This window comes from Drosophila sulfurigaster, chromosome 4, assembly GCF_023558435.1.
Source record: "Drosophila sulfurigaster albostrigata strain 15112-1811.04 chromosome 4, ASM2355843v2, whole genome shotgun sequence".
Classification (NCBI taxonomy): Eukaryota; Metazoa; Arthropoda; class Insecta; order Diptera; family Drosophilidae; genus Drosophila; species Drosophila sulfurigaster.
The window spans coordinates 1280590-1339200 of record NC_084884.1 but is presented as its reverse complement, the minus strand read 5'-3'; the positions used below and the strand labels follow the sequence as shown (position 1 = coordinate 1339200).

Genomic DNA, 58611 nt, shown 5'->3' with positions numbered 1-58611 from the left:
TTTAAAACGATTGCCAATTATAGATTGTTATGTTTTAGAGTTGAAACCAAGCTTTAATAAAGCGGGGCTCAACTTTCGCCCGTTACACGCGTTGCCATCATAGTAACAGTAAAAACGGCTCTAACGATTTGAATAAAACATAAAGCAAAATATTTGTCTATTTGGTTCGAATAGAATAAAATAGCGCGACATAGTCGACAAGTTCTGCAAATATGTAGAATAATTTAATGATAGTGCTAACATAGTGTTTTCCCTAACAGTCAAGTTTACTGCAAAATTACGATTTAAATAGGAATAAAAATTTCGAATATTTATTAATTATAATAAATCAATATATATTTAAATATATTATTAAACTTTAATATTAAATTATAGTTATAGTTTTTCATTTAGTTATTTTCTGCAAGTATTTAAAGTCCCACCAAAGTCCAAAGGGTGTTATTTAACACTAAAAATTTCCGATTTGAGTCGGCTCTGGCCTGACTGGTTCCACGCTGGTTCCCGTTATTTGATGCACCTGTAAAATGAACTCGAAAACCGCTTCAAGGATTTCAACCAAAATTGCAACGCATCTTCATTATAGTTGTATCTACAAACTCATAATGCGCGCAATGGCCGTCAAGAAAGCCAAGAAAAGTTATGGTCCTTAATCGGCAACATTGATTTTTTGCTCATTTTGTATGGGGCTGGAGGTGAGAAATCTCCAAAACGGCTCTAGAGAAATTTATGATTTTTATTAATGAAACTATACTCTATAACGTGTCATAAGCTGATTTGGCCGACAACTCGTCAAAGCCGAGATTTTGCCAAAAATGTTTCTACCCCAATTCATGATTTTAGTGCATAAATACTGCCTGCAATTTGACGAACATGGATTTAATAGAAAGATAATTTAGTTTTCTATTGTTTTGCATTTAAACTTTTTTAATTTGAAATTAAATATCACGTAAAAAGGCAAAAATAAAGTTTTTTTCGATATTTTTATCGATATGCGACGCTAAAGTTGTGGATCTATCTTGACGTACATCGAAAATTAGTATTCAATATTTTAATGTGTGCGTCCGATATTTTTATGCAGATCACGAATGTGCAAAAGAGAGTGTTTTTGTTATAGGTTTGACATTAGCCAAATAAAACATTTGAAATATGTTGAAAAAGAAAATCGAGATAGCCCGGTAAAACAGAAAATGAAAATAGGGTTTAATACTAAAAAAGTCGAAAACATCCGATTAATCTTTTTTATCGATATTTAACGCTAAATATATGTTTCTACATTTACGTAAATATAATAATTGACTTCAGTGTCGACTTTATACCCTCGTTCAGTTGAACAATTAATTCACACCATTGAACAAGTTCCTCACAATAGCATTTATACGCATAAATTCGTAAGGTAGGTGGGGAATGACGTCATAAAGGAATAGCTGTGAAGAATACAAATGTATTTAGATGAATGTAAATGTTTTTTAATGTGTATTCTGTGTTTGGCAACATCATAAGCATATCATACATTCATACTAACTCAATGTTAACATTGTTTATGGACGTGATTGTACATACATACATGTGTATAAATTAAATTCTTTCATTGCATACATATGTATGTACATATGTGTTTATGTGTAGCAACATACATTCGTGCATATGGACATTTTACATATGAATAAGCATGTACATACATGTAGCTTTATATATATACATATACATAAAAGGCGGGAACAACTATTGAGTTAATGACAGTTTGATAATTTACAGGAAAGAATTGTAAAACCATGACACTTGGTGAGGAGCAACAAAAAACTGTTCAGGGATACGCGAAAACAGACTCTTTGAGAAATACCAAATTGATTAAACATAGCGAATCTATGGATAATGGATGCGTCGAGAAACCAAATGGCAATGCAAAGCATCATCAAAAGCAGGTAAATAGCAATAAAAATAAGAACATTTCTATTATATGTAATAGTTTATTGTATTATCAAAATTGATGGGATCATAGCGTAAATATGAGATCACTTTCATATGTATGTACACTAACCAGAAAAAGTCTGCGTACAAACTTAACGCACAATTTTGATGTTAAATAAAAATAGTTGTACTGAAGTTATTGCCTTATTTTTTTAAATCAACAACATATCTGTTATGAAAAAATATAACCAGTCTTCATTTATTTCTATCAGCAACTTATCTAATTAAAATCAAAAACAAAAAGTACACCAGTTGTTAGACTAGAAAAAGTCTGCGTACAAATTAGTTAAAAAAGCCATTTATTGATAAAACATTACTAAAATTAGTACGAGGTAGGATAGATCCGTTTAAAAAAAAAGTTCGACAATTTCCCGCAAAGATTTCCCCTTACGACGCAGTTTGAAGATCAGTTCCCTCCCTCGGAAGCCATTTAGGATGAGTGGATCGAAATACCACCAGAATTCACCGAATAATTGGTTTAATTAATGACAATGGATATTTGTCGGTAAGAAATGAGAGAGCCTAATTTATAACTAATTAAATCCGCTAGTTTTGACGTAGATCATATTTTATTTCAAATTTTTAGTCAAACAGTTTTGAGCAAATTTTGGTTGATAATCATTAATTTATGAGTCTTGCGGATCATCGTTTTCTGTTGGGAAAAATGTTTTTTGCAATCCCTAACAAAATGGAAAACTGCAACTTTTACTATTTCTAATTAATAGTCTATAAAAATCAATATTGATATATATATTTAGTAATGAATGTCCCTTATTGACAAGAACAGATGTGCAACCTCTGATTAGAAAAGTAACCTTGTCTATATATGATGTAATAATTTTTCGCCAATACTTCAGTGTAACTCCAAAATGTGTTCAATTTCCTCAACTAGTGTTGTCTACTTGATGTTCGATGAAAAGGTTGTGATAGGGTCTTTAACCAAAATGATATACGTAATAATAAATAAATAAGTAGAATCACTTTACTTACTTTTTCATATTGAAATATACTTGTGCGCACAGAGAATAGAAAAACATAAGTAGTGAAGGAAAAGCACTTCAAGTGGGCAGGGTGACCAACATGAGAGGAAAAACTAAATCAGCTGTTTTGAGTGTTCACACCTGCCATCATCTGGCATCAACATCCTCCCCTTGCAAAGAGTTGCAAACGGATTTATTTTCCTCATGAACTGGACAGAATCCAACCCAATGTGGAGTTCTGGGTCATGGGCGTTTGCCCATTTGCCGTTGGTGCTCGGCAGGATGCCATGTTGAATGATGTGAGGATACACATCAGTGCCAGACATCGTCAAGGGTGGCAAATTTCGACACTCAACTCACACCCATACATTTTTGAGTGCCGGTGCTACTTAGCACTCGCAAACCGATTAAGAGATACACACTTACTCAAAATCATGCGAGTGCTGCGAGTATGAGTGATTGTCATACTCAGGCCTTTCTTGCACTTGCACACCCGATCATTTTAGGCACTCGGCTTGTAGACACTTGTGTCTTGCCGGTGGTTGTTCTTCGTGCACCCGATCATTTTAGATACTCGGCTTGTTGACAGTTGTGTCTTGCCGGTGGTTGTTCTTCGTGCAACCGATCATTTTTGCACTCATGACGAAATGGCTTGTGTCTTATGAGTATCTGTTAAAATTCTGAAAAACGCATAAGTGTCTTGCTCAGACACCCAAGTGTTTTGCTCAGACACTCGAGTATTTGATCAAATACTCGGGTGTTTTTCCCCACCCCTATTGATGCTTGTGTGTCGCGGCTCGCGGTTAGATTTTATGACTTTTGCTTTGTGAATGATTTTTGCGTGTTTTACTTTTACAAATGGTCAAAGAAAATATCAGATGGGTTTTCCTGAAATTTATGGAAATTGTACAAATATGCAAAATACCCTTTTGCAATTATATAGGCATTTACAATAGTGTTGTTGAGCCACTAAGCTTTTTAGTAGCTTTATTTGCACGTCTATTGTTTATAAATAAAACACACGAATTTCAAATTAATTGTTTATTAAATGGTACATATGTACGTATATGTAACCACCACTTTAGATTGTTTGGCTGTGACTTGAGTAGGTACAAGCTTCGCCACCGACACGATTACAAGCGTTTACAATTGAATAGTCAAAACAAGAGTAAAGCAATTAGCCGATCGAACAGCAAGCGATCGCTAACAGAGAGCATACAGCGGTGCCAGCAGATGCAGCGCTGCTGGCAGACGCTGTCACAGCATTGCATTAACATGCGCTGTCTGCTGCTCCCGACAAGTGTTATAAACAGGTAATACAATTTCTGATTTTCCGGTTATTGATGAATGTAAAACCCGAAAACTCATAAAACAGGTAAATTACACTTAATAAAACTGATTAGGTGTATTTTTACTTGTTTTTGTTCCTTTCCAACATATAAAAATTCTTTAAATTTAATTTTTATTAATTATATATGTATGTAAGTCATCAAATAAATACACTACACAAAGCCAAAAAATAGTTTTCTAATTTAAATTTTCAAGAAATAAAATGACTGCAAGAACAGTGCACCTGCAATAACAAGAACAACACAAAAAGCCGATGGCATTTATTGCATCTCAATATACATACATATGTGTGTACATACATACAATCGTGCCGGTCCACTCATAATTTTTACCAAGTGTATCGGATACACTTACCCATAACCACGGGCACCAGCTTTACCCGAGTGCATAGAATCACCGATCGCAAATTGCCGAGTATGCCTCGGCACTTGCACAATAAGTGTCGGGCCTTTCTTGATACTCATACTCATGAGTATAAGCCTTTCGATACACTTATACTCATGAGTATAAGCCTTTTTAGGCACCGGTACTCATGAGTACAAGCCTTTTTAGACACCGGTACTCATGAGTATGTGTATTTTTGGCTTCTCACACTTATGAGTGCAAGTATATCGAAAAGGCACATGAGTAACCAGTGCACCGGTTGAGTGTGTATACCCGTGCCGTTCTCTGATCAGTGCCGAGCACCAGGGACACCATCGATGGCTGGAATCAGCGTTCGTCGGCAAACATGATGCTGCGGAACTGCTCCAAGTTCTCGCCATTGACAGGTCGGAGGGGCTGCGGAGGCAAAGTTGGTGATCAACCTGCAGCAGCACCTTTCCACGGAAGTCGGATGTCCGCGAGCGGATGATCGCCGTGCACACGCCCTCCGTACCAACGCGGGTGACGGATAGCCTATAAGCCGTTGCCAAAGATGCGTGATACGGCTGGTCGCAGTGCTCGGGTCGATCAGCGCTCGCATCTCGAATGTTTTATATCCGGTGCCTGCCGATGGTGGGAAGGCGAGCAGGAGCGGGGCCGTGCTGGAGTCAGAGACCGAGCCTGGTCCAGTTGTTCGTTGGGTCGTCGCTGACGCCTAGGGCGAGCTCTGTATGCCTCTTTGAAGTGCAGGAGCGTGTGGTGGTCCTTCTGACATACCCTGCAGCTTCCCGCGCTGCGGCACGATTGCCCGGAATGTTGGTGGGCCAGACAGCTGTCAGCCTGAGAAAGCGCAGGCACTTCCGTAGTGGGTAGATAGAGAAACGAAATAGTAGGTTATTCGTCCGTCAGTCCTTCCGACGAAGAGGGTCAGTTTTGCTGTCCTCCATCGGAAGTAGAATCAGTTTGACGACGGGTCGAAAATATCGCCATTTGAGGATCTGCAATGTGAGATCCGATTGGACTTTGAAATGAAAGTCGCTTCGGACCCTGAATTGATTAGTGCACTCGCGGTATATGTAGTACCCAAATGGCATACATTGATGACCGCCGTGCCGAGAAGGATATACTGAACCTTAATGGCAAAATAATTCTGCACGTTGGTTGCCGATTGATTCGGAGTGGACTGTATGTTAGGAAATGTAGCTGAAATTGAAGATGAAGAGGCACCATTATGGGAATATCGTCCCGATGAAGAAGAGTGTTGTGCCACCCCTTGCATGTGAAGCAATTGCGCGCACTCGTACACTCTCGGAGTTGCAAAACAATTTAAACACAGTCTCTTCTGTTTAATATAGGTCGTCCGATCCTTGACCGACCTTTGAAGGAAACGCGGATAGACCCGGACAGAGTGATTCTCTTTTGGGCCCCTAAAAATTAACAATTTACGCCTACGGTTGGCTTCGTAGTAATCATGCTTCGAAACATAAACCAACCAAAACTGTGCAACGTTTGGTGGTTAGAAAATTGATGAACAATGTAATTTACGCTACGATAATGATAGGAAAATTCAAAGGTGAGGAAGTTTTTATTCCGAGGATCCCGATAATCCCAACCGACATGCCTTTTGAATTTGAAAAGAATTCAATTTCTGATACGTCTTGCATTTGCAATGACCATCAATAAATCACAAGGCCAATCCTTAAAAGTTTGTGGTTTAAATCTAAAACATTCATGTTTTTCCCATGGTCAATTATATTGCAATTGCATGTTCACGGGTCGGAAGACCATCTGCATAGTTTGTTTTTGCGCCTGATAATAAAACAAAAATGTCGTCTATCACAAAGTACTTAGGTGAAGAGCAACCTATGTACTAAAATACAGAAATAATAATGAATGAAATAATACAAAAACACAATCTGCTTATTTATTGTCATAAGGGCGGAACAAAATTCGCCGGGTCGACTAGTATATATATATATACTGTGCAAAATATACACAAAGTAGAAAAGGTGGCGAAAATTGCAGGTGGAACGCTTCGGTTCTTATATATGCACATATACATATATAAGGTACAAGAAAAATGGCACGAACGCGCCGTGTATGAAAAAAGTGTATTACTTATCTTGGGTGCCAATTGCTGTTGCTTGGGTCGTGTGGTGAAGAGGACTCCGGCTCGAATTTCCAATGTGTGTCTGCGCACAATATACTAACTTTGTCCCTATCGATATCAATCACACTTGTCATCATCTGGCATCAAAAATCAAAATTTATAAATATCATCTTAATGACGACAGATTATGACATTTTTAACTTTAGTTTGACGTTAGGATGCTATGACTGCTGACAGTATTTTTTTCTTGTGTTTGGGTATTACTTCTCTGTTATGTTAAATATTCAGATCTCTATCTCTATCTCTTGGCAGTAATTCTCAAGATTTTCAACTAAGCTCTCTGAATGATAACGATATTTTTTATTTCTTTGTTTAATCCCTTGATGTTTTTATGCCGCGTTTCCACTGCCACTCAGATCTTTTACGTTCGTTCCAAGTCCCGTGTTGAATACGAACCAAAAAAATGGATACCTTTTTTAAATTTCAATAACTTAACAAATATTTGGACAAAATGAAGATCTAATTTAATATAGCCATTGCTGACGGCGATGTAATTTGCCTGCTACAATTCAAACAACTACTACAAATGCTACTCCACCAGATTTCTGGAGATTTGTTCTAAAAGCAAAACTTATATTTTTATTTCTATATTCATGCTTTGGCGTACTTAATTGTCAGCTGTTTGTTGAGTGGTGAGCTCTTTTCGTTGTCACATTGATAAAATATCGCGTGATTACCCAAAAGTGCGTTGTCGTACGACGTAGCTCGCGAACGTAGAGCAACCAAGTTTTTTCTTATGGCTTTTACATGGGGCGAATTTAACATTCGAACTGAACAGTAAAGAATCGAGAAGAACCGAGTTTTTGGTGCAGTGGAAACAGGGCATTAGTATGCACATTCAAGTGGCCGAAACGACATCAAGTAAATGTGCGGAGCCCTATTGGAAAGCCCTTCTCCGCCCAACCGTTCGAGGGGTTCGTCGCAAAACGGGCGACAAGGTACGCGTACGGGTATGTAAAAAAAACAAAGTTTAATCGTTAATAATTTCGCCGAATCAATATTAATATATTGAAACCGTGCAAAGCAAAAGAAAAATATATTTTTTTGAACGGATTCAATACGTTTTTGGTGCACATATTTCAGTGGCGAACAAACGCACTAAATACTTATATTCTAAAAGCAGAGAAACAAGAGAAGTAAGACACTGTATAGTAATAACAGGCCAATTGAAAAGTTCCCGACTTATCATAGTAAAACAAATTTTTAAACCCGCTACCCATAGGGTAGAAGGGTATTATAACTTTGTGCCGGCCGGAAATTTATGTAAGGTATGAAGGGGCCATCTCCGACCCTATGAAATACATATATTCATGATCAGATGATATAGCCATGTCTATCTGTCTGACAATTTGTATTAACACCTAGAGCTCATAGACTATAGAAATAGAGGTATAATTTTGTTTCTACAACCCTTGTTATGTTTGCAGTCAAGTGTTTTAAATTTTTATCACGACCAACAAAAATTGAATTTTGGTATATACATTATTATTATCTACAATCTTTATGATTCTTGAAAGTTTGGTTGCGTGCGATCAGATTAAGTGTTGAAGATATTAACTTATGTTACTAGGGTTCTTAGTTGATTTGGCTCGCAATCTGGTATATTTTCCTCTCAATGATATATTTTGAAAGTAGTACTGTATATACATAAAATATCATTTAGTTTATTTTTTTTAATTATTTATTGTGGTATACTTTAAGTATCATAAGAGCCTCAGTTAGCCGGCCTTACAACATAAATGTAAACTTTTTTTTTTGGAACTCCACCGTTTGCTCATCCCAACTGGTTGATAGTCTTTACACTAAAATATTAGTTAAACCGACTTATTATGAAACCATTTGACGCATAATATATTTTTGTATACTTCATATTTTGTATCAAATGATCCTCTTCCACGTTTTTTTAATTCTGTATCTGTAAGAAGTTTGCAATTGCAATTGCGATTTTTGCGGATAGTTTCGGTTGAAAATATGTCATTTTCCTTCAATGTAACCAAGAGACTAGCTGATGTAAACCAATTGTCAAAATACAGCTTGCCTTTGGAAGACCTTTTGATATTCTCAATCCAAAGTCGGGGCAAGTGCTGACCAACATACAGTGTAAAGTCATAAACTAATCCACATGTTTCAGCGCGCGTAAACTTTTGGGAGGCTTATATGGGTTGTATTGCTTATAAGACGATTTGCCTGATAAAATATTAAAATTGAATATATACATTTTAATAAAATTTAAATTGGATTACTTTTGTACGCAATGATCAACGATTTGATGTTTTTCTTATGAAAGTTTACCCAAACTTTGTTTGAGAATGTCGAGTAAAGGACGTATTGTGAACAGCTTAAATAAATACACCCTGAAGCTTCAAATGGCCTTGTTCTCCACTTAAATGCCTTGGGATCGACTTTTCAAAGCAATTATTAGCCACAACTCTAGTTTCTTGGATAATTTCTCTTCCATCAAATTCTCAATATGCTGAAATTCTATTGATTCACCAATTTTCAATTTTAAATTATTCTCCAGCATTAAAAAGATATCGTCCATTTCATCAGCACTTTCTTCGTCAGTGCAGACATCCCAATCACACTTGATAATCCTCTCAAAATCATCATTTAATAAGCTTTCTCTTTTGATTTCATACTTTGGTGGTGCAATGGCCCAAGGTTGCCCACAAGCAACTTAAAAATTCGTCAGCTGTTTTTCAATTAGACTGAACTTTAACATAGATTTAAGAATTCTTTTATTAACAAATTTTAATCACATTCTTCAACTTTTAATGCTTAAATTTAAAGTAAATAACTTTCATTAAATATGCCTCACAATACAATAAACTCTTTACGCGAGGTACGTCCAGTACTTTTCAAATCATTTCGTCAAATTATGCGCAAACTATAATTTTTGTTTACATAAGTATATGTTGAAAATAAATTCGGGGAAGTACAGGATTCATGCGAAAGGCATAGCAGCAGGGACGGTGGAAGTGAGTGGTGAGTGTGGTCCGTTGACGAGTTATTGTCAACGATAACTTGAAGGTCATGCTGATGTCGGAATCGCTGGCTTTCCTGATAAAGCTTGTAAATAATAAAGCAGATGACCAAGAATGCGATCGTGGCCACTCCAGATATTATAAGCTGTGTTTCCAGTTCCTTTCCATTTCGCCAATGTAATGTAGGTTCTCTATATTTAATTTTTGCAAGTAGGGTAAGCTCAGAACCTCTTGGTGACCGTAATGTTAAGCACCGTTGATGCAGCGGGGCTGGTGATTTTTACGTAGCTCTTCAAGTTGTGGTATATGGTGTTATTTATCTTTATCTCGTCGTCGAATGTAACGAGGAACGTTCCGGTTACCAGTTGTCTATTGATCGTGGCTATTCCGTCATTGAGGATGATGATGCCATCATCGATGATGATGAGTGATGTTGCTGTGCGCAGGTTGTGTGGGGCACTTCTCTGCAAAATGTTGTTATACAGTTTCTAATCGGGATAATTTTGTTACCGCAGTCATCTACAATATTGTCTTCAGGAAAATTTAGAATAGTGCCCTTGTTTTCAACGGAGTGCAAGACTACCCTTTTACAAGCTACGTACGGCTTAGGATATTTTAGTATAAAGTGTAAAAATTATTATTTAATAAAACTTTAATTTGAGCAACTTCCATTAGATCAATAGTAACATTTGTAGAATGTTCATTGATTAAATTTTGTAAATAATTCAAATCTAAAATCGCGGGGTTAATTATTCCAATTTTCGCAAGTGTAACTGACAACATTAAAGCTTCATGTTCAGAAATAATTATTTCAATGCTTGATAGCAATTTTTCATATAAATTTTCTGTATTTATCTGTTCTGTTTTTGCGTTTCTTCTTAAAATGTTTACTGTGTTTGTTAGGATATTCAATTGTTCTTGGGTCTTTGTGTTAATATTTATCTGCCTATTTTCTGATTCTATGAGTTCTTTTTGCGTGAATTTAATTTTCTCAAAGTCATCGAAATCTGGAGTACCGGCTACGATTTTTAATGCGGTGCCTAATTGGTGCTTCTAGCGTGTCTATGAGAGTCCTAATGTGTCCTAAATCTGAGTCTAATATTTGCCTCATATGTGACCGAGGGAATTGGTTTTCCATTTCATCTGTGTCCTTTACGAGGGCTGCTATTTATATTTCTGGCCTAATAATGAAAATGCGAATATTTATAAAAAAATGGATTTGTTGTTTGTCACAGTATTCTCCAGCAAGATTTATATACTTTTGAATCCGCTCAAACCAATTGTCGAATCACTTTTCCACTATGATTGAGGCACCTCCAAAACATGGTTTTTGAACGCTTTAACAGCATCATCTGACATCGAAAATCGATGACCACGCCTTTTTCCTTGTTGTGCTGTTTTGTTTTGGGCTCATAACCATAGATCCATCTTATAAATGTCTTTTGAAGCACAGGGAATGTATTTTTACAAAATTTCTTTCAACCAATCCACACAATCCTTTTTGAGCAATTGTCAAATTGTGTGGGATCCAACCTTTTTTACGACCAGGTGTTTATGCAATATCGAATGTATTCTGGTGGAAGAAATGTCAAAGGATGCCTCTATCTCACGATATTCACATGACGATCTATCATTATCAGTTCACGCACGGCATCAATGTTTTCTGGCACAACGTCTGTTTTGGACGACCTTCACAACCTTCGTCTTCCAGCGAGCATCGGCCACGATAGAATCCATTAAACCAGTTTTTCACAGGGCTATAGGATGGGACTTCATCGCCTTACAAAGATTTAAGTTCATCGGTCCACTCTTGTCGTAATAATCCAGGTCGAAAGTTGTGAAAAATTATTGCTCGAAAGTGTTCACGAGTAAATTCAAGGTAAGTTTTTGATTAATCGTTTATCTATATCAAACGTGGTCGCACATGAAAAGTTGTATGGAGCTTTTATCGATAAAAGTCCAAACTTTTTTTTGGAAAATAGCCAATTGGTCCTTAAATGGTGTTGTGGTGGCGCAGATAGGTTCCAGAGTTTCCCTTTCCCGTAATTAAATAAAAACACTCGCGTTTATATTTTCTATTATATATATTGTAAACTTGTCGGGTTGTTAGTTATAAAATGTACAGAGGGGTTATTGGGGTGACCGCTATTGGACAAATGTAGATCGAAACTGAGAGGCAAAATGCCGACGGCATTTTGCAGATCTAACGCCGAGCCCTTGCAAAGCTCGGCTCTGCGGTGGAGAGTTGTGGAGAGAGAGAAGTTGAGCGCACTGGATCTTGAGTGCTTTCTTAGAGTGGGTGCTTGGAGGGCAACGACGCCGTGCAGACTCCTTTAGCGCCCATGCGAGTGATAGAGAGGCCCAAGGCCCCTGGCAACGACTCGCTGATGCGGTTTACTGGACAACACGAGTCTAATAGCACTCGCGCTTCGAAAGCCGCCGTCCCCGTGTCTAGCCTGATCGCCGCGGTGGGAGTATACTCACTCCTTTGCACTGGAAAGTGGCGTCAGTGTTTTGGCGTGTTTTGTTTGGGCTAGGCACGGGCCTGGTGCGTGGGTGAGTGGGCCTGTGGATGCCGGCCTGGGAAACGTTCACATGGGACGTCCTTGGTAGTTTTCCTCTGGAGGGTGCCGGGTGGTCGCGTCGGCTCCTGGGCTGGCGCGAGGTTGTGCCGGGAGGCACGGAAACCCCGCGCGGAGTGACCGGTGCCATCGGTGCAGAGGAAGACTTCGTCTCCGTCCGGGATCGTTGAGCTGAAAGAGGTTTCGAGTGGGGTCCTGTCACAGGACCAATGGCGAAGTTTCGTTCGACGGAAAGTCGAGCCGAAGGTGTCGAAAAAGTTTTCGAATTGGGGCCTAACAAAGGCTTGCGTTTAGAGGATCGTTCGACGGACAGTCGAACCGAAGAAGGATCAGAGTGGGGTCCCGTCACAGGAGCATTCGAAGCTGAAATCGATGTAGAGGAGTGTCCTATCACAGGACCATTCTTAAGGGTTCGTTCGACGGACAGTCGAGCCGAAAAAACTGAAATAGATTTGGAGGGGGGTCCTGTCACAGGACCGATCGTAGGAGTTCGATCGACGGACAGTCGAGTCGAAAAGAACGAGATGGAGTTAGAAGTGGATCCCGACACTGGGCCGGTCAAGATCCAACCGAAAATGGTCTCTTGACCAATGAGGGTCCCACAAAAGTTCGGACGAGAGCTGCCGATAAGAACGGATGGGAGGAAATCTGCGCGTAAAAGCACGTCTATATGCGAACTCTCATGGTTTGTGGGACAGAGAGTTTTCCTGCTAATTGAGGAAGGAAGCAGATCTGGTCGCAACGGAGAGCCAATTAGGAATTGGCAATGCTTTCGGGGCTGGGCTGCTACAACTTGAGTCAGCCCAGAGACGTGGGCTTGAACGGATGTGTATGGCATCCTCAAGCGCTTGAACAATCGTTCAGAAATGAAGGAGCTCAAAAGAGTTGACCTGCCTGGAGACGGGGACCTCCTTGCGTGAGGCTCGTGGAACCGTCGGAGCGTTCGTGCTGGATGACACTTCCGCTATCGCTTCTAAGGTGCGTTGCCGCTCTAAAAGAAAAGCGTTCATGTCAACCCACGCTGGAATATCGCTCTTCTTTTGGATCGATTGTTCCCAGAGAGAAAGGGTCAACTTGGGGAGCCTCGAAGAACACAAGAAAACCAGGATGCAATCCCAATTCTCTACGTTGATCTTCGAGTGCTCTAAGGCTGTCAGACACCCTTGAATAGTGCTCTGCAGCTCCTGAATAGAGGAACCCGACTCTTGCCCAATGGCGGGCAAATTGAACAAAATTCTCAGATGACTGTTTACGAGCAACCGTTTGTTCTCGAAACGCTCAGTCAAGCTGGACCAAGCCGTCTGAAACCCTTCATTGGTCAAAGGAGACTTTGACACAATGACATGGGCTTCACCGCTGGTCTTGGAGTTGAGATAGAAAAGTTTCTCAACTTCCGACAGTTTCGGGTTCTGGATGTAGAGAGCCGTGAATAAATCCCGGAAGGTGGGCCAGCGAGTGTAATCGCCTCCGAAAACTTCGGTGTCGCACGGAGGTAATCGACACCCTGTGGGCATGAATTGCACAGCTTGTGGTTGTACGGGTGTACGTGGGGTGAGCGCCTGGGATGCGTTGGCTATTTGCTCACCTAACTGAGCTGCACACTGCTCGTAGACAGCATAGCAGTACTCGTATTTGGCCTGAACTGTAGGGAGCTCTTCTGTGGTCGTCTCCTCAGACATGACGCAAGAGCAAGCCTCATACTCATTCTCGACCTTTTCCTATAAGGAACGCATCTGGTCCCTTCGGACTTGGCACGTATACAGGGACGGGCTATCAGCCGATGGATTGTTGACTCGCGCCGCAAAGTGACTGATACGATCAGTCGCGGCGATGAATTTCGTCAACGCTGTGTCTACTCTGTTTACTGTCATCCTTCCCTGAGAGCGAGTGATAATTGGGAGGCGAGGGATCGGGACGGAAGGAAACTTGATCTTAGGATCGGACGAAGGCTGTGTGACCAAGATCAGCGGCTTGGATTGACTGCAAGCCTGGTGCCAGAAGCAGGCGAAACGCTAGCTGACCGTGCGGGGACCTCCCTTTTCGATTGCAAATGAATCGGCGAAGTGCTGGATGCCGACTCCTTTTGGATTTAGGTAAAGGGGGCTGATAGAAGTTCTAGCGGCGCTAGTAGAGGGCACGGACAGTCGAGCTTTACTTTTATCGGGTTTGCCCGATGACATGCTACGCAAAGAGAATAAAACTAACTGGGCGCTCTTACAGTCCGACAAGGATACGGACTGTATACTAATTTTCTCAGAAGCGAAAAATCAAGAAAATATACCAAAAAATACCAAATAGAAATTGTTTTTTTGTCTGAAATCGACCCAGCTAGTGAAAAGGATACGGAAAGAGCGTAGCAAACAGACAATAAAAATACCGAAAAATACTGAAAAATACCAAAGGCAGTGCTGCGGTATTTTACACCTAGATGGGTACGGAAATAGCGGACACAGACGAAGAACGCAAAAGGACGGGAGCGGGGAAATTTCCCGCAACAACAAAAGATGTTCGTCGAAAAAGAAACAACAAAAAAACAATCGTACGAAAAAATAAAATGTATGTATGTATGTCTGCACTGCGCTGTCAAACGTTTGAGCAGACGAAGTGCACGTATGTATGTATTCGGAGAGAGAGAGAGCAGTGCTGCTGCAAGCCGGTGCGCTTGCGAACAAGAGAGAGTGCACAAAGTATGTGTGTATGTATGTATGTCGGCGATTATCGCGACATATAAAACATAAAACGGACAAGAATTAAAAGCAATACGAAATGCTGGTACACACAGCTTGATTTTAGTTATTATGTATGTTTCTATATGTATGGAATATACAATATATAATATTTGCACTTTAGTAGCTCTCTTAATAATTTACACTTTTCACTAATATGCACTTGCACTTACAAAAAATAAACACACATGCATACATACGTACGCGATTGGCGGAACAAAATATAATAATATTTTATTATCAATAATAGTAAATATCTTGGAGTAAAGATATTTAAGACAGCAATTGGAGAGTATGGAAAAAGGTCATCCGGAAAATATGAGTGAATTTCCAAATCTTATATTTCGTCACCATACGAAAAAGAATGTAGAACGTAAAGGCCGGACGACCGTGGGGAAGGAAAGAGTAAAGAAAGGAGAAATGATTTAAAACTTATTTGCGATATGCTTGCTGGAGAAGCAAACGATAATGAGCAGATCCGGCTCGAAGGACCAAATGTTGTGGTGGCGCAGATAGTTTCTAGAGTTTCCCTTTCCCGTAATTAAATAAAACACTCGCGTTTATATATTGTAAACTTGTCGGGTTGTTAATTATAAAACGTACAGAGGGGTTATTGGGGTGACCGCTATTGGACAAATGTAGATCGAAACTGAGAGGCAAAATGCCGACGGCATTTTGCAGATCTAGCGCCGAGCCCTTGCAAAGCTCGGCTCTGCGGTGGAGAGTTGTGGGAGAGAGAGAAGTTGAGCGCAAGTCCTCAAGTCTGCTTCCACGGTTTCTTGGGTGTACAAATTTGAAAGTTTGTTTCCCATCCTCCTATTTGATTTTACGAAAAATTTGTCCCCTTCTTGAAAATTTCTGTATTGTCTTGTTTTATTTAATCTTTGTAGTTGTTGTATGTTCTGTGCATTTGAGACTTTATTTCTATTTCTGCATTAAGCTCTATGGTTGATGAGTGAATTATGTCAATGGGTTGTTTATTCGTTACAGAGTGAATGGTTCTATTGTATTCTACAGCCGCAAGAAGTATTAATTCAACTGTGTCCTCAATACCTCTTTCGATTTTCAAACATTGAACAATTTTTGTGAGTGTACTGTGGAATCCTCATTATCGTAATATATTGTTTTCGGTCGCCGATAGAAATTAATAAGTTGTAAAACCGCGGTTTGAACGTTTGCGATGGTTCTGGAAACGATTTGTTGAACAATTGAAAATTTGTCTGTGCTAGTTAAAAAGTATTTTTTGTCTGTCGAAAATATGTCAATCAGGCATGCTCCGGTTTCACTTTAGGTTTTCGTTTTGAAAACGAAAACGAAAAAATTGGTCACTCTTTCACTTTCACAAGATTTTTCGAATTGCAAAACGAGAAAATTTGACTTGCCGAAATGAAAAGTAAATGCCTTTTTCTATATTAAATCGGATCTTATTTGCAAAAGGAAAAAAGTAGTTGACTCATTGGTTTATTGTCGTTCTTTTAAGACCGCCAGCAGATCAATTAGGCTTGTAATTATTTTAAAACGACTAATATCTGACCCCACCTCAAATTTGATATCAAATTTTGCCGTCGGCAACAACAATTTTCGTTTTGGTGAGCGACCGATAAGTCCGACACCATGAGTTATCGCCTAAGCTGCCATACTTTTGATAGAATGAAAAGCAAGTTAAAAATACTTGTATAATCAAACGGATGGCGATAAATTTGTTGAAGTTGGGTAAAATATGTGTTTTAAAAATTAATTTATTTAATTTAATTACTTATGTGTTACCTTTTTAAAAAAAAATGTTGGAATAACCGGAATGAAATCTATTAAAAAGGTGGCAACCCCATTTTTGTGGGAAACAGCTGATTGCCGTTCAACTGATTTTTATAAAGAAAGTTTCAAATCTTTCTTTGCAAAAAGACAAAAACAAATATATTTCATTCAGGGAAGCATAAATCCACTATGCACGATAAAAATATCCTTATGTGAGTTCTATCCACTCAGGAAATTAGACATACAAAATACATTTTTTCGCGTTGTTTACTTTTAACCAAAACACAAGTCAGGTGTTTTAGCAGTAAAATTGAAACGTTCCGATAGCAAAACGATGACCAAAAACGTGTGAAAACCGGAGCACCTAAAACGAAAATCTCGGTTTTGGTCCCAAAACGAAAACGAAAACCGAAAGTGAAAACCGGAGCATGCCTGAATGTGTGGGATTTCGCGTGCGTATAAGGGAATAGGTGTTTTTCCTAGAACCTGTTTCTGAGGGTGTCTATTGTACTTTGCCTTCTGGTTTATTTTATAATTTAAGACCACCTCATTGGCCATACGAGTCATTTTGAAAAAAATTCTTGCAAAATCTGTTTCACGTTTTCCTGAGCGGCCCTATGAGCCTGTTATGTTCTGACACCGTAATTTCTTTTTCGTTTTTGTCTAAGATATCAGACACCCCGCGGTTCGTGTAACGAAATGTGGTTTTCGGAAAGTTTCTATTAACTTATGCTGGATAAATGCCAGTACTACGTCTTTCTTGACCACATCGCATATTATCTGTATAAGTGTTTCTCTAGCAGTTCCGCTTTCTTTTATTATTATCTGGTTCCGAGAGCAATTGACCTTCTTGTCGGTTTGTGCTTCTCTGTGACCAAATTTTGGGTGTTGTGCTCGTCTATACAAGCTTTTCAGTGCTTAATTTTTGCGGCGAAAGTATGTTATTGATGGTCAGTAAAAATGTCTAAATTTGTCACGCCGTATAGGTAGTTCTTGAGGCTTTTAAGGCCCATATAATTGCTAATAACTTTCTCTCGTTAGTTGAATTTTAGTTCCTGTCCTTTAAAGCTCGCGATATCATGGTTATGGGCTCTCCGTCCTGTGACAAGACTGCTCCCAAACCAAGACCCAAACGAAGCATCTGCCGTCAAGTCAAACTTTTTTTTTTGTAATTTGGATATAATAGCATTACGTTTTCAAACGCGAGAACGTTCTTAAGTTTTTCAAATGCCTGGCGCTGATTTTCGTCGAAGGTAAAAGTTATTTTCTTCGATTGTCCTGCACTTACTTTGCCATTTTCTCCGTTTAGAATGTCACTTATACGTTTTGCAATATATGCAAAGTCTTTAATAAAACACCTATTGTAACCAGCAAGTCCGAGAAATGATCTGACATTAAATAGTATGGTCGGTTGTTCGTAGTTACGAATTGCGTCTACTTTGTTAGGGCATGTTCTTATGTCTCCACGTGAGAAAACGAAACTCATAATGGCCTCATATAATTTGTCTAGACAAAGCATGATTTCCCTATTTGTTTCCTGAGCACATCGCAGATGGCTCTCTGAAAAATTCTGGGTGCATTCTTCAATCCAAAGGGTATCTACAAAATTCATATTTTCCATTTGAGAAGGCCGTTTTTCTCTGTCGCTAGTAGTATCTGGTGAAAACCAGACTTTAAATCTAATGTGGTAAAATATTTTGCTTTTCCTAAATTTGCAAAGGTAAAAATTACATTCGGGATAGGGTTATTAAGTTAAGCTTTCTGAAGTCTATTATTAGGCGTTTTTGGGGTTTCCTGTTCATCGGTCCTTTTATACCCGCTACCCATATAGGGTAGAAGGGTATTATAACTTTGTGCCGACAGGAAATGTATGTAACAGGTAGAAGGAGGCATCTCCGACCCTATAAAGTATATATATTCTTGATCAGCGTCAACAGCCGAGACGATATAGCCATGTCCGTCTGTCCGTCCGTCCGTATGAAACACTGGATCTGAGAGAATATAAGATTTGTTATGTTTGCACGCAGATCAAGTTTGTTTCAAATTTTTGCCACGCCCACTTCCGCCCCCGCAAATCAAAAAATCGAGTAACAAGCGTAATTTTAAAGCTAGAGTTGCGAATTTTGGTATATACAATAATTACTAATAGTAGTTATGATTCCTGAAAATTTGGTTGCGATCAGATAAAAATTGTCGAAGTTATTAAAGAAATACTTTTGTATGGGCAAAAACGCCTACTTACTGGGGTCTTAGTTGCTTTGACTGACAATCTGGTATATTGTGCCGTCTATGGTATATTTTGAATGTGACACTATATCATAATATATCACAGATATCATTCGGTATATTTTCAGTATTTTTGCAGTATGTTTGGTATATTTTGAGAATAATACCGCAAAATGGGTAGTGGTATCTCACAGACGAGTAGACTCGACTGTAGCTTTCTTACATGTTTAATTCTTTCATGGGTTTGATATAATTCTTGGAAGCCCCCGTATCTATTAAAAGTTTGATTTTTTTCCCCGCGATATCCCTTTCTATGAATGGGAGCAGGAAGTTATGCCTAAAAAATTTACATCGTCGTATTCTACAAGTCGTCGTCCATGTCCTCACATCTTCTGCTACTGCAGGGCATTCGTTATTGGCTTCATTGGGTGGGTCGGTATCTAAAGCCAGATGGTTTATTCTTTAATGTTTCGGTCCTGTGTATCTTGAGCTACTATTACTGGCTACTATTTATAGGCGGTGTGCGCCGCTTTCCTCAAAGAAACGTACGTCTTTTTACCTTCAAAGTCCGACAGGGACTTCATAATATCTAATGTTTCGGTATTCATTTTTCTAGAAAAATATTTTGAAAATTTTTCCTAACTTTTGTCACTTTTTTAATTTTTTAAAATATATTTAAATTTAAAAATATTTGTGGCAATATCAATGATTCGATTTCGATTTAATTATAAAACTAAATGCTGCTGCCGCTGTCGGTGACCTTCCTTGTTTTAATTCGGTTCATTTGTTGTTGTCGTTCTTAGTTTTGTTGGGTTTATGTTGATTTTAAAACGGATCGAACGTGTTTTATAAGTTTTATACCCGCTACCCATAGGGTAGAAGGGTATTATAACTTTGTGCCGACAGGAAATGTATGTAACAGGTAGAAGGAGGCATCTCCGACCCTATAAAGTATATATATTCTTGATCAGTGTCAACAGATGAGACGATCTAGCCATGTCCGTCTGTGTGTCTGTCCGTCCGTCCGTATGAACACCTAGATCTCAGAGGCTACAAGAGATAGAGCTATAATTTTTTTCGACAGCATTTGCTATGTTTGCACGCAGATCAAGTTTGTTTCAAATTTTACCACGCCCACTTCCGCCCCCGCAAATCAAAAAATCGAATAACAAGCGTAATTTTAAAGCTAGAGTTGCGAATTTTGGTCTATTTAATAACTACAATAGTAGTTATGATTCCCGAAAATTTGGTTGCGATCAGATAAAAATTGTGGAAGTTATTAAAGAAATACTTTTGTTTGGGCAAAACGCCTACTTACTAGGGGTCTGAGTTGCTTTGGCCGTCAATCTAGCACATTGTGCCGTCTATGGTATATTTTGAATGGTGTAATATATCGATATACCAAACATACCATTTGGTATATTCTTAGTATTTTTAGTATATTTGCAGTATATTCGGTATATTCTGAGAACAATGCCGCAAAATATATTGCTTTTAATCAAATGGGGTAGCGGGTATCTCACAGTCGAGTACACTCGACTGTAGCTTTCTTTACTTGTTTTTATTCAAACGTCGAATCGAAGAAGAACCGTTATCTCGAAGAATAAGCAGACAAAACAAATGAACCGACTACTGATCGCCCTTAAACATTTGAAATTGCTCACAGACAACTCTGAGGTCGAATGGGTTAGTAAAAGCTAGACCATTTTTAAAAAGTGGTCTGATCTATCAGAATATCCAGATCAGCAACGGCAGACCAAATCATTCAATTCAATAAGTATGAGGCCAAGAAACATTTTGTACAGTTTAAAGTTAACACCTTCACAGTGCACCATACTTAGTTGAAGAGCATAAAAATCGTTCTACAATTTGGTATGTCATGTCTAATCCTTACTGCTGACAAATTTTAACATCATGTCCATGCATCATTACTCCAGAAAAATTATCGATCATTAATTTTTAAACAATGTGAATAGAAAGGACCGAGGTGATTCTCCTGAGGCACTTCAAAGGTAACACGGAAGCAATTAGAAACAAAATTGTTATAAAGAACTTTTGAGTTCCAGCATAACAAATTGATTGGGAATCGAATAAGTCCCAGCTTAGTTTTTGGCGTCAGACTTAATTTTCTTTTATGAAGTGCAATAATAAATTGTACCTTTTCCAAATAGATGACTCAAACGATAAATCAAATAGTTTGAACCGTGGTCTGCACAAAGCCTCGGCAGCCGGGAACTCCATTTGGACCTGGTAAAAATACTGGCTTAACCACCATCTGGAGATATTGAATCACTCATTGAGTTATTGAAGATACAGCTAGAACGACACAGAGTATATAGCCTACAAACGAGTAATTAGAAAAATAAGTGGTTAAAATGAACGAACGAAAAAGATCGGTAATTGCCTGACTAGAGTTTGAATTTGAAATTTAATAGGATACACTAGTACAGTAGGATGAGAACTTTTCTCAGAGAAACTATCCCTCCGACAGCGATTCATATCATTTTTATAACACTAATATAAAATTTGTCCGAGCAATTATATATTGAGATAAAGGGATAGTAGAGCCTGATTTATTATCCATTTTGCAATGTCTACTTCAGATTCTTAAGAATTTAATGTTGTTTACAACTACTTTACCTATGCAAAACTGAGAGCGAATACAGGCATCAAACAGACATTTAAATGATTATAAAATATATTAGTAGCGACATTTATGTTAACAAAAGAATATACACAGGTCAGTCCCATCAGTCCTATTAATAAAATGAGATATGTTGGGGAAATATGCTTTTCTACTTACGTACTTGATTGACAGTGTATTATAATAGATATAAAAGACTTTAGCTTTGTGCCGGCAGGAAGTGTATGTAACAGGTAAAAGAAGGCATCTCTGACCCTATAAAGTATATATGTATATTCCTAATCAGCGTTAACAGTCGAGATGATCTGGCCATCTCCATCTGTCCGTATAAACACCTAGATCTCAGTGACTATAAGAGATAGAGCTATCATTTTTGAACATTCGATTTTTGATACCACTAGATATGTTTACACGCAAATCAAGTTCGTTTCTTATTTTTGCCACGCCCACTTCCGTCTCCGTAAATTAACAAAAATCGAATAACTAGCGTAATTTTAAAGCTAGAACTATTTTTCGTGATGATTTGAGTGATGCGATCAGATAAAAACTGTTGACGCTATTTAAGAAATACTTTTGTATGAATACTTTTGTATAAGAAATACACTTGCTATATATGGCTTAGTTGCTGTAGCTGACAATCTAGTATATTTTGCACTCTGTGGTATTTTTTAAATATGTATAAATGTACCAAATGTAGCATTTGAATTATTTTTTGTGTATTTGCGGTAAATTAAGTCGGTATATTTTAAGAATACTACTGCACTGTTTTGCTTTTATTCGAAATGGGTAGCTGGTATTTTACAGTCGAGCACATTCGAGTGCAACTTTTACTTGATTTTGTTTTGCACTTGCTATTTTTACACGCAAATCAAGTTTGTTTAAGATTTTTTCACGCCTACTTTTGCTTGAAATTTCGACTAGACCGCGAGTACGCAGAGAATGTCGAACGGGAGAAAGATTTTTATATATTAAAATTATGAATGAAAAAAGAAGTACAATATTTCAAAATAAAGACAATTGACGCGTAACTATAATTTGGAATAAAAATTTGTTCATGCAATACTTATTCTGTGATTTTTCAGAACGACGAAACTATTTTATTTCTGCGAGCAGCTCGTAGTGGTGACATTGGAAAAGTACTTGAATTCATCAATGATGGTCTAATCATGGACATTAATAGCTGTAATGCGGTAAGCTTCATTAGTCTGTTAATAATATGTAAGAAAGTATATAAAAACGTGCATCGCGCACGCCATAAAACAGCTACGTCGTAAACAGTTATGAATTCTCACCACTTCTCTGAATGGGTTTTCCTAAATTATTATTAACTATAGTTTGCTACTGCTTGTTGTTTTTCTTCAAATAGAATGTTAAAAGGATTATTTTACACGATTCAGGAAATATGAAATATATATTCTTGATCAGCATCAATAGCCGAGACGATCTATCCATTTCTGTCTGTTCTTCTGTTTGTCTGTCCGCATGAAGCACTGGATCTCAGAGACTATAAGAGATTATAATTATAATTTCAATTTTAGATCAAGTTTGTTTAAAATTTTTGCCACGCCCACTTCCGCCACCGGATATCATTTTGGTGTATAAAATAATAATATTAGTATTAATGATTGGTTGCGACCAGATAAAAATTGTATAAGTTTTTAAAGAAATACTGTTGTATGTGCAAAAACGCCTACTTACTTGGGATCTGAGTTGCTTTGGCCGACAATCTGGTATATTGTGCCGTCTATGGTATATTTTGAATATGGTACTATATCGATTTACCAAATATACCATTTGGTATAATTTTTAGCATTTTTGGTATATTTGAAAAAAATAGGTAATATTTTGCTTTTACTCAAAATGGGTAGCTGGTATCTCACAGTCGAGCACACTCAACTGTAACTTTCTTACTTGTTTTGGTATATTTTGAGAATAATACCGCAAAATATTGTGATTATTCAAAATGGGTAGCGGGTATCTTATACTCGAGCACACTCGACTGTAGCTTTCTAACTTGTTTTACTATATCTTACATTTCTTAATATTTCAATATACAAAAACATTTGGTATAGTGAAATATTTGTTCCTTTAGTTTAATAGAAAATATATTGAGTTTAGGTCTAACACTATACTACATCTTGTCACACAACAAAAAGAAAAGTTTCAAACTATGTTACCTATGGGTAACTGTGGTTCAATAGAGTTATCAACGCTAGCGAATCGTAAAAATCACTTAAGATTTTGGAATATTTTACAATGAGCGACGTTATGTCATAATTTTTAATTTAACCTTTTGTTTATTAAAGAACGGTTTGAACGCTTTACATCTGGCAGCAAAGGATGGATTTGTTGATATTTGCAATGAGCTCTTAAAACGTGGCATCAACGTAAACAGTGCAACAAAAAAGGCAACACTGCACTACATATTGCATCGTTGGCTGGCCAACAGCAAGTGATCAAACAGCTTATACTCTATAATGCCAATGTGAATGTGCAGTCACTGAATGGATTTACTCCATTGTATATGGCTGCGCAGGAGAATCACGATGGCTGTTGTCGTCTACTGCTTAGTAAAGGTGCGAACCCATCACTTGCTACTGAGGATGGTTTTACTCCTTTAGCCGTTGCAATGCAGCAAGGGCATGAAAAGGTTGTAGCTGTGCTTCTCGAGAGCGATGTGCGCGGCAAGGTGCGTTTGCCAGCCCTTCATATTGCGGCCAAGAAGAATGATATTAATGCCGCCATTATGCTGTTGCGTCAAGATACAAATGCTGATATTGTATCCAAATCTGGTTTTACTCCTCTTCATATTGCAGCACATTATGGTAATCGCGAATTTGCTGAATTATTGCTCGAGCACGGTGCTAATGTAAATTTTACTGCAAAACACAACATTACGCCACTACACGTCGCTTGCAAGTGGGGTAAGTCAGAAGTTTGTCGTCTTCTTCTTGCTCGGCAAGCTCAAATTGATAGTACTACCCGAGATGGTCTTACTCCGCTCCATTGCGCAGCGCGCTCTGGTCATGTTGATGTTATAGAGCTGCTCTTGTCTCTGAATGCACCGATTATGTCTAAAACAAAGAACGGATTATCAGCACTCCATATGTCATCCCAGGGCGAACACGACGAGGCGGCGCGACTTCTACTCGACCATAAGGCACCCGTTGACGAAGTCACCATTGACTATTTGACAGCGCTTCATGTCGCCGCCCATTGTGGCCATGTGCTCGTGGCTAAGTTATTGCTAGACTATGGCGCTGATCCGAATTCCCGCGCTCTAAACGGATTTACACCTTTGCATATTGCCTGCAAAAACCGTCTTAAGGTGGTGGAATTGTTATTGAAACACGGCGCTAGCATTTCAGCCACCACAGAATCTGGACTGACACCGTTGCATGTCGCAAGCTTTATGGGTAAGTTTAGAAATCGAAAGATAATAGTATTAGTAAAAATATTTATTGTGGTAGTAATGAGCGTCACATTGCGAAGTTTCGAGACTAAGAAAAATCACAACAACGCTTTAATCAAGAGTGTTCAATAAAAGGGTACTCGGTCTCAAAATATCTAAATAACACTTTTTTTTGGATTTTTTTAAATTTATTTTTCGTGTTTCCGTTCTAAATATTTCACAATTATATAAAAACAAGTAAGAAAGTTACAGTCAAATGTGCTCGACTGTGAGATACCCGCTACCCATTTTGAATAAAGCAAAATGCCGTATTTTTCTCAAAATATACAAAAATACTAAAAATATATCAAATGGTATATTTGGTATATCGATATAGTGCCACAATCAACATATACCATAGACGGCACAATTTACCAACTAGGCGTTTTTGCCCATACAAAAGTATTTCTTTAAAAGCTTCCGCAATTTTTATCTGATCGCATCCAAATTGCAGGAATCACAATTACTATGTTTGTTATTGTATGCTATACACCAAAATTCGCAGCTCAAGATTTAAAATTACGTTTTTCTTCGATTCTTTTGATTTTCGGGGGCGGAAGTGGGCGTGGCAACAATTGGAAACAAACTTCATCTGCGTGCAAACATAACAAATGCTGTCGAAAATTATAGCTCTATATCTTATAGCCTCTGAGATCCAGTGTTTCATACGGACGGACAGACGGACATGGCTAGATCATCTCGGCTGTTGACGCTGATCAAGAATATATATACTTTATACCTTCTACCTGTTACATACTTTTCCTGCCGGCACAAAGTTATAATACCCTTCTACCCCATGGGTAGCGGGTATACAAATCCAATAAGAAATTCAGTCGAGTAAGCTGGACTGTGAAATACTCGGTACAAATTTTAAATAAATTCAAAACTGTTTTATTCGTAAAAAATATACCAAATTGATATGTGAAATTCGAGTGGAAGTGATTTCTAGTGGCACACTCAGATGCGGAGTATTTTTACTTAATTGCTGAGATCCATGTCAGGCAGAGTATGTCGTCTTGTTTTCATACCTAATACATGTAAATACAAAACGGCTTACTCATTAAGGCCCGCGGGAGTACGAATCATTTAATATAATACAATAAAGTAAAAAAGTTTATTTGCGTATGTAATTAAAAATGTAGAACACAAATGAACGAGTTTTTTTTACTTTGTCAGCAAATAAATGTAGTCCCTCGTAATTTCAAATATTTTTGATATAAATATAAATGCAACCACAGAGTCAGTCGAGACGTTTAAAAGCAATTTCAATATAAATGCACGTATTTCTAAAATACATTTATTATTTTGTAGGATGCATGAATATTGTTATATACTTGCTGCAACATGACGCAAGTCCTGATATGCCAACTGTACGCGGAGAGACTCCACTTCATTTGGCTGCACGCGCAAACCAGGTCAGTACTTTTATTTGCTAGCTTGTCTTACAGCTTGCGACGCATCGTCGTTCACGAAGCGTTTTAGTTAAGTTATAATTTTATGCCATCATAAAGTTGTTTATAAAAGCAGAATGCCAAAGCATAATTTATCTTTTCCCTCTAAGTACATATGGGTAATCTTCTGACAAAATTATTCGCATGCGACTCTATTTACATTGAAAAAAAAATAAAAAACATTTTAAAAATAAGTAAATGTTATTATTTTCGCTCTGGTTTAGCACTATATTTAAAGCTAAGATTGATGATTTTAGGATCGTTTTACGATAAAATATAAAAATTCGTTCATTTTGCAATTATCTTAAAACAGAAAAAGAAATCAAAAATTATTTTTGGTTTAAATTAAAGTGCTATTCAAGAGCTATAAAATTCATCTATACTCAAAATAAAAAAATTATAATATACAGGATTTTTCCACTTTAGATGGTGACATTTCCTCCTCCATATGTATTATTCTTTTCTTGGTATATTAATTATTTAATTAAATTTATATCTAAATCACACTGTGCTAAACATTATTTTCGGAAATTAATTTACAAGGAAATTAATTTTCAGAGACAGAATGAAGAAATACTTATAAAAAGTCATAAATGTATATATAAAATCGAGCGCCAAGCTTACTAATAATACTATAATTTTGTACTTACCTAATTAATAATCATATTTTTTTACAGAATGATATTATTCGAATATTATTGCGGAATGGAGCCAAGGTAGAATCCATTGCTCGTGAAGGGCAAACTCCGTTGCATGTCGCTGCACGTCTTGGTAATATTGACATAATTATGTTGATGATACAGCATGGTGCCGATGTTAATGCCAAAACGAAGGATATGTACACAGCCTTGCACATTGCAGTAAAAGAAGGACATGAGGAAGTATGTCAATTGTTAATCGAAAACGGGGCACAGCTCGATGCAATCACAAAGAAGAGCTTCACTCCACTGCATTTGGCTAGTAAATATGGCAAAACGAAAGTGGCAGATCTGATACTACGAAAGGGTGGTGCCATCGATTGTCAGGGCAAGAATGAAGTCACTCCCTTACATGTGGCCGTCCATTATGACCATCAGCCCGTAGTTTTGTTACTTTTGCAACATGGCGCATCCACGCAAATCGCCGCACGTAATGGACACAGTGCTCTTCATATTTCGGCTAAGAAGAATAATTTGGAAATTTCACAGCAGCTACTGCATCGCGGTGCTCAAGTTGATGCTCTAAGCAAATCGGGCTTTTCCCTCTTCACTTGGCTGCTCAGGAGGGTCATGTTAATTTAGCTCAGCTGCTGCTTGAGCACAAGGCGAATGCCAACATTGCTGCTAAAAATGGTTTAACACCCTTACATTTAGCTGCCCAGGAAGGCAATGTTGCCGTGTCACAAGTTCTACTTGATGCGGGTGCTAATATTTCAGAGCGCACTAAATCGGGATATACACCACTTCATATTGCTGCCCACAATAATCAAATCAATGAAATTAAATTATTACTTGAAAATGATGCCAATATTGAGATGACCACTACAGTGGGTTACACGCCACTTCATCAAGCAGCCCAGCAAGGCCATACCCTGGTCATTAATCTGCTGCTTCGACATAAGGCCAATCCTAATGCTGTTACAAAAGTAAGTTCCTACATATAATATATACTATTCAATTATATCTAGAGGTAGACTTCTTCTGAATCAGCAACAAATACGGAATTGATGTTGTGTTTGTTGTGTTTTCCCATTGTTGTTGTGTTTTCCCATTCATTTGGAGATTTGTATATCGTGTAGTATGAATTTTAATGAAATCTACAATTACTTCCAAATTAAGGGCAATACTTTAACAGAATCTCAGAAAAAGAAATTTGATGATCATTGAAATTTAGGAGCACGATGTTGATCAACAACTAAGAATAAGAATAGTAAATGCGTAACCAAAACAAAAGAGAGATTTGTTTTTAAATTTCAAAGATCCGCAAAATTGGAAATTTTACCACTTATAGTTTTTATGACGTTTTGGACAATGTTTTTGCTCCAAAGATGTTCTGATTCCCAAACACGCGCACTTGTTGTTCCTTCAATCTGACAATCTGGTATATTGAGCCGTCTATGTTATATTTTGAATGGCACTGTATCGATATACTAAACATACCATTTGGTATATTTTTAGTATGTTTGCAGTATGTTCGGTATATTTAGCGAAAATACCGCAAAATATATTTCTTTCATTCAAAATGGTGGTAGGTATCTCACAGTCGAGTACACTCGACTGCAGCTTTCTTACTTGTTTATATTTTAAATATTTATACCAAAATAACTTAACACATGAAGTTTCATCCACCTGCTTGCACGTAATGTGAAGTAATTACAATAAAATGTTTTCGGTCGCGAACGTACGATTAGACCATAGATAAGAAGCCAAATAAAAACAAGTAAGAAAGCTACAGTCGAGTGTGCTCGACTATGAGATTTAATAAAGGCAAAATATTGCGGTATTATTTTTAAAATATATCGAAAATACTAAAAAAAAACTAAAAATATACCAAATGGTATGTTTGGTATATCGATATAGTAGAACATTCAAAGTGGGCGTGGCAAAAATTTGAAACAAACTTGATCTGCGTGCAAACATAACAAATGCTGTCGAAAAAAAATTAGAGCTCTATCTCTTATAGTCTCTGAGATCCAGTGTTTCACACGGACAGACACACAGACGGACAGACGGACATGGCTAGATCGTCTCGGCTGTTGACGCTGATCAAGAATATATATACTTTATAGGGTCGGATATGCCTCCTTCTACCTGTTACATACATTTCCTGCCGGCACAAAGTTATAATACCCTTCTACCCTATGGGTAGTGTGTATAATTAACATTTAATTGAACATTTTTTCGCTTTAATATTTTTGTCCTTTTAAGAGGAGAGATTCATGTTAAACATTAAACAAATAATCAGAATTATTAATTATTATTAAGTTTGGTTAGCTTTTATTTTTGTGTGAATAAAAAAAACCCTACCCGTTAACTTCGTTGATGACATGGATATTTGAAAGAGAAGCAAATTTGCATTTGCCAATGCAATATTATACGTGATTATCGTTTGCCAAAGCAAATGTTTGTTGATCCTCACATGGAGGTACTTGCATATTTGATTAGATATTTATCTAAATTAACAAAAGCAAAGAGCCATTCTCAACAATTATGGCATCGAAGAGAGAAGAAATTTAAGTCATTGCAAGGGCTCTGTATGTGAAAACGTTTTATGATTGCTTGCGCAAAGGTTTGACTACAAATTAAAACTATAAATATCTGCATCAAAAGCATTATGAATAAAGAAGAAAATTCAAGTATTAAATTATAATGTTGTATACAGAGTAGTTTAAATTATATTTAAATTGAAATATGTTTGAGTTGTTTAATATGCATTCAAGAAAACGAATCCATAGTTCATTTTATGCTTATTTTTAAATCTATATTTAGAATGCTTCATATAAAAAATAATTTTAAACGCTAACCTTGAAAGTGAAACTATTTCATATACTTGCCTTTCTGGTTACAGTTACTCTTTCGAACAAATATTGAAATTAAATAAATTGTTTTTATCTTGATTTTGTATTTTTAGAATGGACAGACAGCTTTAGATATTGCTAATAATCTAGGTTACGTAACTGCTGTGGAGACTCTAAAGGTCGTAACGGAAGTATCAGTAATTGATATAACGACCGGAGTGTTGGAGGAAAAATACAAGGTGGTCGCTCCAGAATTTATGCATGAAGCACTGCTATCTGATTCCGAGGAGGAAGGTTGTTGCGACGAAATTTTTGATCATAATCAATACAAATATATGGCTACTGAAGAGTTGAGAAACACAACTGATGATCATGATAATAATAACTTTGATACCACTAATCCAGGGCACGATTTGCTGGATGGATCGGCTTTTGCGCCTGTAAACGAAACAGGTTTGTTCTTTTTAGTTTTCATACATTTTCATATTAAAAATTGGAAAAAAACCTGACTTGAAACCTGAAGCCTGAAAAAATTGGACTTGGAAATGTCGTGTGTCGGTCCATTAATGTAACTATGAGCGTTTGCACTCCAAATCCTCCATGAAGGGTTCCAAACTTATTACATATATATCCTGTGCAATTGGTAAGCAAAAGCAATAACAATAATTTATATATATATATTCAATATATTATTTTACTGGATATTTTGTATATAAATAAATTAATGTTATTGTTTTTGCTTACCAATTCGAGATAGCCAAATTCTTAAAATTAACATTAACAGCTATGTCTCCCGCTGCCGACAAAACCAATGAAACCATATATTTATATGTATATATGTACAATGTACATACACTGCCGCTCAACTGAAAAGGTTCATCATCTCAGTGGTAGAAATTTATCTATAATTCCTAAACCAGTTTTCCGATTTACATAATTTTTTTTCTTAAATTCTTAAAAATATGGTCTGGAGATTTACAGGATCGGCGGAACGCAGATAGTAGCGCTTCTGAGAGAACATTGATGTTTCTAGGTTCTAAACCGAGTTGATTGTGCTCGGTGGACCTAGGGATTCGGTAACCATATCCACCAATCTCCACAGCTCTTTTGGTGGAGCAGGTTCGTCATGGGTCATGTAGCAGGATGCTAGCAGTAAACATCCATCACAGCTCTCCAGCACCACCACGGTCAGATCCTCATTGTTCAAATTAGGTAGTAGATGAGCTTTCAACCCATTCCTTACAAGGATGGAAGTTCTCTATCTACTTACCAATGTCGGGACGTATAAATTGTAGTTAGGCGACTTCAGCCCTGCAACCGTGTTGCCCGATGCTATCCACGGTTCCTGGACCAAAGCCGCGTAGGCAGACCCTTCCTCTAGTGCGAGGAGGAGCTCCGCCGAAGCCGTTTTAGATTTGTGGAGGTTGAGCTGCAGCACACTCATTAAAGGTTTGCACACTCGCGGGGCCCGTCTGCATTGACGGTTCCTCCCCACCTCCTCCGTCAAGTTGAGGTGCAGGGTGGCGTCAGTCATGCTCTCTAGCCCGAGATCTGCCTCTACCTCCCCTGACCTCAGCGTGTGGGTCTCTTTGTCGTTCGGATGACGCTTTTGGAGACGAAGGTACTCGCTCCCTAAGGCCCATGCCATCTTCCCATTGCGCTTATACAGCAGATCCTCGGCCTCCTTATTGATCTGCATGATCACGTGCTGCCCACCACTGCGTAAAGGTTCATCAACCTTCAGGACGGACCAATCACTCGTCGGAATGGCAGGGTTCTGCTTTTAAGCAGCTGAAGCGCCCGCTCACCCTGCACAGCTATGGAGAACAGGACCTTCGCCTTCGGCATGGTCGGAATATTATTTCTGCCCACCACGTCCAGCTTGGCCCCTCCCATAGTCCGACCAGTTTGGGTACGGTCGCTTTCAACCACAACAATGTTGGGTCGTCCTTGCATGTCAGGATCTTGACACCATTCTTCCAGCCAGTGTCTTCGAAGGTTGCTCTCTGTCTCTGTCTCTTCGAGTCCGTTTGGGTGGAGCCAGGTGCTCGCAGCCTCTTGCTCACTGGGGCCCCTTGCTTGGAACTCTTAGCGGACCGTTGGCGCTTGCTTGCCATGGACTCCACCTTCTTGTTGGCAAGGCCGGTCTGCACCTTATTGTCTTTTGGGAGGGGCAAGCCTCTCCTTATCCTTGACAGACAAGTTAGCCACGCCACTGAGCCTTGCGTGAATGCGGGTCGCCGCCTTATTTTTGGCCTTCTCCTTCAGGCCCCCGTGCCCCGGTGTGGAACCTTGGTGCTGGCCGAGGTAACTGAAGAAGACGACGTTCCTCCTCCACCTAAGAGATTGACGCAGCGCTCTCTTGGTCCGAGTCGGTTAACACAACGACACCCGCGCGCATCAATCTCAAGTTGTTGTTTGTGGCAGAGAGAGGATCTGTCTGTCTGTCCGTCTATCCGTATGAAACACTGGATCTCAGAGACTATAAGAGATAGAGCTATAATTTTTTGACAGCATTTAATGTTTGGTCGTAGATAAAGTTTGTTTCAAATTTTTGCCACGCCCACTTCCGCCCCCGCAAATTAAAAAATCGAAAAACAAGCGTAATTTTAAAGCTTGAGCTGCGAGTTTTGGGTTATACAATAATAACAATAGTATTTATGATTCCTGAAATGCGATCAAATAAAAATTGTGGAAGTTATTAATTTTTTTTTTAACTTTGCTTTTACTTATTGAATCTTCTTAATTTTGAGACTAACAATAAGTTTACCAATCTTAAAATTAAAATTTATCTAACAGTGTGTTAAGACTGCATTCTGGTTGCGCGTCCCTCAAGTCGGTCGCTGGGCAGGTAAGTCATTGCGACGAAGACGTGATTGGTTGCTCAACCTTGTTAGACCTCTCGCCAGGTGGTTAGGGTGCAACAGTAGCTTGGTAAAGTACTTTTTCTTCCGTTCTGCGATCACTTCTTTGACTGGTAGAATGTTTAAGTCGCATTGTATGTTTTCGTTGCGAACGTACCACGGTGCCCCGGTGATGGTTCTCAAGATCTTCGACTGAGCTCGCTGGACTATGTCAATATTACTGTTGCTGGCATTCCCCCATAACTGGGAGCCGTACATCCATATTGGTTTTAGTACCGAGTTATACAGCAGGACTTTATATTCAAGGCTAAGGGGAGACCGAGCGTTGATAAGCTAGCTTTAAGCTTCAGGTGTGTTCTTTTGGCTTCAATGTGCCGGCGCCATGTGAGTCTTCTGTCGAGGTGTACTCCAAGATATGTCACTTCTTTTGCTTGCGGGAGTAGAGTGTTGTTTAACGTTAGCGGCGGACAGTTCTGTCTGTTTAGGGTAAATGTAACGTGCTTGCATTTTTGTTCGTTCACTCTAATTCGCCAATCTGATAGCCATTTTTCAACATCGACCATGTGAAGAGTTAGCTGCGCAGTTGCTTGTCTCGGGCATTTTGAGCGGGTAAGAATAGCTGTATCATCAGCAAACGTAGATGTTGTTACTCGTGTGCTTGTCGGGAGGTCTGCTGTGTAGAGGACGTAGAGTGTTGGCCCTAGCACACTACCTTGAGGAACTACAGCTCCAACAGTGAAATCATCAGATATAGCAGTGTTGCATCTCACAACAAATTTTCTGTCGTAAAGGTAAGACTCTAAAAGCTAATGGGTGTTGCTGGGGAGCATTGTCTTGATCTTGTACATTAGACCTTCTAACCAGACTCTATCAAATGCTTGAGAGACATCTAAAAATACGGTAGTACAATACTCTCGTTTTTCGAATGCGTTCCGAATTTCTGATGTTATCCGGTTGACCTGCTCAATTGTTCCGTGCTTTTCGCGAAACCCAAATTGTTGTGACGGGATTCCTTCCTGGAGTCTTAGGTATGTGTTTATCCGAGTCAAAACGCATTTTTCAAAGAGTTTAGATAAGCATGAAAGTAGGCTTATAGGTCTATACGACGTGGGGATTGTGTGGTCTTTTCCCGGCTTTGCTATCATTATTATAATTGACTTTTTCCATCTCACTGGATAGTAGCAAAGTTTTGCGATGGCATTGAAAAGCTGGGTGATAGTGCAAACGGCGCAATATGGGAGTTCGATGATCATTTTGGGAGTTATGTGATCGCAGCCCGGAGATTTTTCGGATTCAGTTAATTTTTGATGATGCTAACGATTTCATTTGGGCGAAATTCGATTGGCTCATGTTGAAGCTGAGGCTCATATGGGATAGTCGGCAAAGTAAACTCACTTGTGGCAGGATTTGGTTGGAATACATTTTAAGGTGGTTGGCAAACGTGCTGGCTCTGTCTGCATCACTGCGCGCCCAGCCTCCTGTGGGATTTCTAATAGGTATCAAGGTTTCTTTCGGTGAGCTCAGAGTTGGGTGAGCTCTTCATAGTGAGTTTTTGTACTAGAAGTACACAGTTGCTCTATGTAGAGGCGTTGGACATATGCTTCTTCTTGATGTAGAGCTTTAGTAAGTTCGCGTGAGGCATGTCTTAAACTTTGCTTTGCAGATGGCGATCTGTGGAATTGCCACTCTTGACGTAGGCGTCGCTTTTCGAGGACGAGCTGCTCGATTTGTAGATTTGTCTTCTTTCGATTACTATGTGTGTTTATGGTTTGAGGTGTTGAAGCTTGGGCTGCAGAGACAAGTACAGACTCCAGTGAATTAAAAAGCTGTCTACGTCGGCTTCATTGTTGAGATGGGGACTTAGCTCAATGTGTGAGCTAATATACTTTCTGTACTTAATCCAATTTGATTAGAATAAACAGTATAGGCGAGTGATCAGATGAAAGATCCGAAAGGCATTCGGCGCTTATCAGATTTTTGGAATGTTTTTGGTAATCGCAAAGTCTATTAAATCGGGCAGTTTCTTTGGTTCTGCCGGCCAGTATGTAGGTGTGCCAGGAGAAACATAGTCGAGCTTGTTCTTGGCGTTGATAATGGCATTGTAGAGCTGCTTTCCTTTTGGAGTCACGAGACGAGATCCCCAGTGTGTGTGCTTGGCATTGTAGTCTCCTGCTGCTATGAAGTGGTCTCCTAGTGAATTGAAAAACTGCATAAACTCATCTTCAGCTATAACGAAGCGAGGGGCAGTATATGGCGGTGTGTAAGTTGGTTGCCAGTATTTAATTTTATATTTATAGATGTGGCCTGTAGGTAGTTTTAGCAAATTTGTTATGATAGTAATGCTTAATACGGCTTCTGATTAGCATTCCAGTCCCACCATGTGCTTTACCGTCTGGATGATTTGTTCCGTAGAAAGTATATCCTTGTAGTTGAAAATTGTATTTGTTTGTAAGGTGTGTTTCTGAAAGCAGCATTACGTCGATTTGATTGTCGAGTAGGAATTGAGTTAACTCAAGTTTATGCTGTGAAACGCCGTTAGCGTTCCACGTAGAGATCCGTAGGGAGTCATTATTTGGATTGTTGTGTAACCAGCATTTGAATCAATAGATTTTGGTTTCGCATTAAATCTTGCATAGTTGTGCGCATAAATGACATAAATTCTGCTAGGCTTTGTTGTAAGCTGTATATCATAGCTTCGAAGTTGCTTTTGGCTGCTCCGGCGATTGATACTGCTGAGCCATGTTCGGTTCTTGGTATGCTGATTGCAGAAATGAACTTTTGGGGCAGGGATAGCCGGTCCTGATTTTAAAGCGCTTGCGTATGTCACACTTTTGTCAGAGTTAATAGGTCCTAGTGAGGATCTGGCTGCAGTCGAGAAGAAGACTTCAGGGTTTGATCTGGAGACTTTCAATGTTTTATTTTGGGTGCGGGCGGTAATTCCTTTCTGATGGATGCGGCTTTTCAGATCCCTATAAACTGGGCAACCTCTATAGTTAGCAGTGTGATTGCCACCGCAGTTGCCGCACTTTTTCGAGTTGCAGTCATCTTTACTCGCTGGGCAGTGTGCGGAGTCATGAAGCTCTCCACAAACTACACACACCGGGCGCAGTTTACAGTATGACCTTGTATGACCATATTCTTGGCAGTTCGCACATTGTACCGGATCATTGCGTTTGTGCGGTTCCTCAACTGTAATTCGGCGGTGCAGCAGGAACTGAAGATTATATATACTTCGTATTTCTTCAGGATTCTATTTTCTGGCTCGAGCTCAACCTTAAAGAGTGGCTGCGGCTTTCTATCCCTGTTAAGGATATTGAAGACTGTCTTTGTCCTAAATCCCTTCTCTTGTAGTTCCTTTGTTATCTCTGCAGGCGTTACTTCGGATTCTATACCCTTAAGTACGACTTGCAAACCCTTGCTGCTTTTAAGCTGATACGTGTAAAAGTTCTTTTTATTATCGGTAAGATATTTCGATAGTACTCTGTAATTGTCTTCAGACTTTATTTGAACTTTTGTTTCGTGAATGTTGCCCTTTACAAGGGGTATTATGTGGAAGTTATCCTTGCCAATAAGCTCTATAATTTTGTTGACGAGAACATTGGAACTTTTTCTCGTATATAAATAGGCGGAGGCTTTGGCTTCCTTTTCTCGACTTCAGTGAATCGGTTCGAGTTCATGTCCGTTTCTATTGCAGCTAGGCTAGCATTGCCACGGGTTATTTTGCGTTGAGAATTTAGAGGGCTCATCTTCCTTTTAATTTGAATGTAGCGATCCATACCAGTCTGCACAGCCGGCTTAATAAGTTCATTGTTTTGTTCTGTTTTTCCAGCAGCGCCGCGACAGACGTAGTAATGTTTGCGCTAATAGCTGATGATGTCGTTAAACGCGCTGTCGATACAGTTGCGGCTGTTGTTGTTGTTACAGTTGACGTTGTCAGCGAAATTGCGGTGCTGGTTACTGCGCTCTTAGGCTGCAGAGACGTCGATTGAAGCGAGGGAGAGCATGAGCGCGCTCTATTGCTCTCTACGTTTAAGAGGTCGATCGAGTTGGGGGTAATTGACCGCACTTGATCAGAGCTTGCATTAATTTCGGTCGCTTTAAAAGAGAAGTACGCGTTGTTTCTTTGTTGTGAGAGCCGTCTCTCGTCTTGCTCACGGTGACGTTGTGCACGAATGTCGTTTTGACTCATTGTAATCGAGATTGATTAGTTATATATTTAATTGTTATGATTTATATTAATTAATTAATCAACCAATATAAACATTAGCGATTTCATCGCAAAGAGCGTTTTTCGCGTTATTGTAAATTTTTAAACCAGTCACTGCACTTATGGTATTTTATTGAATATTTTTCCCGGAGCACAATAAATACACGTCTGCATGCGACGACAGTTGTTCAGTTCAGGGAAGTTATTAATGAAATTATTTTGTATGGCAAAACGCCTACTTACTAGAGGTCTTAGTTACTTTGGCTGACAATCTGGTATATTGTACCGTCTATGGTATATTTTGAATGTGGTACTATATCGATATACCAAATACACATACCATTTGGTATATTTTTAGCATTTTTGTAGCATTTTCGGTATATTTTGAAAATAATACTGCGATATTTTGGTTTTATTTGAAATGGGTAGCTGGTATCTCACAGTCGAGCATACTCTACTGTAGCTTTCTTAGTTGTTTTCTTTTCCTTTAAGATATCTTATGTCGAAGTCTTATTCTGAAAGTCTAATTTTCCATCTTGTTTATTTTGCATAGGGTTCTTTTAGCTTTTGTAACCACCACAACGTTTGATGATCAGAAGCAATTTCAAAATGTCGCTCTAATAGATAATGTAAACAAGTTTTAGTTAGCCAAACTGTCTGTTAGCTATCAGACCTTTTTTATATAGCACTGTAATTTGTTTCATGCTTGTTAAAGGTTCTACTGATGCAGCTAATGGAATGTCCATCTTGTGATAGAACACCTCCTAAGGCAACATTGCTTGAGTCAGTGGTTAATATAAATTTTCTTTGATTTTGTTCATTTAATATTCATTCTTTGGAAATTAAAAATTTTAATTTTTGAATACTTCCATGTATACTATTTGCGGTGTATTTGAATATAGTTCTGTTTGTATTTATGATTTTGTGTTCTTTATTGAATAAAGATGGTAGCTAATTATTGCGTTAGCTTGAGACAATAATTTGTTCCGGTTAGTATGTCGCACTGGTCTGAGAAAGGGTGGATTAAAAACTCTTAAGCATTGGGGAAATAGTTGTTTGGGGGTACTTTTATGCTATCGTTACTAGTGTGGATTAGGTGATTGGTTTCTTCAATGGGTGTTCCAAAGATATTTCGGATGAGCACGTTTACTCTGGAGGTAGTATCAAAAAGACATTCAATGTCATTATAGTTGTGTTTATTATATATTTTCTTGATCCGGAGCTTCTAGCCGAAAATGTTCAGTATCGTTTGTGGTTCGTTGTCTTTAGTACTGTCTTTTATACCTAGGTTTGAATTGGGCCATTGAGACTCTGTTCAGGCATTTGGTAAGGATAAAGATCAGTTTGAGGATAGTAAGGATTATAGTGATTGTGTGGATTCAGGCTAAATTTGTACTCCTTGGTATCTCATCTCGTCGCTAATAATTTTTGTCTGTACACTTTCTGATGGTTTCTGTCTCTTAACGGTCTAGTTAGTCGGCATAGCTCTGGGTGTATCATAGTGGTACGTGACTGTATATGGTTTTGGTGCTGATATTAAGAGAAAGATTTCGGGTGACCTCTGGATATAGAATATATATGAATAGATTGTCGGTTATAAGGTTGTACTGTATGATGGTTGGATTATTTGTTAATGATTTATAGTGTGTTGTAGTTAATTTGAATCTGGGATTGATTTGGTATTATCTTTATTTATGGTTGGTGTTTCATAAACGCATTTCCCTTTTAATAATTGTAATATATCTGTAATCTTAAATATATATATATATTACAATTAACTATTAATTAATTATAGTATACATATATGATTGACAGTTTTTGAATTAAAGATTCAATACTAGTTTGAATCAATCGGGTATACATGGTTGTCTCAGAAATATCATTTTCCAATTCTAATTTTTTTCACTTAGATTATTTCTTATTTATTTTTCTTTTTCTTTGTTAGATGACACTTAGCTATTTCTTGGATTAAGCTTATAGATTTATGACTCTGGCGAATTCTAAGCGTCTTAGATTTTTAAGTGGAAATTTTTGTTTTGTTTGTGTAAGCACAATCACATTTGCGATCACCAGTTCACTACCGAGGTAAACTTGAACCGATTTAACACTGCGATTTGCGAAAGTTCTTGAACAGATGAGAAATTAAAGAATTGAATAGTTTAGCTATCGCATCAATAATTTTGTATCCTACCGGCTGCACCAATTACGTAGTCAAGTTGACCTAGCTATGTTGCTTAAGGTCAGCACTGAAAGAATACGAAATAAAACAGAAATAAGATTTATCGACAACTGTCTTATTTATTTGATAATCAGCTTTAGACTAATTTACAAAAATTTGTCTGAGTAAATACAAAGCTTAATTTCTTTTTTATTTCGACGATGACGTACTAACGGCAGTACTATCAAGTGGCCCAGCGATACTAAGCACGGGCTTGTTGACGCGCGGACAAAATTAAATAAACTTAAAAATATGTTAGGATATATGTATAAGAAGATGAAAAACAATTAAATACTCGATAAATATGCTAATAATAAGGTTTTGAGTAGAGGAATAGATTTACTGGAGCAAACTACGTTATTGAGATTATTACGGAAGGGATTATGGCAAGCAATGTTAGTAGTTCTACGCAAAACGAGAAGAGGAAGAAAATTCTAGTGATCCTGACCGGAACTGCAAAACTAATTTGACTTAACAGCTCCAAAGAGTCTATTTCACCATTAATTAGTCTCTGTTTGAGTGAATACATTTTATTTAAACATGCATACGTTTTGTATTACTGCATGCGCAAGAACTAATAGAAAGCTTTTGGGAATAATTTTGTTGCACCAATCATTCGCGCGAAAGCTTATGATTACTGTAGCATAATTTCGCAAATTTATTTTATTTAATTATGTTTTCGCGTAACGCGAAGGCTAAAAAAATAAAACAACGATTTTATTTTTAAATAACTTGTAGACGAACTTTATTGGTATTGCAAGATTAGCGGGCTACGCGTCTTATTTGAGGAAAGTGTCTTTAAAAACTAACTTTACAATATGTTGAGTTTGAACAAGAAACTTCTTATTGCGACTTAGAGCTAACATATATGTAATGTTTTGTGTATGTGTTAGTGTTTTAATGCTGAGTTCTCAAATTGCACCAGAAAATTTTAAGTGGCGTGAAGTGGATCTTTTGTTTGACGTAAGTCGCCGCCGCGACGATTTTATGTTTAGAATATGATCTTTATTTGAATGCAATAGAACCTTTTGTTTGTTACGATTGGTCGCTGTCGTGACAAGTTTATGTTTTGAATATAATATAATCTTTATGTGAATGCAATAGGATATTTTGGAGATAGGGGAATAATTACGAGAATGTGTCACATACGAAAAATGAGTGTGGTGGTGGATATGTCACTCCCCAACCAATAGAAATTTTACATTCTTTAATTCGATCGTACAATTAAATATTTGGATTATTTTATCCTTTTCAATGTAAATATCTAAATTGTTACAATTTTGGTTTAGTTTGGTTCGTTTTATATTCTAAGTTATTACAATATTTGGTTCTACTATTTGTATAAGATCTTGCTTGCGATATTTATTGTAAGTACAAACTGGTGTTTCATGTTTTATTATATTTGCAATGCATTGGTCATTTATGATCTTCTTTGAGATAGTATTTGAAACAAAGTTATGTAAATAAAATTTCCCTTCAATATTTTCACTAATGATCTGTCCATTTCCGTCTGGGTATGGAATTATGTGGAAAGTTTTAACTTCGAGATTGCTAAGACATCAGAAAAATTTCATTTGTAATTGGATTGAACCATGCTGAAGTATTTATATTAATTAATTTTTCATGATTGATATGATCTATTGAATCATGTTTAAGTAGTTTCGGATTAAAGATACCTAAGCGGGTTAATTGTAATCCTAATTCTATGTCTTCAATATATTCGGTAAAGTGTTCAATATTAAATATTAACGACTTTAGTTGTCTTTCTTCTTTCAGAATTTTACTTTGGCTATTTATTATATTTATGCCGTGATTAAATTTATTTATAAAATCATTAAGATTGGTTGCTTGGATTAAATTATGGGCGATGATATTAATCTGATTTCCAATTTGTTTTCTATCTTCATTATCTAATGTACCGAAAAGGAATTTAAAAGAAGATCCTACAAAATCGAATAAACCACGTTTAGTACGACTTGCTATTATAATACCGTTCATTTGTTTTTTCAAGTTTATTCATTAAGTATCTTATTTTTTATATTGAAAATTATTTATTGAAAATATGGCTTTGAGTTACTAATAAGTCAAAACAAGTAAGAAAGTTACAGTCGAGTGTGCTTGACTGTGAGATACCCGCTACCCAAATTTAATAAAACCAAAATATTGCGGTATCATTTTTAAAATATACCGAAAATACTAAAAATATACCGAATGATATGTTTGGTATATCGATATAGTACATCATTCAAAATATACCATAGACGGCACAATGTACCAGATTGTCATCCAAAGCAACTAAGAGCTCTAGGAAGTATGTATTTTTGCCCATACAAAAGTATTTCTTTAATAACTTCCACAATTTTTATCTGATCGCAACCAAATTCAGGTATCATAACTACTATAGTAATTATAGTATATACCAAAATTCGCAACTCTAGCTTTAAATTTACGCTTGTTATTCGATTTTTTGATTTGCGGAGGCGGAAGTGGGCGTGGTAAAATTTGAAACAAACTTGATCTGCGTGCAAACATAACAAATGCTGTCGAAAAAATTATGGCTCTATCTCTTGTAGTCTCTGAGATCTAGGTGTTCATACGGACAGACACACTGTTGTAGTTATGATTCCTGGATGCGATCAGATAAAAATTGTGGAAGTTATTAAAGAAATACTTTTGTATGGGCAAAAACGCCTACTTACTAGGGGTCTGAGTTGCTTTGGCCGACAATCTGGCACATTGTGCCGTTTATGGTATATTTTGAATGGTGTACTATATCGATATACCAAACATACCATTTGGGATATTTTTATACCCGCTACCCATAGGGTGGAAGGGTATTATAACTTTGTGCCGACAGGAAATGTTTGTAATAGGAAGAAGGAGGCATCTCCGACCCTATAAAGTATATATATTCTTGATCAGCGTCAACAGCCGAGACGATCTAGCCATGTCCGTCTGTGTGTCTGTCCGTCTGTCCGTCCGTCCGTATGAACACCTAGATCTCAGAGACTATAAGAGATAGAGCTATAATTTTTTCGACAGCATTTGTTATGTTTGCACGCAGATCAAGTTTGTTTCAAATTTTTGCCACGCCCACTCCCGCCCCCGCAAATCAAAAAAATCGAATAACAAGCGTAATTTTAAAGCTAAAGCTGCGAATTTGGTATATACAATAATTACTATAGTAGTTATGATTCCTGAAAATTTGGTTTCGATCAGATAAAAATTGTGGAAGTTATTAAAGAAATACTTTTGTATGAGCAAAAACGCCTACTTACTAGGGGTCTGAGTTGCTTTGGCCGACAATCTAGCACATTGTACAATGGTGTACTATATCGATATACCAAACATACCATTTGGTATATTCTTAGTATTTTTAGTATATTTGCAGTATATTCGGTATATTTTGAGAATAATACCGCAAAATACATTGCTTTTAATCAAATTGGGTAGCGGGTATCTCACAGTCGAGTACACTCGACTGTAGCTTTCTTACTTGTTTGTATTTTTTAGTATTTTCGGTATATTTTGAAAATGATACCGCAATATTTTGCCTTTATTAAAAATGGGTAGTGGGTATCTCACAGTCGAGCACACTCGACTGTAACTTTCTTACTTGTCATTTATTGTTTTATGGAACCTTTCTATGTCGGATATTCCAGTTTTGCTTGTGGTAATGCTATTTTTTATATTTTCTTCTTGTAACCAAATTTGCAAAGCTGCACTAATAAATGCTAAATCTTTATCTGCTTTTATCTCTAAGGGTTTTCCCATTTCATTGAGAACTTTTAATAAAGCTCTTTTGGCTTCTAACCAATCTCTGCTTTGAACTTCTATTAATGTTGCGAATTTTGATATACATCTATAAAAGAAAGAAATTGTTTTTATCGATCATATAAAAATCTATTACATATTTATCTCTAACCTTAAGAACTTCGGGTGTTATTTCGAACGTTAGTTTTGTATCTCTATGTTCGGTTTTAGCTGTGTGGCAAATTTCACATTCATTAATTAAGTTTTGTATTAGTTTCTGTTAATCAGGGTAATAATATTTTTCTTTAAACCAATTTATTGTTTTTTCTATGCCTGGATGTAACAACTTTTTATGTGTTTTTAAAATTAATTCTTTAAAGTTTGTAAGTCGATTAATTTCAAGCTTGTTTTCATTATTTTAGTTATATTATTCGGACTTATTATTTCTAAATTAGCTCTTTGAAAAATTGGAAAATCTATTTCATTGTGAAAATAGGCAATACTATAGCAATGATATTCTTTTATCATATCTTTGTCTCGACTTTGCTATCATCAACTTTTATAAATTCTATTTGTCTGTTAAAATAATTTAAAGGTCTTGCAGTTATACTTGTAGGTATGTGATGTTGACTATCTTCTTGACCGTTATGTATAGTTGCTCCTGTGCTAACTGCATCTTCTCCTAAGAAATTCTCTTCTATTTTTATACGCGAAAGTGCATCTGCTACATTATTCTCTTTTCCTGATAAATACTTGATTTGATAATCGTATTCGTTTAATCGGATTTTCCATCTTTGTAATTTCATGTTTGGTTCTTTAATGTTACTGAGCCAAACTAATGGTTTATGATCACTTAGGATTTGGAATTTTCTACCGAATAGGTAAGAACGGAAATACTTAGTTGCCCACACAATAGCTAATAGTTCTTTCTCTATAGCTGAATAGTTTGATTCGTGTTCGTTTAAAGTTCGACTTGCATAGCAAATGGGTTTGTGTTCCTGTGATAGAACGGCGCCTATTGCGAAGTTTCTAGCATCTGTAGTTAATGAGAATGGCTTTTCGAAATTTGGATAAACTAGTATCGGATCGGACGGTTTTACAACTTTGAATTTTTCGAATGCAGACACATAAGTCGGATCTTTTATATTTATAGTGGCATTTTTCTTAAATTTAGTTGTCATAGGTTTTGCAATATTTGCGAAATTGGGGATAAATTTGCGGTAAAATCCGCATAGACCTAGTAATGATTTGATTTCCTTTGGTGTCTTAGGTATTGGGAAATCAGTTTCCTTCTTCATGAATTCGCATTTGTCCAATTGTAATTTCAAATTTGCTTTCCGAAGTTTTGAGAAGAAGAAATGGATGATATGTGTTCCTCCAATGAAGTGGAGAAAATGATGATATCATTTAAGTAAACTAGACAATCTTTGAAGATCAGATCTTCAAGTAGGTTATTCATGCAGCGCTGGAAAGTCGCTGGAGCATTTTTAAGCCCAAAGGGCATACGAGTAAATTCGTAGTGACCATGCTTGGTTGAAAAGGCGGTTTTGCAATTGAATCGGGATCCATTTGGATTTGATGGAAACCCTTTGCAAGATCGAACGTAGTGAAGTATTGGCATTTGCCTAACTTTTCTAAGATCTCATCCATATTTGATATGGGGAATTTGTCATCAATGGTAATTTCATTGAGGTTTCGGTAGTCAATGACTAACCGGAATTTTTGTTTTCCTGAAGCGTCCATTTTCTTTGGAACAATCCAGATTGGTGAACAGTAAGGGAATTTAGATTTTTAATTATGCCCTGCTCTATCATTTCGTTGATTTGTTTATTGACCTCTTGATCGTAAGCCTGTGGATACTTGTAGGGACTTTGTTTATTGGGTCTTCGCGTGTTGTTTGAATTGAATACTTAATCGTACTAGTGAAAGTCAAACTGTCACTTTCCCGGTACTGAATATCGCGAAATTCGTGTAAAACTTTTTAATTTTTCTACCTCTTCTGTGTTAAGATGTTCTAATCTGAACTCATTACACTCTTTTAATTCATCTTCGATTGCGAAGTTGAAGGGTCTATCTTCGGTTAAAGGTGGATTTGCATAGTTTTCTGTATAAGTTTCTTCGGAATTCTCTTCACTGTTTTGAAATGTGAATTTATAGTCTCCTAATGTAACTGTTCCGTTTTCGTAATCAATTTGAGATTTACTGGCTTTTAAATACTCCTTTCCTAATAACATATTGTAGTTTTCAGAGAATTTATGAATGTAAAATTTTTGTTTTGTAGGGCAAAGTCTACTGGGACCAAAAAGTATACTTTCTGATAATTCAGTAGTGCCATTAATTGTTTGAACATTGATGGGGGTTTTATAAGTTGTAAAACTGAAAATATTTTGTTTTATAAGATTTATTGAAGAATCTGTATCAATGATACATTTTAGGTTTACTTCATTCATTTTAATTTTTATGTATGGTTGGTTGTATGGTTGTTTTGTGTTGTAGAATTGGACGTATCATCTGAATGAAAATTATTTGAATAGTTTGCATAAGATCTGTTTTGATTTCTGCGATTATTTTCGCTTTTAGGGTAATTCTGACTCTCATAAGATTCATAAATCTGCTTAAGCAATAGCTTTTAACTTGCTTATTGTAGTGATATCATGTCTTGCTAAGGTCATGTATATCCTGTCATGTAGTTTCCTAGTTATTACATTCTTGGTAGTTATTTTTAATCCATTTTTATATATTATTGAAGTACAGGCATTATTATCTAATGCTAACTTATTGCTAACTATATAAGATTTGCGTTCAAGTTCTTCTACAAACTTACATAGACTTCCGTTCCAGTTGGTGTTGTAGAGTCTTCGCAATAATTCTTCATAGAGCGTCTGGGTTTTGAACTCCTCGATGAGTGATGATCTTAGTGATGGCCAATTGTTGGATTGCGTTACTTGGGCTGTTCGCAATGCTTCTCCGTCTAATTGTCGTTCGATGGCTCCGAAGATTACGCTACTTTGACGTACATCGTTTGTCGTGTAAAGAGATAGAATAGATAGAAGTCTATCCTCTTTATGAAGGCTGACAAATTTTCTGCACCATTGTCAAACGCTGGCACATGTTTAATTTGATTTAAGCACTGGCTTAGGTGTGCTTCTGATAGTTCATTTGCCATTGTTGGTGTTGTTATTAATTCACACACACGTGGTTCAGGTTGTTTGAGTTTTATTATAACGGGTTCGCAATATTCGTTTGTTTAACCGTTTCGATAATGCACTCACGCATATAGATGTTTTTGCGGATACGTTTTGTATAGTTTACAACCTATGGACAATGTTAGAATCCTTTTAGCGGTTACGACTGCTCGTTGATCAATTACTATTACGACGTCTCCTACCGGCTGCGCCAATTATGTTTTCGCGTAACGCGAAGGTTAAAAATAAAACAACGATTTTATTTTTAAATAACTTGTAGACGAACTTTATTGGTATTGCAAGATTAGCGGGCTACGCGTCTTATTTGAGGAAAGTGTCTTTAAAAACTAACTTTACAATATGTTGAATTTGAACAAGAAACTTCTTATTGCGACTTAGAGCTAACATATATGTAATGTTTTGTGTATGTGTTAGTGTTTTAATGCTGAGACCTCAAATTGCACCAGAAAATTTTAAGTGGCGTGAAGTGGATCTTTTTGTTTGACGTTAGTCGCCGCCGCGACGATTTTATGTTTAGAATATGATCTTTATTTGAATGCAATAGAACCTTTTTGTTTGTTACGATTGGTCGCTGTCGTGACAAGTTTATGTTTTGAATATAATATAATCTTTATGTGAATGCAATAGGATATTTTGGAGATAGGGAATAATTACGAGAATGTGTCACATACGAGAAATGAGTGTGGTGGTGGATATGTCACTATATATATATTTATCATTTTTACATTATTATTTAAGAATAATAAGGAATTTAAATTGTTAATAATCCATAAAATTAAAAATATTTCAATATATTAAATGAAATTTGTTAATTTCTCATTACGATCGATTTTATTTCAGAAAATTCGAAAATAAATGATTTAAATTTGAATGCAAGTGCAGAAAAGAAGTCGGATAATGTAAATGTCGTCCGACCTATTCATTTGGGGTGAGCTCTATCGAAGTAATTAAAGAGCCCTACAGATTAATAAAACACAATTGTATTGCAGATTTCTCGTTTCATTTCTGGTTGACGCGCGAGGCGGCTCAATGCGTGGTTGTCGTCACAGTGGTGTTCGCATTATTGTTCCACCCAAAGCTTGCGCAGAACCAATGCGAATCACTTGTCGTTACGTCAAGCCACAACGTGTTGCTAATCCCTCCCTTGATGGAAGGTGAGGCATTGGTGAGTCGCATATTAGAAATGTCACCAACCGAGACTACATTTCTAAGGTAAGGCAATAGTACTCCATGTTGAAAAGAAAAATAAAAGAAAAAACATGAACATTTTATCAAAAATAAAGTATACATTTTATAAATTAAAGACCTATTTTAAATAAGTGTATAATTAGGGACCTCAATTGGTCCATCATTCACCCTCCTAGGGGCAGCCGGTTTAATCTGCCTATGCCCTTTCAAATCGTTTAAAAATCCAATTATAATTCAAAGAAATGCTAGATTTTAAACAATATAATGGTTTTTCTCAACTATAATTGTATAAATCGTTCCAAAATTGTATGCTAAAGGCCTAGCTCCATAGTTTCCTTTCTTCAAATAATATAACAACTAACTATATAGTCATCTACCGGGTGAACGAAACAAACTTTTTCCAACACTCAATACATAACTTTATTCATCCCGAACTTCCAATCAAACAACACCCGAAATGGTAGCACCTTCACTTGAGTTGCCCCATGTTATTGTTGCTTAGCAAAGCTATTGAGCAGTCTGCTCGACCTCTAATCACTTTCCATTAAAGCAAAACAGTGTGAATATACCAAAGTAGCGCGCTGTACCCCGGAGCTTCTACGGCTCATTTTGAAATTTGAAGCTCGCAGTCGTTCTTATTTTTACATTTAGAAGAACTGAGGTCGGAGATGTTTCCTGGTCAGGAAGGTTAGTTTCCAATGCATCCTTCAAACGGGACAAGAAAAGAGTTAAATTTCATTAAAAATTTATTTTTAGGACAAAATGTAATTGAATTAAAAAGTACAGAGAGATACTGACAAGTGGATTCTGTTTCTGTACAATGCTAAATAATCTTGTTAGACTTTAGTGACTCATTTTTATATACATATGTAGGTATACATCTCCATATCATACACTCATGCATGTTTTCCGAAAAAACGTTTGTCTGCTCCTGGTTTTACCATTATTGGACTGGAAGGCTACTAGTCCAATAATGGTAAATTAATTCTTATTTGATAATATTATTTATGACCATTCAGAATAACTTAAATTTTTCATATTTTTCAACTAGTTATAGTTATATTTTTTTATTAGAATACCCAAAAATGGGAGGTATTACATGGAATTATAGCCATATCATAGATGATAAACTACATTTTAAAATCAATTCTGGGCTGGCTTTTCACAATAGAACTATTTATTTTACGAATGTGTAGTGGGTTATTTCTTTATTCTCGCTTTCCGCTTCAGTATATAACCATACCATAGATGCTAAACTACAAACTAACTGCTAAACTAAAAACAATTCTGCGGGCCTATCACAATAGAATGATATATTTTACGAATGTATAGTGGGTAATTTTTTTATTCTCCCTTTCATCTTCAGTTCCCCAGTATCAGAATATTTCAAAAATGCATAAATATTAGATTATAATAATATAATAGTAAAGTAATATAGTAATCATTTTTCTGCAATATCTCTCGGCCGACTCTTCATGAGTAACGAGTACTTTGTTGCCGGACAACGCGCTGATCTGGCCTGCTCTATCTTAAAAATCAAGTTTTCGAACTTCAACACGGATAATTCACATCAGGAATGTGAGATTTACATTTGATTTCAAATTCGTGCGACAGTATTGTTATACTTATATGATATATAGCCTATAACAAGAAAGTCAGCTAGAAGGCAACTCTTACTAGTATCCGGTAGCAGCGGAATGATTTTTGTCTATTTTTGGAATAACTCCACCTGTGTGAAATATCTGGACCGCGGATTAACATGGAAAAACCATATTAAAGCAAAATGTCAGCAACTCAGACTTAAAACACTAAAAATGTCCTGGTTGATAATGCTAATGCTAATATTCATAAAGATCTTAAAATTCCAATCAAAAAGAAGAAATAAATAAATTTTGTAAGAAGTACATCGATAGACAGACTCCATAACCACGAAAATAATTAAGTCTAGTAGACAACAATTTAACAGTAAGACTAAAAATATACCACATATTCGATGTCCCCGATATATAAATCCAACCAACTGAAAACATGTTATATATAATAGCAACGCTCATTGGAAAACTAATTTCTGTTAATTTAATATTAATTATACAATTTACTTATTATTTAAACAGACAGATTGTGAATAAAAAACGAGAAAAAAAGTCACATCTACACGAAATTTAGTGCGTTGCAGAATTTATTCAGACAGGATATACAAATTATCAATTAAGAAAATTATTTAGAAGAAATTGTCAATATGTTTCTTTAGTTTGATATCATGGATATTCATTCGTCCGGATAAACCATTTATATAGATTAATAATATTAAGATTATTAAACATATCATAATAATATTAAAAAAAATATACCTACATATTGAACTTGTGCTCATAATTTCAGCCCAATTATTTTGGAAGTGCCGCACTTTGGGTCATTGCGTGAGAGGGAGCGGGAGATCATTATATTACGATCGGACAACGGAGAAAGTTGGCGCGAGCATTGCTTATACGATAATGAGGACCATCAATTGAATGAAAACATAGATACCGAATTGAATCCCTTAGAGGATTTACACACCAACCGCATCATTCGCATTGTTACTCACAATTTACCGCATTTCTTTGCCGTGGTCTCTCGTATCCGTCAAGAGGTACATGTCATTGGACCAGATGGCGGCACTGTTTGTTCTACATCTGTTCCCGAAGTCCAAGCTATATTTCCATCACATGCACTAACCAAAAAATACGCGTAGGACTGCAAGCGCAACCAGTCGATTTAATTGGATGCTCGAAGCTTTTGGGACAGAGCGTAGCTGTCTCGCCTGTGGTTACTGTTGAGCCACGTCGCCGTAAGTTCCACAAAGCAATCACATTGAGCATTCCAGCACCACAAACCTGCAATCAGGGCATGGTAAATGCATCCTATGGAGCCATGAATGCACCTACACTACGGCTTCTGTGTTCCATAACTGGTGGTCAGAATCGTGCTGTTTGGGAGGATGTAACAGGATCAACGCCATTGGCTTTCGTCAAAAGCAGTGTTAGTTTCACCACTACGGTGTCAGCGCGATTTTGGTTAATGGATTGCCGTAATGTTTCCGATGCTGGACGTATGGCAACAGAGCTTTATGCATACATGGCACAAGTACCATTTGTCGCCAAGTTTGTGGTGTTTGCCAAGAAAATTTCAAGCACAGAAGCAAAGCTATCTGTCTTTTGTATGACGGACGACAAAGAGGATAAGACACTCGAGCAACAAGAGTACTTTAAAGAGGTAGCCAGAAGTCGTGATATTGAGGTTCTGCAAGATCAAAATATTTATCTTGAGTTTGCTGGTAATTTGGTGCCCATGCTGAAATCGGGAGAACAATTAAATACAAAATTTCAAGCTTTTCGCGAAAATCGCTTATCCTTCTTAGTTCACATTAAAGACCAAGAGCAATCCCTGAGTCGCATCAGCTTCATGAGCGAACCGAAAGTGCGACCTGGTGAGCCGCCATTGGAGCCCATGTGTGCTCTAAACATATCGCTCAGCCCCGATGTTTTTAATAATGATCGCCAACACGAATGTCAAACTATAAGTAATTATATATATAACAAAGATCAAGGTCTGACCTATAAGGATCTGATAAATGCCGAAATAAAAGCCAGTTCTAAAGCAATTTCTATTGATGCACTTGAAAGAATACAATGTGCTGATATGAAATTGTCTGATATATCTAACTTGATTGGCAATGATTGGCCTCATTTGGCTAAACATTTGGGTGTTCCACAAACCGATATCGATCTGGTTAGAGATGAGTATGCTGATAAGGATGATGAACAACAATGTTTAATGATGCTAAGACTTTGGATATCACAAAATAGTTCGACTGCTACTGGTAATTCAATGTCGCAGGCTTTAGATCAAATGGGACGAAACGATATTGTAGAGCAGTGCATGTTCAACTTACATCCAGTCACGGATCAATTGGAACGGGGATTAGCTACAATGAGAATGCAGTCACCTCAACAAGAACTTTCTAACGATGGTGCTGGTGATTTATTGAACGGGAAAATAACCAACTCAATGGAATTTCAATCAAATAATGGTGAGAAACTCTATTTGCGATAGTCTCTTAAATTAAAGCTATTGTTTTATACCAGCTAGACTAGAAGGGTATTATAATTTTGCCTGCAGAAAATGTATGTAACATGCAGAAGGAGGCATCTTCAATCCCATTAGGTTATATACTCTTAATCAGCGTCAACATCTAGAAATATGGTTATGTTCGTCTGCCCGTATGAACACCCAGATCTTGGAGACTAAGAGATAAAAATTTTATTTTTTCGACAGGTATTGTTTTTTTGCACGTAAATCAATTTTGGTTTAAATTTTAGCCCCGCCCACTTCCGCCGCCTAAATCGACAAAAATCGAATAGCAAGCGTAATTTTTAAGTTAGCCATATGTATTTTAGAATTTTTCGGTATATTAATTTGATATAATTTAGAATATGGGTTTATTACAATGTATAGCGTGCAGACTTGAATGTTGCATTCATGTTTGTTTTTTATTTGACTGATTTGAAAAATAAGTTCTTTGCATAGCTCGCAAATAACAGTTATTTGCCTAGCTCGCGGTCTCAAAATAAGTGTTCTTCACTTAGACTTTGAGCAAAAAGTCTGAGAGCAAACGATTGAATTGCTCGTATACAAATTTTGCTCGCGCTCAACCGAAAAACAGTTTTTCCTCTTAACTTTTGGTCTGCTTATTCTCATACCGTTTGCCGAACAATTTACGTTTTAAAAAAAAACACTACTACGCTGAGATCCTTTTACTCGCACTGATTGTTATGATTATAGAGGAACAGCTTTTGCTGACGAGACTACCTTGTATAATTGTATCATGAGCTCATCGTAATGCCAAAACCAAAACAAAAAGAAGCAAAGTCTGCTGCTCAGAGAAAGAACGAGACTGATGCTTTTTTCGGCTGTTCTCGCGAGCAAAGTGTAAAAAAAAATTGTGAGCTATGGTTCTTTGTCCACATTTTTATTTGTGTTTTTTTTTATGTTTTACCAAGATTTCAGAAAAGTTTTAAATAATCAGTGTTACTGATATAATAATAGCTTCATCATTAAGAATAATTTATACATAATTTTAGTTGTTTTAAATATGTAGTGATCGTACATACAAACAAAGGAAATAGATACAACATTGAATAAGATGCCTCCTTTTGCATTCAAATACAATTTCTTAAGTCTGATATTAACATAAAAAATTAAAATGTTAATTGCAGCATTAATCGAATCGAATAACGACAATGACGAAGGTAGAACTATACCGAAATCCGAGCTACAAGGTTTGTATTGTAATCACTATTTGTTGAAATGGTGCTCCCTTCAGTTTTATCTTCTTTTTATTTTAGAGATAAAGACGGTTTAAACAAGAAAACAATATAGCGGAACTTTCGGATGGATACCATATCACAAATATTTTCATCTTGGTATATGACAAGTTTTTGTTACCAAACCCCAGTTAAATAGTTATTTGGCTCCAATGTTTCTTATTTATTTATTTATTCGTGTATTCAGTAACGGTTTCTAATAATTCTGCTAAACATACTGTCAAACTGTAAAACTCACACTATAATATATATTATATATTGTGCATTGTTATTAAATAAAAACGGTACATAAATAAATTTATCATTGCTGAGGCAGGCTTAAAGGGATTGAGCGTTTATTTTCACACTCTGAGCTCGGAAAAACAAAACCCCATCAATTGCATGGTGATGAAGCGTCACACAGTATTCCGAAAACTAGTTGTTGAGCTACTAAGCTTTTTAGTACCTTTTATTCGGAAGAATATTATTTATAAATAAAAGACGCGAATTTAAATTTATAGTTTATTGATATGGTACATATGTACGTATATGTAACCACTTAATATTTTTAGGCTGTGACTTGAGCAACAATCTTCGCCACCGACACGATTTACAAAAGAGTAACGTTGAAAGTGAGTAAGCAATTAGCCGATCGAAATGCAAGCGATCGTCAACAGTGCATATAGAGCATGCAGTGCTGCTGGCAAACGCTGTCACAGCATTGCATTAACATTCGCTGTCTGCTGCTCCCGACATACTCCTGCCGTTGAAAACCTGACTTTCACCATCATCAGGGCAGTAGACATAGTTTGTTTATGATTCTCCGGGTGCTGCGACACGACGTCTTCAACTCAACAACTCGACACTCGCCGTCCTTGTCAGGGATAAGCGCCTTGACACGGGCTAGCGGCCAATGAAGAGGAGGCAAGTTTTCGTCCTTGAGCAAGACCACGTAGTTGACTTGGTGACGACGATCAGGTGTGCGCCACTTGCATCTTTACTGGAGAATAGTCAGATACTCCTCCCGCCATCTAGTCCAGAAGACCTGCTGCAGCTGAGTGACACGCTGTCAACCATCCAACCGATTGTAGTCCAGCGTAGTTAGGTCGGGCTCAAGAATCACTGTTGGAGGACCACCAAACAGTAGATGAGCGGGAGTCAGCACATCCAAATCGTCATGATTCTCTGAAATTGATAACAATGGACGACTATTAATTATAGCCGCTTTTGGCAAATCAGCGTGCGAAGCTCATCGAAATTGAGTATAGAGCGACCAACAGAGCGATACAGATGGTGCTTTGTGCTCTTGATGCTCTCGTGGTTGAAGACCTTTTTCCTTCTATGTTTTGCTTTCGAGCTCTGTGCGCATCATTTCGTTCTGTGCCTCAGACTCAGCTCAGACTGCGCTGCTCGACGTTCTCCCGCTGTAACTCTGCGTTCTGCACACAGCGCAAACTCTCCACCTCGTTGGTCAGACGGCACAGCTCGCCGCTGCTATCTTAGAGACTGTTGCTGTGGCTGCCATTGCTAATGCTGTGGTTGCTGGGACTGCGACGTTGCGACGAAGTGCGCAACACGCTGACCTCATCCTGGAACAACGCCAGACGATCGCGCTCCTTCAGCTTGGTGCTGGTGCGCAGCGGTTGCAGCCCCTTGACCCGGTTCAGCGCCTCTTGGTCGCGAATGCGTGTCTGCAGCTGCAGCCCTTGCTGCTCGGCGGCATTCAACTGATCCTGCTTGTGACGCAGCTGATGAGCCATTTCCTGGTGATACGCTTGCAGCGCCTGTTTCTTCTCATCTTTAGCCTGCAGCTGGGATTCGAGCTCAAGGAAACGCTCCTCGGCCAGCAGCTGCACTTTCTGGACTTTGTTTTGAGCTTCTTGCAGTTTGCTGCGTTGCAGATGCTTCAACTCCTGCTGACGCTGTGTCCATTTCACATCCTTGTCTTGCAACTGCTTTCGCAATTGCGCTGCGTCTGCTGCAGCACGGCATTTGTCTCGGCCAGCGTTGTCTGTGATTCTCCTGACAGCTCAACTTGTCCATCTGCTTGGACATGCACTGCACAATAATTGCGAGTCCCATCAGTTGGAAATCCTGCTGCTCGTTACTATCATCAGAAACCTTTTTCCCTGCCATCAATGCTATGTGCATTGTACCGTCTCCACCAGCAACTATCCAACCAAGGCGGGTCTTCTGAAGAATCGTCAATTTGTCGGACACTTAACAAGCCGTAGAATAGGCTTTCACCAATCAGCAGGTCCACGCGCTGCGGACGATTGAAGGCAGGTGCAGCTAACTGAATGTTGGATGGAATCGTCCAACCGTCGATATCAATGGCGAAATTCGGCTGGCTGTTGGTGATTAATGACGCCACAACAGCTTGAAGATTGACAGAGTAGTCGGGATTCAAGAAAGCATGCAAACATTTACTGTGCATCCTTCAACAGAAACGTCTGTATCCCCGAGGCCAGAAACCATAGCATCTGAACGTGTCGGCTTTAACTATGTATACCTGTTGGGCTAAATGGGACGTCATCATATGGATTTGCGAACCAGAATCAAACAGAGCACGAACGAAGGAACGAACGACCCAGCACGACTTTTAAGCAAAACAACAACGAAGACATTGGGCACCAAGGCTGCAGAGCGGCAGACGAATCAGCTGCCGAAGCTCGTTGTGATATCTCGAAATCCAATAACGAATGATGTCATCCACCACAGTTACGACAAGCGCCAGATGTGCAGGATCGAGTTTGGTGTCCTTTCCTTAAACAGTTAAAGTAGAGAGCGAGCTTCTTCACTTCCTTCTGCCTCAAGAAATTTGCAAAGACGGGGCAGGAATATATGCCGTGACCAGGCGCGTCACAAAACATAAAAACATTTGCCCTGCTAGGGGCTAGTTTGTGCCAAAAACGCCTTCCTGCTGCCATTATAGATAAAGTTCCTTCCCACCTGTGAGCCTGCTGTGTGACTAACCATAGCGTATTACAGACTTTCCAGCTCCCGACATCTTTCGTCCAGAAATGTGAAAAACTCAGTAACAGTCGGTACTTTATTGGCGGCAGGGTTGTTCAATGCCCAGCTATCCTCCCACGCCGCCTGAGTTTCAACATCCAGCTTTTGCAGCAGCACGTAAATGAGAATGCTGTTTACAATTTCCTCTGGACGGCCCAGAATCTTAAGTGCCCCTGTTTGCGTAGGGGCGCTGCAAAGTTCAAAGTTTCTTCCCGTAGAAATAAAAACACTCGTGGTTTTTCTCACTATTAGTTAATATGTTTATTGGTACTGTTCGGGTTATTAAACGCACAGAGTGGGGGTGTTTAGAACCGTGGATATAGAATCGTCTTTTTCAACTAGTCTTAGAAAAATGCCGACGTCATTTCGTCGATCTGTTGCGCCGAGCCGCGCTCAGCGGTGGTGAGTTGTGGGAGAGAGAAGCTGAGAGCACTGGAACTTGAGTGCATTCTTACGCGTGAGCGCATTGCTAGTGAGCGAAAAAGCTTTGAGTGCTTTTCGGTCGGCGGAGCGGAGGTGTGCCACTCACTTAGCAATGCGCTCGCATCAACAGCCCCATGTGAACATTAGCTTTATCACTAAACTCAAGAAGTTTTGTGGCCGGGGATGATCCTGCTTCCACCTTCTTGGTACCTAAAAGATCCTTGATGTGTGACTGGAACACAAGTCGGTTGTTGTTTAACCGATTATTCAATATACTCAGAGCCTCACGATAATTGAGCCTCGATATCTCCAACGACACGATAGTAAATATTGGAACTTTTCAACAGCATCTAAGTCATTATCCTTGTCAATGATAGACTCAAACATTGACCGAAAACTCACGTATTCCGTGTTACCTCCACCGAACGTGGGAAGTTTCAGCTCGGGAAGACGACGTCTATTAGCACGGGCTTCGAGGCCATTAGACGAAGGATCGATGGTCTCACCACGTCACAATGTGGATGATCGAATACGCTCACGACTGTCAAAATGCGCTCGAATACGGGATTTCATTCCAAGGAAACGTTCATATAAATTTTCCCGCGTTTCACTCCCGATTTCATTATAATCGATTTTCTTTAGCGCATTCTGAGCTAAGTCCAATGAAGCTTGAGCACGTTCTAATAACTCTAAACGTACTGCTAATTTAAATGAATTAAACGAAACTAGCTTAGCTTCAGAAAGCGACGTGTCGAGTCTTACAAGGCTATCATAGAGCGATAAAACCTTCCGCTTGAAAAACGCGCACGATTTTCGACAGTAATCGCTTGCTCGTTTATAGAATTTTCCATTATTAGTACTTGTGCTAACTGGCAATAGTTCACTTTGTATGTCAAATGTAGTATGCAGCGCAGCAAGAAGAACGTGTCAACAGACGCGCGCGAGTTGCTTAAGCACAGCAGCAGTTCAAAGTTAATCAGCTAAATCCCAAGAGAGGGCAGCAGGATTAAAGGGCAATGTACTGCAGACAGCGGAATAGCTGGGAGGATGTGCAAGCGACGGAGAGTGGGGAACGTGCGCAAGCGACGGGGCAGCGACGGACATGCGCAAACAACGGAGAATGGAGGAATAGAATTGCACTGCTCGTTTAAATATATATATGCATATGTAGTTACATGTATATGCCTTCAAACTCTAGAACACTTTCACTTTAAATGTTTCACCAATTGTTATTGTTTATTAACCACTTCACTAATTATTTATGCAAAATCAATTGCTTTCACTAAGCGAAAGAATATGTATCTCGCCGGCTTTCTTAGTAGCTTTTATTCGCAAGAATATTGTTTATAAATAAAACAGGCGAATTCAAATTTTAAGTTTATTGATGTGGTACATATGTGCATATACGTATTACGTATCACTTAATATTTTGGGCTGTGACTTGAGCAAGCTTCGCCACTGACACGATTTACAAGAGAGTAAAGTTCAAAGTGAGTAAGCAATTAGCCGATCGAAATGCAAACGATCGCTGGCAGTGTCAGAGAGCATGCAGTGCTGCCGGCAGAAGCAGCGCTGCTGGCAGACGCTCTCACATCATTACATTACCATAAGCTGTCTGCTGCTCTCGACACTAGTTGCAAATATAAAATATTAAGTTCGATAAAACGTTAAGTGCAGTTTATTAAAGAAATAAAGCTATTAAAAAATATATGTTTTGTAATTGCAAAAATTGTTTATTATTATAATAAACACTATGCTACCCATAGTGTAGAAGGGTATTATAACTTTGTGCCGGCAGGAAATGCATGTAACAAGTAGAAGGATGCATCACCGACCCTATAAAGTATATATATTCTTGATCAGCGTCAACAGACGACACGATCCGTCTGTCTGTCCGTATAAAAACTCGATCTCAGAGACTATAAGAAATAAAGCCATAATTTTTGCACGCAGACCCATTTTGCTTCAAATTTTTGCCCCGCCCATTTCCGTCCTGCAAATTAACAAAAACCGAATAACAAGCGTAATTTTCAAGCTACAGCTGCGAATATTGGTGTATACAATAATAACTATAGTATTTATGATTTGATTGCGATAAGATAAAAATTATGGAAGTTATTAAAGAAATACTGTTGTATGGGCAAAAACGCCTACCTACTATATTGTGCCGTCTATGATATATTTTGAATGCGGTACTGTATCGATTTACCACATATAACTTTTGGTATATTTTAGTATATTTCTAT

General features: G+C 37.8%; 2 protein-coding genes across 2 annotated transcripts; both read left to right on the top strand.

Annotated features, from left to right (window-relative positions):
- The first annotated feature begins 1258 nt into the window (after positions 1–1258).
- LOC133846977 (ankyrin-3-like) lies at positions 1259–28077 on the top strand. The gene is given in 7 exon segments (XM_062281681.1): positions 1259–1393; positions 1756–1922; positions 22831–22938; positions 24055–24145; positions 24148–25164; positions 26511–26614; positions 27328–28077. Coding segments are annotated over 6 exon segments (2073 nt in total). The 5' UTR covers positions 1259–1393; positions 1756–1772; the 3' UTR covers positions 27931–28077.
- LOC133846976 (ankyrin-3-like) lies at positions 28021–53275 on the top strand. Its single transcript, XM_062281680.1, is given in 9 exon segments — positions 28021–28274; positions 30260–30599; positions 47235–47322; positions 47384–47530; positions 47532–47606; positions 49965–50305; positions 50308–51654; positions 52841–52903; positions 52970–53275. Coding segments are annotated over 9 exon segments (2529 nt in total). The 5' UTR covers positions 28021–28163; the 3' UTR covers positions 52987–53275.
- Positions 53276–58611: the final 5336 nt, after the last annotated feature.